The 72,089-nt window shown below is 39.0% G+C and overlaps 1 protein-coding gene across 7 annotated transcripts; it reads left to right on the top strand.

Moving 5' to 3' along the window:
• The first annotated feature begins 32,421 nt into the window (after window positions 1–32,421).
• Window positions 32,422–69,164, top strand: LOC107776397 (uncharacterized). Of its 7 annotated transcripts, none has more exons than XR_012706053.1 (20): window positions 32,422–32,634; window positions 34,564–34,775; window positions 34,849–34,930; window positions 35,017–35,094; window positions 35,204–35,263; window positions 35,350–35,454; window positions 35,732–35,842; window positions 37,232–37,273; window positions 40,626–40,739; window positions 40,905–41,089; window positions 46,791–46,924; window positions 46,997–47,106; window positions 47,216–47,258; window positions 47,409–47,500; window positions 48,829–48,877; window positions 48,986–49,060; window positions 55,021–55,140; window positions 57,606–57,694; window positions 58,617–58,662; window positions 68,774–69,164. XR_012706053.1 is itself a non-coding variant. In XM_075246590.1 (20 exons), the coding sequence occupies exons 2-20, from the start codon at window positions 34,699–34,701 to the stop codon at window positions 68,804–68,806; spliced, it is 1,611 nt and encodes a 536-aa protein (XP_075102691.1). In that variant the 5' UTR covers window positions 32,422–32,634; window positions 34,564–34,698; the 3' UTR covers window positions 68,807–69,164. The 7 variants fall into 7 exon arrangements, 5 of the variants coding, with proteins under 5 accessions (XP_075102691.1, XP_016451772.1, XP_075102694.1 ...); XR_012706054.1 differs by having other exon boundaries at window positions 48,986–49,077; XM_075246590.1 differs by having other exon boundaries at window positions 40,935–41,089; window positions 48,986–49,056.
• The last annotated feature ends 2,925 nt before the right edge of the window (window positions 69,165–72,089 follow it).

The following is a 72,089-nucleotide window of genomic DNA, read 5'->3' as shown; positions in this document are numbered from 1 at the left end:
CTTCAGATACCGGGGGCACTCCCAGCCCAGCTGGCTGCAGCTGCTCAGGCCCCGGTAGTTCCTGTTATGGCAGATGATGAGCAGAGGAGACTTGAGAGATTTGAGAGGCTTCGATCTCCACCATTTAGCGGTACTGAACTAGAGGATGCTCAGGGTTTTCTGGATAGGTGTCAACGGATGCTTTGGACAACGGGTATTCTGGAGACCAGTGGGGTCTCGTTCAGTAATTTTCAGTTTTTTGGGGATGCCTTCAGATGGTGGGAGGTTTATGAGAGGCGCAGGCCAGTTGGTGAAGTACCACTTATATGGTAGGTGTTCTTCGTTCTCTTTTTGGAGAAGTTTGTGTCGCAGTCTCGCAGAGAGGAGCTGCGCAAATAGTTTGAACAGTTACATCAAGATGGTATGTCTGTGATGCAATACGAGATGAGATTTTCGGAGTTGGCTCGTCACGCAGTCTGGTTGGTTCCCACTGATAGGGAGAGGATTAGGAGGTTCATTGATGGCTTCACATATCAACTGCGGTTACTTATGACTAGGGAGAGGGTATTTGGTGCTACTTTTGATGAGGTAGTTGACATTGCTCAGCAGATAGAGATGGTTCGTAGCCAGGAACGTGGAGAGAAGGAGTCCAATAGGCCTCGTGGTCCAGGTGATTATAGCGGTGTTCCTTCAGGGGGGGTCAGTTTTACCGCGGTAGGGTTCGTTCTTACAGACATGCTCAGACGGGCTGTCCAGCTCATCGTGGTGCATCAGCTAGCCACGGTCCTTACAGTGCTCACTCAGGCCAGTCTTCATTCAATGCACTACCAACGTAGAGTTCTCATCATGCCTCGTCCGCTCAGGCTTCTATAGGTAATTCCTCGGGTTATCAGGAGCAGCAGTTCCGTCAGATGAGGGGTTGTTTCGAGTGCGGAGAATTTAGTTATTTCAAGAAAGATTATCCTAGGCTGTTGAGTGGGGCTCCACAGTAGAGTTCTCGACTGACAGCACCAGCACCAGCAGTTCCACCACCTGCCCAACCAGCTCGGGGTGGGAGTCAGGCAGCTAGGGGTCGCCCAAGAGGGCCACAGGAGGTCGATCAGGTGGCAGTCATGCCCGTTTCTATGCTTTTCCTACCAGGCTAGATGTTGTTGCTTCAGATACAGTGATCACATGTATTATTGGAGAACTGGAGACTAGAGTCGACCTCTTATTACTCGGTATGGTTGATTTTGATGTAATCCTGGGTATAGATTGGTTGTCTCCATGTCATGCTATTCTGGACTGTCACGCAAAAACCGTGATGTTGACGATGCCGTGGTTGCCAAAGGTTTAATAGAGAGGTTCTCTAGATTTTGTTCATAGCAGGGTAATTTCTTATTTGAAGGCCCAATGTATGGTTGGAAAGGGATGTTTGTCATATTTGACTTTTGTGAGAGATGTTGATGCAGATACTCCTATTATTGATTCATTACCGATCGTGCGAGACTTTCCGGATGTATTTCCTACAGACCTGCCTGGTATGCCACCCGATAGGGATATTGATTTCGAAATTGACTTGGGGTAGGGCATTAAGCCCATTTCTATTCCTCTATATCGTATGGCACCAGCTGAGTTAAAAGAGTTGAAAGAGCAACTTCAGGAACTCCTTGAAAAGGGGTTTATTAGGCCTAGTGTGTCACCTTTAGGTGCACCGGTTCTGTTTGTGAAAAAGAAATATGGTACTATGCGGATGTGCATCGATTATAGGTCGTTGAACAAAGTTACAATCAAGAATAAATATCCCTTGCCGCGTATTGATGACTTATTTGACCAGCTTTAGGGAGCGAGGGTGTCCTCCAAAATTGATTTGAGAACTGGGTATCACCAGTTGAAAATTCGGAATTCGGATATTCTAAAGACGACATTCAAAACTCGTTTTGGCCACTATGAATTTCTTGTGATGTCTTTTGGGCTAACCAATTCCCCATTAACATTTATGCACTTGATGAATAGTGTATTCCATCTATATGTTGATATATTTGTCGTAGTATTTATTGATGATATCCTGGTGTACTCACGTAGCGAGGAAGAGTATGCTCAACACTTGGGTATTGTATTACAAAGATTGAGAGAGGAGAGACTTTATGCCAAATTCTCTAAGTGTGAGTTCTAACTTATTTCGGTGGCATTCTTGGGACTCATAGTGTCCAGTGAAGGGATTAAGGTGGATCCGAAGAAAATAGAGGCAGTTCAAATGTGGCCCAGACCATCTTCAGTTACTGAGATTCGGAGTTTTCTTGGCTTGGGTGGTTATTATCGTCGCTTCATGGAGGGTTTCTCGTCTATTGCATCGCATATGACTAAATTGACCCAGAAAGGTACTCCGTTCAGGTGGTCGGATTAATGTGAAGAGAGCTTTTAGAAGCTCAAAACAGCTTTGACTATAACTCCAATATTGGTGTTGCCTACAAGTTCGGAGTCTTATACTGTGTATTGTGATGCATCGCGTATTGGTCTCGGCATAGTGCTTATGCAAGACAGTAGGGTGATTGCCTATGCGTCCAGACAGTTAAAGGTACATGAGAAGAATTACCCGGTCCACGATCATGAGTTAGCAGCTATTGTTCATGCCTTGAAAATTTGGCGGCATTACTTGTACGCTGTCCAGTGTGAGGTATATACCGATCATCGGAGTCTACAACATTTGTTTAAAAAGAAGGATCTTAATTTGCGGCAGCGAAGGTGGTTGGAGTTGCTTAAGGATTACGACATTACTATTCTCTATCATCCCGGAAAGGCCAATGTAGTGGCCGATGCCTTGAGTCGTAAGGCGGAGAGTTTGGGCAGCTTAGCATACTTACCGGTAGCAGAGAGGCCTTTAGCCTTAGATGTTCAGAGCTTGGCAAACCTGTTTGTTAGATTGGATGTTTCAGAGACGAATCGAGTTTTGGCTTGTGTGGTTTCTCAGTCTTCTTTATATGATCGCATCAGAGAGCGCCAATATGAGATCCACATCAACTCGTCTTAAGGACACGGTGATGCCAAGTAAGTCACTATTGGAGATGACGGTGTATTACGGATGCAGGGCAGGCTATGTGTGCCTAATGTAGATGGTTTGCTTGAGTTGATTCTCTAGGAAACTCACAGTTCGCAGTACTCCATTCATCCAGGTGCCAAGAAGATGTATCAGGATTTGAAGCAGCACTATTGGTGGAGGCAAATGAAAAAAGATATAGTTGGGTTTTTAGCTCGGTGTTTAAATTATCAACAGGTAAAGTATGAGCATCAAAGACCGAGAGGAGTACTTCAGAGACTTGAAATTCTGGAGTAGAAATGGGAGCGTATTACCATGGACTTTTGATGCGGTTTGGGTGATTGTAGATCGTTTGACTAAGTCCGCGCATTTTATTCCAGTTGGTACCAATTATTCTTAGGAGCGGTTGATTGAGATTTATATCCGCGAGATTGTTCGCCTACACGGTGTGCCATTATCCATCATTTCAGATCGGAGCACGCAGTTTACATCCCAGTTTTGGAGAGCAGTGCAGCGAGAATTGGGCACCCAGGTGCAGTTGAGTACAACATTTCACCCTCAGACGGACGGACAGTACGAGCGTACTATTAAGATATTAGAGGATATGCTACACGCTTGTGTCATTGATTTTGGGGGTTCATGGGATCAATTTCTGCCACTCACAGCGTTTGCTTATAATAATAACTACCAGTCAAGCATTCAGATGGCTCCTTATAAAGCTTTGTATGGGAGACGGTGCCGGTGGGTTAGTTTGAGTCGGGTGAGGCTAGGCTATTGGGTACTATCTTGGTTCAGGATGCTTTAGAGAAGGTCAAAGTGATTCAGAAATGGCTTCACACAGGCGCAGTCTAGACAGAAGAGTTATGCCGACAGGAAGGTTCGTGATGTTGTTTACATGGTTGGGGAGAAGGTTCTACTCAAGATTTCACCCATGAGGGGTGTGTTGAGGTTCGGAAAGAAAGGCAAGTTGAGCCCTCGGTATATTGGGCCTTTTGACATACTTAAGAAGATTGGAGAGATGGCTTATGAACTTGCTTTGCCACCTAGTCTATCAGGTGTTCATCTAGTGCTCCATGTATCCATGCTCCGAAAGTATGTCCGGGATCCGTCTCATATTCTTGATTTCAATACAGTACAACTGGATGATAATTTGACTAATGATGTGGAGCCGTTGGATATTTTAGACCAGCAGGTTCGAAAGCTGAGATCAAAGAACATAGCATCAGTGAAGGTACAGTGGAAAGGCCAGCCATTCAGAGAAGCTACTTGGGAGATTGAGCACGAGATGCGGAGCAAATATCCACACATATTTGAGACACCATGTATGATTCTAAACTCGTTCGAGGATGAACGTTTGTTTAAGAGGAGGAGAATGTAACGACCTGGTCGGTCGTTTTGAGTATTATAACCCCGTTCTCCCATTTACTGCTCAATTTATGCCTTAAAGTCATTTTATGACTTACCGGGTTAGTTAGCTCGGGTCCGGAAGGAATTCAGAGTGAAATGAGACACTTAGTCTCATAATTGAAAATTTTAAGTTATAAAAGTTGACCAGATACTGACTTATGTGTAAACAACCTCGGATTTGAATTCTGAAAATTCTAATAGCTCTGTATGGTAATTTTGGACTTAGGAGCGTGTCCAGAAAATTATTTTGAGGTTCGTAGTAGAATTATGCTTGAAATGGCGAAAGTCGAATTTATGAAAAGTTTGACCGGGGGGTTGACTTTTTGATATCGGGGTCAGAATCTAGTTCTGAATATTTTCATAGCTCCGTTATATCATTTATGACTTGTGTGCAAAATTTGAGGTCAATTGGAAATAATTTGATATGTTTCGGCATCGAATGTAGAAGTTGGAAATTCTTAAGCTCTTTAAGCTTGAATTGGGGTATGATTCATGATTTTAGCGTTGTTTGATATGATTTGAGTTTTCGACTAAGTCCGTATGATGTTATAAAAGTAGTTGGTATTATTTGACAGGTCCCGAGGGGCTTGGGGGTATCTCTTTTAGGATCATTGGTTGAGAGACTAGTAAGGTTAAGAAATTGGGAGTTTGACCATGGTCAATATCGGGTCAATACAACCTCTTTTCAGTGTTTTGAGTGCGCAAGCAGGTCCGTAACATGTTTTATGATTGAAATTCATATATGGTTTGTGTCCGGGAGGTTTCGGATAGTTAATGGATCAAAACTTTGGACTTAAACAGCTGCTGGAAATTTCTGCTGTTGGAAAAATCGAGGCCATAAAAAACCGAGGACCGAAGGCCGAAGGCAGAAAACCGAAGACCGAAGGAAAAAAATAGAAGACCGAAGACCGAAGGCCGAAAAACGAAGACCGAAGGCCGAAGACCGAAGGCAGAACACCGAAGGCCAAAGACCGAGGGCCTGGACAGAACTGTAAGTTATAAAGCAGGGGACTTCATCCCATTTTCCATTTTTGTCAAATTGGAGCTTGGGGAGAGGCGATATTTGGAATTTTTTTAGAGAAATCATCGGGGTAAGTGTTCTTAACTCAATTATTTTTAGATTACCCGAATCCATCATTTGTTTTCACTCGTTAATTAGTGTTTTGAGATTTAAATTTGGGAAAATTTTAAAAATTTCATAGAAACTAATTTTTGATATTTCAGTGTCGATTCAGAGTCGGATGTGAGTGAAACTGGCATGGTTGGACTCGTAATTGAATGGGTTGTCAGATTTTGGGAGTTTTGCCGGATTCTGAGACGTGGGACCTACACGCGATTTTTTGAGCTAAAAATTGGATTTTTATGGAAAATTAGCATTTTCTTGTGGAATTAATTCCAATAAATTTTATTGACTGAATCGAATTATTTGTGGCTAGATTCGAGGTATTTGGAGGTCAATTCACGAGGCAAAGGCTTAGCGAAATAAGAATTTCACGGTTTGAGGTAAGTAACAGTTATAAATCTGGTCCTGAGGGTATGACACCCCGGATTTTGTGCCATGTGATTATTTTGGAGGTGACGCACATGCTAGGTGACGTGCGTGTGGGCGTGCACCGAGGGGAATGTAAATTGGTCCGTCCCGGGGAAATTGTAAAGTTGAATAATTTCTTGTTAGCTATGTGCTCTCTATGTGTTGTGGAAATTTGACTATAAGTCATGTTAGAAACCATGTTTAGGCTATATGTTGGTACTGTTGGGACCCACAACGGTCGTGTACATGTTGAATTATCTGCTAAATTATTGTTTTGTACTCAGTCACAGTTCACTTGTTTATTTTATTTCAGTCTCTATTGTTCATTATTGATGCATCATATTATTGTTGTTTGGGCCGATTATCATGACTATTGAGAGTCCGAGAGACTCGAGAGATTTATGACTGAGTGAGGCCGAGGGCCTGATTGTGAGATATTATACTATAGCACGTGAGTTGTCCGTGCATCACGTGAGTTGTCCGTGCGGATCCTTATATTATACTATAGCACGTGAGTTGTTCGTGCAACACGTGAGTTGTCCGTGCGGATCTAGATATTTATACTATGGCACGTGAGTTGTCCTTGCAGCACGTGAGTTGTCCGTGCAAATTATAGCACTTGGGCTGTAGGAGCCCCTCATGAGTCTGTACACCCCCAGTGAGCGCGGGTACCCATTGAGTGTGAGTGCTGAGGGTTGAGAGCCGAGTGGTTAAGATGTTGTAACGAGTTAAGTGATTGTTGCCCTGAGAGGCTGTACTTGCTTTTCATTTGTTGTTAGTTTCTATTTGTCATTGTTGTGAAATTTTTTGAAAGATTTTATATCCGGATTACATGAACTTGAACTGTATAAAACTGATTTGACTTAAACTGCTGGAATTACTGAAAGTGAACTATAACTGTGTAGCTCGTCACTATCTTCAGTTCCTTATTTATTATTGTTACTTGCTGAGTTGGTTGTACTCATACTACACCCTGCACTTCGTGTGTAGATCCAGGTGTTCCCGGATATAGCGGGTGTTTTCTTTAGCACGGTTGACTTTTTCGGAGATGTAGAGGTAGCTGCCGTGTTCCGCAGACCTTGACTCTCCTTCCCTATCTTCTTATTTACTGCATTTGGTCTCAGACTATATGGATCGTATTTCCAGACTTGTATTCATATTAGATGCTCATGTACTCAGTGACACCGGGTTTTGGGAGTGTTTACATATGTATTTATGAATTTTCTTTCACTGAATTTAATTATTTTGTCTTTAAACATAAAAGATATGGGAGTTTATTGAGATTGTCGGCTTGCCTAATATTGAGATAGGCGCCATCACGACAGGTAAGATTTTGGGTCGTGACACAAGATAACATCAAAATCTACCATGTGAAGAAGTGGAAGATCCATGCTAGTCTCAAGACTCATAATAGTAACCACACATGAACGATAGACATGATATCCTACAACAGAGTCTCCCACCGGTGTAGATACACATGCAGAAGCACTCAGAGAATCACGAGGCACAACCATATATGAAGCAAAGTAGGAGGACACAAAGGAATAAGTAGATCGTAGATCAAATAGAACTGAAGCATCTCTATGGCAAACTGGGATAATACCTGTAATCACGACATCGGATGACTCGGCCTCAGGCCTAGCTGGAAAAGCATAAAATCAGGCCTGGGGCCCACCACTCTGAACCGCGTCCCTGGGACGCCCTCTAACTGACTGGCCTCCACCTCTAACGGCCTGATCTCCACTTCTAGCTGTCTGACCCCTGCCCCTAGCTGGCTGGGCGAGTGACGGATCAACTGATGCTGATATCATAGCACGAGAACCTTGCTGATGTGAGCTGCCCGATGCCCGAGGGCAAAATCTAAAAATGTGTCTCGGATTACCACAAGTATAATAGGTCTTCGGCTGTTGTGATTGCTGACCCTGGAACTGGCCATGTCGACCTGGATAACCACTCTGATGACTCCGTATCGGAGGTGCATTAATAGGAGATGGTGGTGTACTGTAAGCTAGCTGGTCGGAATAAGACACATGAGGGTCGTGACCACCTGAAGCATTGTGGGATGCCCGGAGAACTAAATGAAATGGCCTGGAAGGATAGCCTCTACAAAAATTACCATTGCCTCCAGACGAGGCACCATTGAATCCACCGAACTGTCGAGGCCTCTTATCTAAACCCTGCCCTCTCTCCTGTGCAAGAACTATCTCGATCCTCCTAGCAACATTAGCAGCCACCTGAAAGGAAATATCACTTCCGGTCTCCTTGTCCATCTAAAGCCTGATAGGTTGAGTGAGTCCATCAATAAACCTCCCCACTCTCTCTCCCTTAGTAGGAAGTAAAAGGAGATCATGACGGGCTAGATCCATAAAACGGGTCTCGTACTGAGTAACAGTTATATTGTTCTGCTGGAGGTGCTCAAATTGTCTACGGTAATCCTCTCTCAATGTGATAGGGAGTAACTTCTCTAGAAATAGCTGTGAGAACTGCTCCCAAGTCATTGCAGGCGACCCAGCTGGTCTGGTCAACATATAATCTCTCCACCACCTCTTGGCGGATCCCGTCATCTGGAATACAGCAAAATCAACCCTATTGGTCTTAACTATACCCATGTTCCACAATACCTAATGGCAGCGGTCAAGATAATCCTGTGGGTCCTTAGAAGGTGTACCACTGAAGTGAAGTGGAAAGAGCTTAGCAAACTTATCCAGTCTTAATAAGGCCTCAGAAGACATGGCGGGCCTATTATCGGCCTGTGCCGCAATAACTAGATGGACTACCCTAACTGGCGGGCCTATTGGAGCCTGATACTGGGGAGCCATCTGCTCCATAGAAGGAGTAGTGGGAGTTTGTGCTCCTCCCCCAACCTGTGAGACGGCTGGTGCCACTAGAAATGTACCATTCTGGGCCACGCCCTCCATAAGACTCACCAAATGGACTAGAGCATCGTGAAGTATTGGAGTAGCTATGAATCCTTCCGGGACCTGAACTGGTCCAACCGGTACATTTTGAACTGGAACCTCCTCCTGAAGATCCACCTGAGGTTCTACAATATGTGTTGCTGCTCGAGCTCTAGACTGAGCTCTACCTCTTCCTCTGCTTCACCCTCTAGCGCGACCTTGGCCTCGACCTCTACCCCTGATCATAGTTGACACCGGGGGCTCTGGTCCATGTCCATCGGTAGATGTATTATGTGTTCTCACCATCTGCAAAAGAATAAGAATAGAATAGTTCAATCATCTATGATAGAATAAAATTGCACGACAGAATAAGAAAGAAGTAATATTGTTCCTAAACTTTATAGCCTCTGAAAGATAAGTATAGACGTCTCCGTACCGATCCTTCAGACTCTATTAAGCTTGCTCGTGACTCGTGAGACCTAAGTGAAGAAAAATATGTCATTGAATATGTCATTAAGCATAGAAATATGTCATTAATCATTTGAGAAGATCATGGAGGAAGAATAGACATCCACCATAATTTGATTTTTCTTATAACACTCCCCCTTGGATGTCCATAGATAATGTGCCTCGTTAAAACCTTATTAGGAAAATATCCTAGTGAAGGAAAAAGAGTATACATGTTTAGAAATACGCCTTTTGGTTGTCTCGTTAAAAACCTTGCAAGGAAAACCCAGTGGGACAAAACCTTATAAGGAAAAAAGAGTACAACGCGTATTAACTCCCCCTGATGAGAGCATCAATTCACATCCTTGAGTCATCGCATCCCAATCTTGTATACTAGTTTCTTGAAGGTTGACGTCGGTAGAGATTTGGTGAACAAATCAGCGATATTATCACTTGAACGGATCTGTTGCACATTGATATCAAAATTCTTTTGAAGATCATGTGTGAAAAATAACTTTGGTGAAATGTGCTTTGTCATATCCCCTTTTATGAATCCTCCCTTCAATTAGGCTATGCATGCTCCATTGTCTTCATACAAAATTGTGGGTAATTTTTCACACTTCAAATCACATTTGTCTCGAATAAGGTGTATTATAGACCTCAACCATACACATTCTCGACTTGCTTCATGAATAGAAATTATCTTAGCATGATTAGATGAAGTAGCCACGATTGATTTCTTAGTCAATCGCCAAGATATGGCAGTGCCTCCATATATAAACACATAGCCTGTTTGAGATCGAGCCTTATGTGGGTCAGATAAATACCCAGCATCGGCATAACCAACAAGATCAGGACTGCAATCATTGCCATAAAATAATTCTAAATCGGTAGTCCCTTTTAGATACCGCAATATATGTTTGATTCCATTCCAATGTCTCCTTGTAGGAGCAGAGCTATATCTTGTTAAGACATTAACTGAAAAAGTTATGTCAGACCTTGTAATGTTAGAAAGATACATTAGTGCACCAATTGCACTAAGATATGGTACTTCGGGACCAAGAAGCTCTTCATTATTTTCATGAGGTCGGAATGGATCTTTATTTATATCGAGTGATCTCACAACCATCGGGGTACTCAATGAATGTGCTTTATCCATATAGAATCGCTTTAAAATCTTTTTAGTGTATGCTGATTGATGGACAAATATTCCATCTTTCATATACTCAATTTGTAGACCAAGACAAAATTTTGTCTTTTCAAGATCTTTAATTTCAAATTCCTTATTTAAATAGTCTACTGCTTTAGGAAGTTCCCTAGGAGTTTGTGATGACCCAAAATATTATCTTATATTTTAGAACTCGAATCTGTGCTCTTAAGCCTTAAAAATCTCATTTTTACCCTCCTCGATTTGCGTACGCAGTCCGGGCATGTTTCCAAAAAACTTTTATGTTGAAAACTAATGAAAATAAGAATTTATGCCTTAAAAGTTGATTTTAGTTGATTTGGGTCAATATATTTGGTAAACAGGCCCGGATCCGTATTTTGACTATCCTGGTGGGCCCGTATCGAATTATGGGACCTGGATGTATGTCCGAAATCGAATTCGGAGGTCCCTAGCTTGAGTTATGAATTTTCGAGGAAAATTAAAAGTCTGAAAATTAATTGTTTCTAAGAATTGATTGATGTTTGACAATGTGAATACTGGGTCCGTATTTTTATTCCAGAGTCCGGTACAGGTTCATTATTATATTTAAGACTTGTCTGTGAAATTTGGTGAGAAACAGAGTTGATATGCCGTGATTCGGACGTCCAGTTGAGAAGATATGAATTTTAAAGTGTTCTTGAGAATTTTATTTGATTTGGTGCTAAATTCGTAGTTCTAGGTGTTATTTTGGCGATTTGATCACGCGGGCAAGTTTGTATGATGTTTTTAGACTTGTGTGCATGTTTGGTTTGGAGTCTCGAGGGCTCGGGTGAGTTTCGGATAGACCACGGGATGTTTTGGACTTAGAAAATCTGGTATTTTGCTGCAGCAGGTGTTCTGGCATGTCCTTCTTCGCATTCACGAAGGTACTCTCGTGAACACGAAGAGTAAACAGGGCAGCTGGAGTTTTCTTCTTCGCGAACGCGAAGCCTTGGTCGCGAACGCGAAGCGATGGGGGATTTACCCTTTGTGAACGTGACCATCTCCTCACGAACGCGTAGTGTTAGGCACAACTGGGGAAGAGTCGATCGTTCCTTCATTGCGAACGCGAGCAATGTCTCGCGAACCCGAAGGCCAAAGGGTAGCCTATACGAATGCGAACAAGGTCTCGTGAACGCGAAGGCTTGGCAGTCTATACTCTTCACGAACGCGATAGTGTTCTCGCGAACACGATGAACACTGTCGCCCAGCACTTAACAGAATCCAAAAACGGGAATTGGCCATTAACTCATTTTCTCAAAAACCAAACGGGCGAGAGGCAATTTTAAAGAGGTGTTTTCTTCCCCAAAGTGTTAGTAAGTGATTCTAAACCATTTTATTTCAATTACCCATTACATTTTATGAATTATCAACCTAAAATCTAGAGTTTTCATGGTAGAATTAGGGGTTTGGGTAGAAACTAGGAATTTCGAAAATTTGGGGATTTAGACCTCAATTTGAGGTTGGATTCCAAAACCAATTATATATCCGGGCTCGGGGGTGAATGGGTAAATAAATTTTGGTCCGAACCTCGGGTTTTGACCAAGCGAGCCCGGGGTCGATTTTTAACTTTTTGGAGGAAAATTTGGGAAATCTAAATTTATGCAATGTAATTAATTCCTTTAGCAATATTTGATATTATTGAGTCATTTTTGAATAGATACGAGTGGTTTGGAGGTGAATTCTAGAGGAAAAGCTGTGATTGAGTATTAAGTGGCCTTCGGAGCAAGGCAAGTATTGTGTCTAACCCTGACTTGAGGAAATTAGGAACCTTAAACTATTTGCTATGTGAAATTCATGTGAGCGGCATATATGTGAGGTGACGAGTACTTATGTGCCGCCAATTTACCTGTTTTCCAGGTTTCTTTCGTTTTTCTTATATTGTCTCTTTGCCATGCCAAATTGCTACGTGTTTAGACTAATGTTGTTAATTTGATTGTTCTTATCATGTTCATGGACCTTCTGGTGATAATTGAGTATTTATTTCGAAGATTGAGATTTATATTGTGGAACTAAATATTGAGGTAAGGCTTGTACGTGTTATTTTATCTCCCTATTGTTAATTGTTCATTGCATTATGGTAAGGGAGAATGTTAATGCATGAAGGGTGATGCCGTGCCATATTGTGAGTGTTAACGCCGTGCCATATTGTGAGTGTCAATGCACGAAGGGTGATGCCGTGCCATATTGTGAGTGTAAAAGCACGGAGGGTGATGCCGTGCTATATTGTGAGTGAACCTAGTGCTCTGATACCAACTTCTCACGACACGAAAGTCCTACCTTCAGAACCATGATGGCGCCTAACGTTTCACTTGCTAGGCAAGTCAACGTTAGAATAATCTTAACAATTTTAAACAAATTAAATTAAACAGAAGTCCATTACTAAAATAAAGTACGGAAGACAATAACAAATGAATCATCCAAATACATCCCCGAATCTGGTGTCACAAGTGCACGAGCTACTAGAATAATACAAATAAAGGTCTGAATAAAATTCAAGTTGTTTAAAAGATAATACACAGCTAAGATAAGATAGAAGGGGACTTCAAAATTGCGGACGTTGTGCAGTTATACCTCAAGTCTCCTCTGGGTAGATGAATCCGAGCAAGTCTATGGTACGCCGCTACGACCAACTCCAAAATCTGCACAAGAAGTGCAGAGTGTAGTATGAGTACAACTTATCCCATGTACTCCGTAAGTATCGAGCCTAATGATAAGTAGGGATTTTGACCGCTTATTTGCTCTCTTTTACTTACGTTTTAGCTAAAAAAAATGCTTAAAGGTATTCCCGAAAACTAATGAAATATGCTTTGTTGCAGGAATATTGGAAAATGAGCCAAATAAGTGAAAATCAACTCAAAAAGTAGTAAAATTGGACAAGAACCAAAAGAAGGCAAAAAGGGCTATAGTGCGGACCGCACAATACTGTGCGCTGCCGCAAACTCTAAAGATGCACTGATATAATTTCTTCACAGAGTGCGAACCGCACTATTATTGTGCAGCCGCATAAGACTAGATTCAGAGACTTGTAGTTTGGGAGCTTGAATATGTAGGGACCACACTATTATTGTGCGGTCGCATGATGCCAAAATGCGGCCGCACTTACAAATGTGTGGTCCGCAGAATGAAGCCAAGATCCAATCCAAGAGCAAGAGTGCGGCCGGATCTCACTTTTATGTGACCGCAGAAAGCCAACCTGACCAGTCAGTCTCAAAGTGCGGACCACACACAGAATTGTGCGGCCGCACAACCTTCGCAGGGGCAATTTTGTCCGATATTTTTAATTGGGTATAAATATATCTTTTTGTCATTTTTAGGTTAAGTTTGGTGCACCTGAACACTTAGAGCCGTTTTTATTTACTGTATTGGGTAACTTTGTACTAGTTTAGCATTTAAACATTAGATTTTTTTTCCTTAATCAATTATTATGTATTTTATCTTAGTTTCTTCTTTAATTTTTTCATTTTCCATGAGTAGCTAAACCCTTAGCTAGGGTTGTGACCCAACCCTAGTATGGGTACTTAATGGGTGATTGATTTATGGCTTATTTATGATTGGGTATAGGATATTTAGCCTAGTTCTTGCTTGAATTTGAGAATTGATGGTTGCAAACATTGATTCATGCCTAATTTACTTAGTCTATACTTTAGAAAGTGAGACTAAGTCTAGAAAAACTTGGCTAACAAGAAATTAGGGTGGACTCAAGAAATTTATAGCCCCAATTAAAGGGTCGAATCTAGAGAAAGTAAGACCCGACTTGAGCATTTATCACTTGTTTCGTGAGATACCCATTTGGACTTGAGAAAGCCAAATTGGAAAAAATCACTCAAACTACCAAGAGGTATAGAGTGAGTAATTGCGTGTGATTTCTATATTGTATCCCGATCAAGCAAACATGCACTAAAGCTCTAAATCTGTTAGGTAACCAACTAGGCGGAAGTCGCAACCCTAGATCTTTTATAACTTGAAAAATAACCAAAAACATTGTCTCTTAGCTTTACAATTACAAGCATTAGCGTAAACGTAGAAGTAGAAATAACAATTGAAAATGTGGAAGTGTAATCTTAGGCACGTCATACATTCACACTAGGTATATACCTAATCCCACATCAAGCTCCCTGTGGAATCGACTCCGACTCGTGTTGGGTTTTTATTATTGCATCGACCACCTCGCAACCTAAATTAGTGGTGTGAGTTTGGGCGATGCCAATTTTTGGCGCCGTTGCCGGGGAGCTAAAAATGGATTTTACTATATACTTGGTTGTGTGTGTGATTTGTCTTCTTTTCCTATCGGATTACTAACCTTTTGTTAATTGATTGTAGGTACAAAAATGGCTCTCAACAATGATCCTAACGGAAATATGCCTTTGGGGGGATGTAGACGTGGAAGATGACCCAGTTGAAGAGGTTCCTCTTGAGCCTCAAGCAAATAGACGAAGCTGACCGCCTCAAGACAACATTCCCGTTCCTCTCCCAAATCCACAAAGAGCGGCTCCACATCAGGTATTGCCAAATGAAGGGTACGCAAGTGCCATAGTCCCGCCCCACATTAGGACGGGAAACTTTCTAATCACAAATGTTATGCTTACATTTCTTGAGCAACGGGGATTCTTCACCGGGGCTCTGAATCAAAATGCGTACAAGCACTTGAAAGGATTTTGTGGACACCTACTGGGGGAGTAAACAGACCAACATCTCCGAGGATGCTTTAAGGTTGAGACTATTTCCCTTTTCTCTAGGGGGGGAAGCCTTGGACTGGTTAGAAAGATTACCAAACCATTATATCCATACATGGGATGAATTGGCAGAAAAATTCATTGCCAAGTTCTTTTCTCCCGGGCATATGGCTACTCTTAGAGATGAGATTTTAGCATTCAAACAAGAATCCAATGAACCTTTGCACGAGATATGGGAGAGGTACCGCACTATGGTGAAAGAGTGCCCAAATAATGACATAACTGAAGCTATGATTCAACAAACCTTCTACAAGGGGATCAATACCACCAATCAATGCGTGGTCAACCAACTTGCCGGTGGAAATTTCATGACAACACCATATGCCGAAGCTTGTGAAATCTTAGATGAAGTGGCGGATACTTCATCGGCATAGCAAAGTAGATCAAATGTTCTTCAAGGTGATCCAAATGTGATTCACCTACACAAAGAATTGCATGATCATGGGCAAGCAATTTTCGAGTTGACCACTATAATGAATCAATTGGCCAAAGCTCAACTTCAATAGGTTCAAGGTCCTAAGCAAGTAAATGCAATGGAAGGTGTCAATATGATGGTGAACAAGCGAAGGCAAAATGGTCAATAAGTACAAAACCGTGTGGAACAATTTGTGCAAGTTGATAGTGGGTTTGACCAAGACGAATCATACAATGAGCAATAGGAAGAAGTGCAATATGTGAATAACTACCAAGGGCAAAGGAACAACTCTCAAGGCCCGAATAAATAACAATGGCGATCGCAAGGAAATCAAGGAAACTGGAACAATCAAAAACACCAAAGCAATTGGAGTGGTGGTACCAACAATCAAGGTAATTGGAACAATAACAATAATCAAGGCAATTGGAACAATCAAGGCAACCAAGGCAATTGGGGTGGCAACAATCAAGGATATTGGGGAGGCAACAACCAAGGGGGTTGGAACGGTAACCAAGGGAATCGGGAGTCGGGCTCTCAAAGGCCCCCGATGTATCAACAACCAAGCAACTCGCCTCCTTATCCATCTCAAGGTTCTAGTTCTTCCAACAATGAGATGTGATAGATTGAAATTATGTTCAAACAAATGATGGAGAAAAATGCCAACTTTGATGCTCAACTAGCCTCTCACAACACTTCTATCCGCAATTTGGAAGTTCAATTGGGGCAAATCTCGTAAGCCTTAAACACTCGTCCTAAGGGGGCACTACCTAGTGATACAGTGGTGAACCTGAAGGGTGGGAACAACACGGGACATGCCATGGCCGTAACAACAAGGAGTGGAAGAGGTGGAGATGCAACCACCTCAAATCAAAGAAGAATTGTGGATGATGATGTAGTGGTTCAAGAAGATGAGATTCCAAGAAATGTGGTTCAAGCTAATGAAAAAGTGAAAATTGATATTGATGAGAGTGCGGAGGAGACCCAAGAAGAAGTGAACCCGTCTAGGGAACACATGATTGACATACCGGAACCGGTAGTGCCAAAGGCTAAGGCACTAATGCCAAGGCCTCCTCCTCCATACCCTCAAAGGATCACCAAGAAAAATAGCGAGAACAAATTCAAGAAGTTTATTGACACGATGAAGAACTTATCCATTAATGTGTCATTGGTTGAGGCGTTGAAACAAATGCCCAGCTATGCAAAGTTCATGAAGGATTTGGTGACAAAGAAAAGATCAATGAATTGTGAGACTATAAAATGACACATTAAGTGAGTACTATTGTGCACTCAGTGGCTCCGAAATTGGAAGATCTCGGTGCTTTCACAATCCCTTGCACTATTGGGAGCGCCGATTTTGCCAAAGCTCTATGTGATCTAGGGGAGAGTATCAACTTGATGCCCTACTCGGTGTTTAAAACTTTAGGGATTGGGCAACCAAGACCCATATCTATGAGGTTACAAATGGCGATGGGTATTATTGATGATGTGTTGGTTCGTGCTGATAAGTTCATCCTTCTGGCGGACTTTGTGATTCTTGATTGCGAGGTGGACTATGAGGTGCCTATTATTTTGGGTAGACCTTTCCTTGCTACGGGGAAGGATCTTGTTGATGTGGAAACCGGTGAGCTCGCCTTTCGGGTGGGCAATGAAAAAGTGGTTTTCCATGTGTGCAAATCTATGAGGCAACCGAATAGCAACAAAGTTTGTTCGTTTGTGGACTTAGTGACCGAGGTAATTATTAATGATGCTAGTGCTATGATGAATGTTGATGATACTTTGGAGGCCGTATTGCTTAATCATGATGATGATGAGAAGGAAAGATTTGTGGAATGTGTAAATGCATTACAAGGAATGGGATCGTATACTTATGAATCTCGAAAATTGTCCTTAGATCTTGAGAATCGGAAGACTCCTCCAACAAAGACCTCAATCGAGGAGCCTCCCACTTTGGAGTTAAAGACACTGCCTTCACATCTCAGGTATGAATTCCTTGGGCCATGTTCTACTTTATCGGTTATTCTTTCCTCTTGTTTGACTAACGTGCAGGTAGCCTCCACTTTGGCGGTGCTACAAAAGAGAAAGAAAGCTATAGGATGGACATTGGCGGATATTCGGGGTATAAAGCCCTGTCTTTTGCATGCACAAAATTATTTTGGAGGAGGATGCCAAACCCTCCATTGAACATCAAAGAAGATTAAATGAAGCAATACAAGAGGTGGTGAAGAAGAAGATCATAAAGTGGTTGGATGCCGGGGTAGTTCACCCCATTTTCGATAGCTCGTGGACCTCTCCGGTGCAATGTGTCCCAAAGAAAGGGGGCATGACTGTGGTCACCAATGACAAGAACATATTGATTCCCACAAGAACGGTGACTGGGTGAAGAGTGTGCATGGACTATAGGAAGCTCAATAAAGTCACTCGGAAAGATCATTTTCCGCTTCCATTTCTTGATCAAATGCTTGATAGGTTGGTCGGACGAGCTTTTTATTGTTTTCTTGATGGATATTTTGGCTACAATCAGATTCTTATTGCTCTTGAGGACCAAGAGAAGACTACTTTCACTTGTCCCTATGGTACTTTCGCATTCTCGCGAATGCCATTTGGGTTATGCAATGCACCGATGACTTTTCAACGGTGTATGATGGCCATCTTCACCAACATGGTGGAGGATTTTCTTGAGGTCTTTATGGATGATTTCTCTGTGGTTGGGAATTCATTCAATGATTTCTTGAACAACTTGGATAAGGTCTTGGAAAGATGTGAGGAGACAAACTTGGTTTTGAATTGGGAGAAATGTCACTTCATGGTCGAAGAAGTCATAGTCCTCGGCCACAAAATTTCAAAGCATGGTATTGAGGTCGACAAGGCCAAAATTGAGGTGATCTCCAAACTCCCTCCCCCTACATCCGTGAAGGGAGCGAGGAGCTTCTTGGGTCATGCGGGGTTCTATTGCCGATTCATCAAGGACTTTTCTAAGGTGGTGAACCCCTTGTGTAAACTTTTGGAAAAGGATGCCGAGTTCCATTTCAACGAGGATTGTATGAAGGCATTCGAATTTCTCAAGTTCAAGTTGACTACTACTCCTATTATCACCGTACCAGATTGGAGCTTACCTTTTGAGCTCATGTGTGACGCAAGTGATGTGGCGGTCAGAGCAGTTTTGGGGCAACGTATCAACAAAATCTTCTATCCGGTCTATTATTCTAGTAAGACCATGAATGATTCCCAAGTTAACTACACTATGACCGAAAAAGAGCTCATTGATATTGTCTTTGCTATGGAGAAGTTCCGCCCGTACTTGATGGGTACAAAGGTGATTGTTCACACCGACCATGCGGCGCTTCGATATTTTATGAGCAAGAAAGATTCTAAAGCAAGACTAATTCGTTGGGTGCTTCTTTTGCAAGCGTTTGATCTAGAGATTCAAGACCGCAAAGGAAGTGAAAACCAAGTAGCGGACCACTTGTCTCGTTTGGAGGAGGAGGGGAGGCCACATGATGGCCTTGAGATAAATGATTCATTTCCCGACGAGCAACTCCTAGCCATTTCTATGACCGGGATGCCATGGTTCGCCGACTTAGCCAATATCTTGTGAGTGGTATTATACTGAATGCGTTCTCTTCAAACCAAAGGAAAAAGCTCAAATGAGATTGCCTTGACTATTATTGGGATGAGCCTTATCTCTTTCGGATTTGTACCGATTGTGTGATTCGACGATGTGTACCGGAGGAGGAACAAATGGAAATTCTTGAGGCTTGCCACTCTTTGCCATATGGTGGTCACCGTGGTGGAGCTAGAACGGCAACAAAAATGTTGAGTTGTGGATTCTATTGGCCTACTCTTTACAAGGATGCTAGCGATCTTGTCAAGCGTTGTGATGAATGTCAAAGGGCCAGTGGTATTTCAAAGAAAAATGAGATGCCCCTCACCACCATCTTGGAGATTGACATTTTTGATGTGTGAGGCATTGATTTCATGGGTCTGTTCGTGAGCTCTTGTGGGAACATTTACATATTAGTAGTTGTGGATTATGTGTCAAGGTGGGTTGAAGTCGTAGCTTTGCCCAACAATGAAGCTCAGAGTGTGGTGGAATTTTTGAAAAAGAACATCTTCACAAGGTTTGGTACTCCAAGGGCCATTATTAGTGATGGGGGATCGCACTTTTGCAACAAAGCTTTTGATACCTTACTTAAAAAGTATGGTGTTACACACAATGTTTCGACCCCCTATCATCCTCAAGAAAGCGGGCAAGTTGAAGTTTCCAACCAGGAGATCAAGAGTATTTTGTCAAAGATCGTAAATGCCAACCGGACGGATTGGTCAAAGAAACTTGGTGATGCTCTGTGGGATTATAGGACGGCTTACAAAACACCGATTGGTATGTCTCTGTATCGGTTAGTGTTCGAGAAAGCTTTTCACCTTCCGGTGGAACTTGAGCACAAGGCTATGTGGGCATTGAAGAAGCTTAATCTTGAATGGGATGTCGCCGCCAACTTAAGGGTGGCACAATTGAATGAGCTTGATGAATTCCGGTTCCATGCATATTCAAGTTCGTCCTTGTACAAGGACAAGATGAAGTACCTCCATGACAAGTACATCCGGAATAAGGAGTTCAAAGAAGGCGATCTTGTGCTATTATTCAATTCTCAGTTGCAGATGTTTCTGGGAAAGTTGAAGTCAAAGTGGAGTGGTCCATTTGAGGTTGTGCATGTGACACTCTTTGGTGCATTAGACTTGAAGAACAAGAATTATGAAGTATTTAGATTCAATGGTCACCAGGTGAAACATTATCTTGGCAAGGTTGATGATGGCCACGTTGTGGCGTTGATTCATTTCAAGTGATTGTTGGTAACCTGCGTCATGCCGCGACATTAAATCAGGCGCTTCTTGGGAGGCAACCCATGTTTCTTTTAATCTTTTTCATTTTCTTCCTTTTTAGATAGGTTTTGTATTGAGCTAATTGGTTTTGAAGTGAATTGCAGGAATGAGTGGGCATTGCAGGGACTATAATTGAAAAAATTAGAAAGAGTTGAAATTATGCAGACCGCACCAAAATTGTGCGGACCACACAAAAAATGATTGCAAGCGCAAAGAAGGATCTGCGGCCGTACAATTCTTTGTGCGGCCGCACAACTGGAGACCCAAATACATGAACTCTCTGAAGTTTGGATTTGCAGAAAATTGGCCAAAATGCGGTCGCACTCACTTTTGTGCGGACTGCACAAATTTATGCAGCCGCACTCACTTTTGTGCGAACCGTAGAAGTTCAGTTCAAAGAGTAGGTAAAGAGTGCGGACCGCACTCAACGAACTTTTTGACCCAATTGGTCAAACTATAAATATGGCTTTTCAACACAATTTACACTTTGCGCTCTCTGAATTCCCAAGCCCTAAGAAAACACTGTGCATCACAAAATAGTTCATAAATCACACTCAGTTCATCAAGTTAGTTTCTCACCTACATCATTCATTACTGGTATGTTCAATCCATGTAAGATTTTTGTCCATTTTTCTTAATTTTTGTTTTTGTTTTATTTGATTAGTTTAGTTTTTTTTGCCTAAAAATAGCAAATGTGCTTAATATGTGCTTAGAACTCATGTGGGTAGTTTCATATATGTTCATTAGGGACCGGGTAGACCATTAATCATGTTAATTTGTGCATGCCATGTCTAAATTGTGAAAATTTGCATGAACCCTAACCTTACTGTCGTAAATGTTCAAATTGTGCGGGCGCACACAAATTTGTGCGGTCCGCAGACCACTTGATTAGAGAAAATATTGTGCTTGAAAAGTGCGGACCGCACTCAAAATTGTGCGGTCCACAGAAAAATTGTGGGTCGCATAAAAATATGTGCGACCACACTTTTGAACTTCAGAGAATCAGTATCTCAGGATTGGACTTGTGCGGCCGCATCAAAATTGTACGGTCCGCACTTCAGGATGTGCGGCTGCACTCATAATTATGTTGTCCGCACTTCAGGGTGTGAGACCGCACTTCAAAATTGTGTGGTCCGCACTAGACAGTCTGCGGCCGCACTCAAAAATGTACGGTCCGCACTGTCTCCTTTGATTACTGTTGTGCTCCAATTGTTCTGCAAATGTTTGAATTGTTTTGAAATCAACTGACCTATGTACCTTGTATTACAAACGATGGGTAGATCACGTGGTGGAGGCGATACATCAAAAGGGAGAGGTGAATCCTCCCGGGAATTGTTTTGAAATCAACTGACCTATGTACCTTGTATTACAAACGATGGGTAGATCCCGTGGTGGAGGCGATACATCAAAAGGAAAAGGCACTCAGCCTCTGCGAGTGCAATCGGAGCCTATTGCTAAAAAGCCGACCACCGGGAGAGGAAGGGCCACACAGCCCTCAGAATCCAGTTCCTATGCCCCATCCAGGGAAGCCTACGAGGGTAATTCAATGGAGGTCCAACCTGAGGCCCAGTACCAACCATCCCAACCCACTAGGCGTTATCAATTGGGCGACGAACCTACACCTAGTTCTTCTGGGGGTTCTGATGCGGGAAGCCAGGTTTCTGAGCCCTCCTCTACACCTACTCCTCCGGCACCAGTAGCTATTGATGTCGATGATGATGGTGTCTCGGATGATGGTAGAGGGTGGGGCACTCAAGTGGGCGGCCTTAAGAGGTCGAAGAAAAAGGAAATATGGGAGGATCCTTTCATGAGCTTGACAGCCTTCAACAGGTTCCGGGAATTGTGGCACCAGAGGTCGCTCACACTAGGGCGACAGTTCTTAATGAAGGATTTGGATATTCATAATCCAAATGTCCTTAGACAGTTTCGGGAGCGCAAGGGGTGGAAGTTGTTCACCCGCAGTGTCATCGATGCAAATGAGCACTTGGTCAGGGAGTTCTACGCCAATGTAGCTCACATCAAGAAGGGGACAAAAGTTACAAAGGTGAGAAATGTGAAAGTCCGCTTTGACGCCTGCTCTTTGAACACTTATGTGGGATTCGAAGAAGTGGAGGCAGTCCAGTACCTAGAGAAGTTGGCTCTGGGTGATGCAGATCGCCCTTGGCTAGCTGAGATTTTGGCCGCCCGAGGACCATCACCACCATGGATTACAGCAGGAGTTCCTATCCTCCGGGCCACCCTCAATTTTGAAGCTAAATGGTGGCAAACCTTTGTGTATAGCCGGATTGATCCAAGTTTGAATGAGAAAAACCTCCCACTTCCCCGGGCAGTTCCGGTGGCTTCTATTATGGTAGGGTACTCGATCAATGTAGGTGCCATCATGTCAACAAACATCACATTGGCGGTCCAAAAAAGTGAAAAGTCCTACCCTTATCCAAACACCCTCACAGAGTATTTCAATGATGCCAAGGTGGAGCCGAGGCCATATTACACAAAAGTAAAGGCCAAGAAGCCTTTCTCATGGTACCATCTGCAGGGTGTTGATAACCCAAAGTTCAAGGGTAAGGTCACTACCACCGTTGGATAGTCTGACGAGCCATCGGTGGTGGGTTCCGAGGCTGTTGCTGAGCCATATACAACTCTCATGCCTTCCACAGTAGCCGGGCCTTCCACTGGGACAGCCACAATGCCATCACCTTTATCTTTTAGGCCATCAGTTGTAGTACCAGTGCGAGCCTCATCCACTCATCCTCTCACTGCGCTGCGAGTCTCCCAGACTTTGGCGAGCCTCAACAACTGGATGCAGACAGCCACTTCTAAGATGTCTGACATATCCAGTACTGTTGCAGCACAGTCCTCTACCCCAGCAGCACCACAGGTCCCTCCGTCAGTGGAGAAAACATTGAAGAAGATTCTGGACAACTAAAAGACTGTTATGGATACATTGGTGACTCACGGGGGTGCTATTGAGGAGTTGACCAAGCAGGTGAAAAAGATGAGGAAATCCTAGGCTTCAAAGAAAGCAGTGGAGAGTTTGAGAAAGGAGGTGACGAAGATAGCAGCAACATGTGATTTGCCTTTTGACCTACTGATGGAGACAGATCCATCAGTACCAGCTAACCCAGCAACACCATCAGCAGAGGCACTAGCTAGCCAGTCTGACGAGTCAGATCTCATTGCCCCCACTGCTGAGGAGATGCTTCAGATGCTCACCAACCCTATTCTCCCTCAGCCTGGTGATGATGAGATACAGTTGGAGGAGACTGAGGGTGGTGATGCTACCAGTCACCCTGAGACCACATAGGGAGTTTTCTTTACTTTCTATCCTCTTTTGTTTTGATTTTTCTAAGCATTGAGGACAATGTTAGTTTCTTATTCTGGGGGGTGGTCTATTTTGGTTCATTTTGGATGACCGTTATGACATTTTGATGAAATTTGATTACTTTTGGGCCTGTAATAACTTTAATACTCTTTTTCTTTTATTTTTATTTTCTCCCTCATTATGTATATATGCATCCCTCTTGTATATATTCTATTCCCCTCGGTTTGTATATTTATTTGCCTTACTTTCAGTAGTTTATTTCATAGCTTCTTCATTTTGTTTTCTTAATATTATAGCTTCTTTTTGATTTGTTAGCTTCTTTTTATGTTTTAGTGAACAATAAGTCTTTGGTTTTCTTAATGTTACGGTTCTTTCCAAAGGTGGGTCTTGTGTGAACCGGGTGGCTCTTCCTAACGATGGATAGCGTGACAGCCTTCTTAAGGGATCAAGTCAGTTTTTGATGATTAGGTAGAAATAAGAAGTATTAATGAATAAATAAGGGTCAAGCATACTTCACTTGGTACCAACACACTTAACTACGCGCTTATGGTTAAAAACAAGTTTTTGTAAAGAAATAGACCTAGTTAGTAACCTTGTGACTCGTGTGTTGACTTAGGCAATCATCGGGAGGTTTAGTTGAACCATTAGTAATTTTCAATCTTGAATGCGATTGTTGTGGGCCCTCGACTCTATTCTCTTTGACAATCTGGTTGTGTGAGAGGTGAGGTATTTTGTTACAAGTCTAAGTACCCGTGCGAGTGGTCTAGAACTTGCCCCGAATGTGTTTCTAGGAAAAATTCTAAGTTAGCCTAGCTTGAGAAGTGATTGTAGGCTTTCCTTGACCCATTTTGAAATCTTCCATGGCCCACCAATGATATCATCCCTAGTAAACCCTTTTGAGCCTAAATCCTTTTTATTCGATAACCACATTACAAGCCTTTACCCATTTTATAGTGACTCTCTCTTGTCACCCGAACTTTCTTTAGCACTCATGTGATTTAAATGGCAAAAATATAAGTTTGGGGGAGAGATGAGGAGTTTAAAGATGGTATCAAGGCACAAAAAGAGAAAAGAAATGAAGAAGAGGAAAGGCAAAGAAAAAGAAAGAAAGAACAAAAGAAAAATACAAAAAGAAAGTGAATAATGTGAAAGGGTTGAAAAGATGCAAAAGAAAGCAAAAGTTCAAAGCATGGAGAAAACAAAGAAGGAAAGTATGAATAGAATGACAAAGAAAGAGTGATGTCAAGTCTCTCTAATCCCCCTAAGGGAAAAGAAAATGACTCAAAGAGTCGGTAAAGTAAGAGTCAAAAAGAGAATATGAAGTGCTAATTGAAAGATGAACCAATTCCATTTTGATATTTCTCTCCTTAGTCCAAAAGCCTTCATTACATGCCGAAAAAGACCTAGATTTCAAGCCGAGCAAGCTTACATTAGTGGTGATCTACATGAGGGGAAAGCATGTGATACTTAGAGTCGGGTTTGTAACATTCTTTTGAGAGTGATGAGCGAATCTTTCTCGAGTCATTGAATATAATTCTTCATTCGTGAGTGAGATGAGCTTCCGTAGAGTATAGGAGGAGGAGTTTGGGATCCACAGTGACCTGCATGAAAGTGAGAGCTTTCTTGATGAACAAAGTCAAACCTCGATGCTCAAGCATCACATTAAAGCCATTTGTGCTTTAACATTCAAATCATAGGCTTGTTAATGATTCATGAGCGTGTGGGTAATTGTTGGTCCCAATTGATTTGTATTTGATTCAACTTAGGCTAGCTGAAATAGCCCTTTTAAAGTGGAGGTGGGGACTTGCCTTAATTGTTTGAAGACAAGCAAAAGCTTAAGTTTGGGGGAGTTGATAAGTAGGGATTTTGACCACTTATTTGCTCTCTTTTACTTACGTTTTAGCTCATAAATGCTTAAAGGTATTCCTGAGAACTAATGAAATGTGCTTTCTTGCAAGAATATTGGGAAACGAGCCAAAGAAGTGAAAATCAACTCAAAAGGGAGTAAAATTGGTTGAGAACCAAAACAAGGAAAAAAGGGCTACAGTGCAGACCGCACAATACTGTGCGCGACCGTAAACTCTGAAGATGCAGTGATAGAATTTCTTCACAGAGTGCGGACCGCACTATTATTGTGCGGCCGCATAAGACTAGATTCAGAGACTTCAAGTTTGGGAGCTTGAAAATGTGCGGACCACACTATTATTGTGCGGCCGCATGATGCCAAAATGTGGCCGCACTTATAAATGTGCGGTCCGCAGAATGAAGCCCGGATCCAATCCAAGAGCAAGAGTGCGGACGCACGCAGAAATGTGCGGTCCACACAATTAGAGAAAGTGCGGCCGCATCTCACTTTTATGCAACCGCAGAAAGCCAACCTGACCAGTCAATCTCAAAGTGCGGACCGCACACAGAATTATTTGGCCGCACAACCTTCGCAGGGACAATTTTGTCAGATATTTTCAACTATTTATAAATAAATCTTTTTGTCATTTTTAGGTTAAGTTTGGAGCACCTGAACACTTGGAGCCATTTTTATTTATTGTATTGGGTAACTTTGTACTAGTTTAGCATTTAAACATTATATTTTCTTTCCTTAATCAATTATTATGCATTTTATCTTAATTTCTTCTTCAATTTCTTCATTTTCCATGAGTAGCTAAACTCTTAGCTAGGGTTGTGACCCAACCCTAGTATGGGTACTTAATGTATGATTGATTTAGGACTTATTTATGATTGGGTATATGATATTTAGCCTACTTCTTGCTTGAATTTGAGAATTGATGGTTGCAAACATTGATTCATGCCTAATTGACTTAGTCTATACTTGAGAAAGTGAGACTAAGTCTAGAAAAACTTGGCTAACAAGAAATTGGAGTGAACTCAAGAAATTGAGAGCCCCAATTAAATGGTTGGATCTAGAGATAGTAAGCGACTTGAGCATTTATCACTTGTTTCGTGAGATACCCATTTGGACTTGAGAAAGCCAAATTAGGCAAAATCACTCAAACTACCGAGAGGTATAGAGTGAGTAATTGCGTGTGATTGCTATATTGTATCCCGATCAACCAAACGTGCCCTAAAGCTCTAAATCCATTAGGTAACCAACTAGGCAAAAGTCGCAACCCTAGATCTTTTATAACTTGAAAAACAACCAAAACCAAAAACATTGTCTCTTAGCTTTATAATTACAAGCATTAGCGTAAAGGTAGAAGTAGAAACAACAACTGAAAATGTGGAAGTGTAATCTTAGGCACGCCATACATTCACACTAGGTATATACCTAATCCCACTTCAAGCTCCCTGTGGAATCGACCCCGACTCGCGTTGGGTTTTTATTATTGCATCGACCGCCTCACAACCTAAATTAGTGGTGTGAGTTTGGGTGATGCCACCTAACCTCAACGAAGTAGTGACGAGGCTATGACAAGACACATACGTAAATAACCTGTACAAGTATATACAAATACGAAGCAACAATAATACAATAAATAATAATTTATAAATTTTGGCAGGGAACATGCGAATGGGATGATATAATAATTTCAGTAGGAGAAGTACCACTTAGCAGCCAATTAATTCCTCAACAATAAAATGAGCAACTGATAATATGAAAATAGCACGGCACCACCCTTCATGCTTTTACTCTCATTCTTCCCATAATTTGATAAATAAATAATAATAATTAGCACGACATCACCCTTCGTGCTTTAATTCTATTTTGGCACGGCATCACCCTTCGTGCTTTTACACTCTCTGAAAATGGCACGGCATCACCCTTCGTGCTTTTACACTCAAAATGACACGGCATCACCATTCGTGCTTTTATACTCTTTCTAACCATGACAATGATTATATAAAAAATATAAATGGCACGACATCACCCTTCGTGCTTTTACACTCTTCCACAATATTCAACAATAATTAAATCAATAAAAATTTCATGAATAATGATCAAATAATCAATATAAACTTAAGCAGGAATATCTTAATTAAATAAGCAATTATTCAAAATAAAATAAATTCCTCCAGCATGCTTTGACTCAACCACAACGCATAAGTACTCATCACCTCACATATAAGTTGCACCCGCATATTAAATCACGTAGCAAATAGACAAACAAATCTTACCCCCTCAAGTCAAGGTTAACCATGGCATTTACCGCGATTTGCAACCAACTCAAGATTTCAATACACCTTTGCCTCACGAATTCGTGTCTGAAATCTTCAAATCTAGTCACAAACAATTCAATATACTCAACATAAATCATAGGAATTAATTCCATATGAATTTACTAATTTTCTGGATTAAAATCCGAAATTTATTTTAAAAATCGACAGTGGGACCCATGTCTCAAATCTCGGAAAAACTCACGAAATACGAATACCCGTTTCGATACGAGTTCAACCATACAAAAATTATCCAATTCCTACATCATATTAACCTTCAAATCTTCATTTTATATTTTTGGAAGATTTTATAAAAATCTGATTTTTCTTCCATAAATTCACGGGTTCATGATGTAAATGAGTATGAAATCATGAAATATAATTAATATAGGATAAGGAACACTTACCCCAATACTTTCCCGTAAAAATCGCCCAAAAATCTCCTTACCCGAGCTCAAAATTGTGAATAATGAAAAATCGGGCGAAATCTCATTTCGAGAACTTAAGTTCTGTTGTGCAGGTTTTTACCTTATGCGATCGCGGACAATGCTTCGCCATCGCAAAGCACATTTTTTGATGCCTAGTTTTTGCTCTTCGCGAACGCGATAGTGCTCTAGCAAACGCGGACTGCATTGTGCGATTGCGTAGCATAAATTTTGTGCTTCAGCTTCTGCCTCATTCCTTCTCCACGAATGCGGCTTGGCCCTCGCATTCGTGGTGATTTAGTTGTTGCAACTGTGCGATCGTAGACTGCACTATACGATCGCATAGTACGAATTTCATCAGTGACCATTAAGCCTTCGCGATCGCGAACATAGTCACGCGATCGCATAGAAGGAAACCAGTAGTATCAGGTTCAGCAGTTTCATGGTTCCGAATACGCCGATCATGATTCGAATTACACCCGAGGCCCTCGGGACCTCAACTAAATATACTAATAAATCCTGAAATATAATACAGACTTACTCGGAATTTCAAATCACGTCAAACAATATCGAAATTACAAATCATACCTCGATTCAGACTTATGAGTTTCAAACTTTTAATTTACAAAACTCGTGCCGAAACATATTAAATGAGTCCGGAATGACTTCAAATTTGGCACACAAGTCATAAATGACATAACTGAGCTATTCAAATTCTCGAAATCTCAATCCGAGTCCGATATCAATAAAGTCAAATCCGTGGTCAAACTTTGGAAACCTTTAGTCTTTAGATTTCTGGATTCCGTTAAATGGCGATAATTTGAGCTAGGGACCCCCGAATTCGATTTTGGGCATACGCCCAAGTCCCAAATCACGATACGGACCTACCGAAACTATCAAAATATTAATCCGGGTCTGTTTGCTCAAAATATTGATCAAAGTCAACTTAATTGAGTTTTAAAGCTCTATTTCACATTTTAATCAATTTTTCATACAAAAACTTTTCAAAAAATTATACGAACTATGCACATAATATGAGAAATAATAAATAGTGCTTTTTGAGATCACATAATACAGAAATAAATATTTAAAAATTAAAGATGACATTTTGGGTCATCATAGTATTAATCCTTAAAATTTAGAATAAGATGTATCACTCTTTGAGTTATAGTAAAATACGATCTGAAAAAGTAAACTACAATATTATATAATGCACAATGATATATAAAGGGAGAAAAATAGAGATAGTGTGAGTATAATTATACTGTAAATTAACTTAAGAAATAGAATAAACCATCAAAATAATACTCAAAAATATTATTGATAATTTCAAATAATAAAATAATTCTGAGAAATAGAATAAAAGTCTAAGATTTATGACATATATTAAAAGAACTTCTTTGTTTAACCTTTAAAATAATTCAACACCATCCATTTAGAAAAATAATACAATTATATTCGTATTATAGATAAACATAACGGAAAAAATCAAAATATTGTAGAACAAAAAATAATGTATAAAGAGCATAATAGATATAATGTGATTCTATCCTCACATTAAATTTATTTGATAAAATTAAGTAAATAAATAATACTTGAAAATATTATTGATAAATGAAAATATCAAAATAACTATGAGAAAGTCATACAGGATAAAGTCAAGTTAAATTTCAAGAGTAATACAAAATTATATTTATTGTATTATATTAAACTGGTAATTTATTAATAATTCTTTATACTTTTGATGAATTCAAAATTATAATTTAGTAAAAAATATTACATTATTTATATTTTCAGTAAACTACAAAATGAGAAACTAATCAAATATCATGGTAGAAAAGAATGTATGAAAAGAGGGGGATAAAGATGATTTTATGATAATTATATTTTTAATTGATTAAAAAATAAAAGATAAATAAATAACACTCAAATACATTATCAATAAATTTAGATAATTGAAGAATTTTAAACAGTATAACATGAGTTTAAAAAACTATATAGCATATTTCAAGAGTAAAAAAATATATATCTATATCATATTAAAAGAGAAGTAGTATCAAAATATTAAGTAAATTGACAAGTTAATAAAAAGTCACATTAGTAAATGTATAGTATTAACTACTTGCTAATTTGATGATAAGAATAAATAAGGAACAAACAATTTATTTGTTATTATATGATGTGTATCCTTTGAGTTTGTATAGATTTTGTTATATTTCTGCACACTATATTAAATAATAAAATATAACTAATATTTATTAAAATAATATAATATATTAGATCATAATTTTATAAAATTAATACTCTGTCAAATTATCTGCGCATCGCACGGGTTCTAACACTAGTTAAGATTAAAAGACTGAATCGAACTTACCGAGGTTTTAACTTGTTTTCTTGCAAAACCGTGCAAGGTGACATTATCTTTTAAGTTAAAAAATTCTTCTTCCTGTGAGGGGTCATTTGGTTATATGGATTAGGGGTTATCTCCATATAAAATTCGAAATTAAATTTGTTTAGTAATTAATGGTAGGTATTAGCTCAAATCAAAATAAAAGTTATACTTATTAAAAATATAAAATTATTTATTTCATATAAAAGGTGAAATTATCTTTCTCGATTATTATCTCAAAATTATAGTAATCAATGAATAATTCTATTTTTGAACCAAACGACCTCATAATGTTTTACCTGTTTCATGTGCTCCTTTGTTTGGACACGCATTTAAGAATTTTCCTGCTCTCTTCTGAATGTTAAAAGTTCATTTAACTTGCTGACAGAAAAGTCAAATTGTAAAGTAATCATTGAAAGAAAAAAAAAGAAAGAGAGAGACTAAAGAGAACAAGTTGACCGTTTGGGGCTGCGTGGCAGCACTAGAGCCAAAAAACACATTATATACCATTTTCTTATCTTAAAACTCAAATAGTAAGTCCACTTCCATTAGGAAACGAAACAAACCTTTCACATACTATGTATATGTAACTATGTATGATATTATATTACCGCGAAAAATTGTGGTTGAGTGATAAGTATTTTTTTTTTATTATTAATTAAAGGTTTTCGATTCTATTTTTGGGTACGAAGTCATTTTTTTTAGGAAGTATTTTACTCCTTAATATAGGGTTTTTCGGGGCGAATTCAATTTAATTGAACTCTAATACAGATATCGGACACCCGATGAAAAAGAAAAAAGGTATAACTAAAATTGGAACCGCCTTTGTTAAAAAGTGCTTTACTCTTCAATGTAAAACTTCCCGAATGAATACGAGTTTAGTCAAACCTCAACGTGAATACCGCACACAACATGAAAAACAAACAAAAAATAAAATACAACAAAATAAAAATTGATTCATAGCCCCATCACTTTGTTCTTTTGTGTTTTGGCGTGCTGGAAAATATATTCTTAAAAATATATTTTTACATAAATGAGGCTTTTGCGTTTGATTGTGAGAAAATTCTTTTTTTTTAAAGAATTTATTTTAACCAAAATGAGAAAAAATGACTTCCTTCATATTTGGGCATAAGTCATTTTTCTTTACAATTACTATTTTAATTCTTAACTTATTATTGTTGATTTTAATTTCTCCATGTTATCTCAATTCTCAATTTTTCTTCATATTATTACTAAAATCAACACTAACATTATTATCAGTATCAAATACTCAATTATTCCATAAGAACCCTATTCAATTTGTTAATATTTTTATCAATCTTCAATAAAATAACTTTTAAAAAAAATATTTTCTATTCTCCAACCAAGCACCATAAAATATTTTCTAAAAAATATTTTTCAAAAAGTAAGTATTCTTTTATAAATATTTTCTATCCCAACCAAACACATTTTAAAATAAATAATCATTTTCCTTTATTAATCTTTGGATTTTTGTTTTTCATTAATTATTCTAGTATTAATTATTCCATTTTCAAGACCGGTTTTTGTCAAACAAGAGAAATGAAAAGCGGGTCTATTAGAATCCAAAAAAATAAAAGAGAAAAGAAAGAAAAAGGGGGTCTCATGTTCACACGGTCTCTATTTCTTCATGTGATTTTGGATTACTTAAAACTTTTTTCCAACGACCCACATTTTGACTTTTTGGAGAATTAAAACGTTTTGCACCTTCGTCTCTCTTTCATTCCCAATTTTTCTTCATATTTTTTTCCTAAAGTGATTGATCTGAGATTCAAAGCCTTTCTATTCTTGACGACGTATTCTTCTACATAAGAAAAGGTAACCTTTCCAGATTGCAATTTTCAATTTGTTGTGATTTATTAATGCATATGTAAAGGGATTTTGATTGTTATTTGTTGTTAATTCTGCATGAATTTTTGGTCGAGCTTACTTGTATATACCCATTTCAATGCTTTTGCTAATAATTCTCTTAGTTTGTGCCAGTTTCTTAAATCTTCAGTGAGTTTTTTTCTCTGCTTTTGTTTAGATTTTTTTTCTTTCTTTCTGATTTAAAGCAGCAAAAGGGTCTGTGATAAAAGTTACTACTAAGATGTGATAATCAAAGCTTCAGTTTTTTCCTAACAATTAACATGAATTTGGTAAGTATAACTCATATGCATAGTTGTAAGCAACCGAGAATTCGGTGGTGGGCATTAAAGGGTGCTAACTAGTTAGCGGTTTAAGAAAAATTATGAGAGGAAGGAACATGAGATTTAGATGGGGGAGGGGTAGATATCCTGTGGAAGGAAATATTAGTTTGCAATTAAAAAAGTAGCAAGTGAAGTGATCGAGGTGTGTCTAAAGGTTAAGGACCTCGACCACCAGAATCCTGGTGGTGGAATGAGGAGGTGCTATGAGTTTATTAAAACTAAAAGAGAGTGCTATAGGAAATTACCAGAAACAGAAGATGGAGAAGTCTTTGAAGAGTATAAGAGAGCTAAGAGGGAGCTAAGAAAACGATCAATAAAACTCGAGGAGAAATCCTCGATGACTTGTAACAAAAGTTAGGGAGACCAATGAGATATGGAGAGGCTATTTTGATCAATTGTTCAATACATACATCTGTACATGATAGAAGCTTTAGTTACACTCATAGAATTAGGTCAGCTGAGGTAAAGGGTGCCATGAAAAATATGAAGATTACAAAAACTTGTAGTCCAGATGGTATCTTCATAGAGGTTAGGAAATATCTTGGAATAGGGTGGTTTACCAAGCTGTTTAATGCAGTGGAATGATGCTCGACGAGTGGAGGAGTACGTTGATCTCAATTTATAATAACAAAGGAGATATTGAAAGTTTTGCCAACTGTCGTGGAATTAAACATGAGTCATACGATGAAACTTTGGGAAAGAGTGGTAGAGCGTACATTTAGCGACATTACAAGAGTGAATAAGAATCAGTTTGGTTTTATGCCCAGTAGATCTACAATGAGAGCTATATTTTTGCTAAGAAGACTGATGAAAATTTATCGCGAGAGGAAAAAAGATCTGCAAATGGTGTTCATTAACTTGGAGAAAGCATATAATAGAATACCAAGAAAGGTCTTTTGGTGGGTGTTGGAGAAGAAATTAATTCATGTTAAATATATAAATATCACAAAAAACATGTATGAAAGAGCCGTCACTAGTGTTCCATAAAGAAAATAAAAATGAACAGCTGTTCTATTAATCTTTCTCTTTTTTCTCTTTCTGAAAATAGGATTGCATTTTTATCCTTGGGAACATCTGTGGATCAACTGTGCTCAATCTTTACTTTGACAAATATATTGCTGTCTTTAAAATCTTCCTCCGGCTGTTACTGTTTTTAGTCCCCTTTGACGAAGCCTTGCTGATTGCTTGATCTGTTTATTATTCGTGTCCTAGCTACCTTCGGGGTTGCCCAGTTGGTTTGGAGGGCGGTCATCCATACGGATGACCTGGGATCGAATCCCCCTCAATGCCTTCTGGGTTGAGCCTGTCGCACATGGCTTGCCTAGTGCGGTTTACCTCCCCTGTGTGGTTTGCAGGCTATTACACAGGGGGAGGTTTACCCGGTGCGCACCAAGTGTAGCGGCTGCGGGTTTCCCTCTTATCAAATTATTCGTGTCCTAGCTGCTATTGATAAAGTGATTGCTGCTTTTGCCTTATTTCTTTTCAACCTATCATATTTCTCAGTTATGTATTCTTTAGCTTGGTTGCTGACTTTTATAGCTTGCTAATATGTTGCTAGTCCTTTTTGGAAGAGGAAGAGCTGAAGCATTTTGTGAATCATAATAGCTTGTAATATGCAAGGAACTGGCCGATAATGTTGGACCTAATTGACTACTTTTCATTGGACTTCTTCTTGTGAGAGGAGTTGACTAACATGATTCCCACTAATAGCTCTATTAATGGGCAGAAAGATGTAAGAGTTCAGGGACAAAGCTCTAATTTGGCAAGCAGGTAATCATTGAGCTAGATTATGTTGGAAATTGTAGGTCGAGTGTGTATGTCTGTTAATTCATCTCAGTTGCAGACATGATTTTGGGATGACTTCTCTACCAAGCAATTTGATGGGAAATGACACCATCAGCGACTCTCAGGATCATGAAGCTATGGTAGCGTTTCACTTTTTTTTACAGAATATAACTTACAGTATGAAGGGAGACTATGTTATGCTAATGTTGAATAAATCTGTGATCAGGAGCTATATTCACGTGCTAAAGCAAAACAGGAAGAAATTCTATATCTTCGGGAACAGATTGCTCTTGCCAGTGTTCGGGTGTGCCATTTTTTCTTAGCCTTTGCTCATTTTCTTTTTGCTTAAGAGATAATACACTCTATTGTTCAACTTGTACCTTAAGCACATTGCATTGTTACCATGTTATTAGGAATCACAGCTCTTGAATGAGAAGTATGGACTTGAGAAGAAATTTTCTGAACTACGCATGGTTTGTCTTTCTTGTCTGACTGAAATTACTTGTTTAATCTTTTTGTTCTATACATTCTTGTAGTGTTGTTATTTTTGCACTTGTAGGCGCTAGATGAGAAGCAAAGTGAAGCAATAATGTCTGCCTCAAACGAACTGGCCCGCAGGAAAGGTGATCTTGAAGAAAATTTAAGATTAGTCAACGAGTTAAAGGTAAGCACTAGAGTTGACTGTGAATACCTGGTACTTTTTTGGGTGTATAAGCCTCAGTCTTTGAAAATATTTTTGCACTTGTTGTTCTTGATTTAACTGCAGAATATTGGTTTCTTCTTTGAGAAAGATATTTCTTGGAAGAACTGTATATACAGCTAAACCAACTAGCTTGGGATTGAGGCATAGTAGTGTAGTAGTAGTTGTTTGTTGTTTTATCCTCTATCTGCATATCTCTCTAGGATTTTGTTTATTGAAAGACTTATTCTTTTTTTTTCAGGATACAGAGAATGACAGATATATTTTTATGTCATCCATGCTTGGATTATTGGCTGAATATGGCATCTTTCCTCGTGTGGCTAATGCCTCTAGTCTGACCAACAATGTGAAGGTACTGACCACATAGGACTAGAGTAGTTTTTTAATAAGAAAGTATTTTATGTGTCTCTCTCGATCTAATTGTTTACAGTCCATGAGGTATTTAATAATCTCTGAGGAGTTAAAAGATCCGGCATGCTTTTCATGTATTAGTGCTTCAAACTCATCATTGACGTGCAGATTATGTGGATCTGTAGTTTCTTATGAGTTTCTTCTTCTTTTCCTTGTTCGTTAAAAAGCTTGTTCAAATCTTTAATATGGTCCCTTGCTTAATGTCTTCTCTGTTATTCTAACATGGATTATATTCACATTGAGCATCTTGACCAGCCACTAGACATTAAATTAAAGGCTATATGTTGAAGAAAATATATCTAATTGCTACACATTATTTCTCTGTGACAAGTTTTAACAATGTCAATTTAATTGCTCTTCTGTATCGTGATAGGCAAAATATATTAAATTGCTAGTTTTGCAAAGTTGGTTATTTGATGATGCCGGAACTATTTTCATCTGGCCTGACTAAAGTAGAAACGTATGGCACATGGTACAATACTTGTATCAGACATATTGCTCTGGCCGGTCAAAAATTGCTTTGGCAAGAGTACTGCCCACAAAAATGTTGTCATTTTACTAATCCGGAGAAATTCATTTAACAGTCATAGTGGCAATAAACGCTACAACATATCTAATTCCAAAAGCATTCCTTAAAACTTCCATCATCATTCTTTTGTTGTATATCATGCTTGGCATGCTAATAATACTGCCATGTGGATGTTGATGGTATCATTACTGGAGTTCTTATGCCAGACTAATCTGAAGGCCTGAATGAATGCCGTTATTCTCAAGTTTTGCTTTTCGGTGTTGTGAGGAAAACTAGACTTGTATGATCGGAAATCTTTTTTGCTTCTGTGCTGTTAAATTCTGCCTGATTCAGAATTTAATGTTAAATAAAACAAACGAGCTTGTTATACTATAGAGGTGCGCACAAGCTGGCTCGGTCACCATCGTCATATAAAAAGAAAAAAAGAAATACTATAGAGGTATCTGGTGGTTGCAAAATCTACAAAAGAATCAATCATTCAACTATGCCTTAATCCCAACTAGTTGAGAAAAGCTTTATAAATCCTTTGTATCCAGTATGCTATTATCATTATTCAGAGGATCATCATAATTAGACGTTGAGGAAAGCTTTATGAATCCTTTGTGTCCGATCCTTTCTAGTCAATATTTAAAGGATCATTATTTTATTGTTAGACGAAATTAGACAAACTTCTCCTTTTCCTTTCACTTTGAATCTAGTCTTATAGGCTATAGCATTAATGAATATTGTACTTGGTGCATTGTAGTCTTCCTTCCAGGGTACCACATCTGATCCAGCTTTGCTCTTCTTAATCTTTTGCAGCACTTACACGATCAACTGGAGATGAAGATCAGAACTTCACATGTAAGGTTTTGACATTGTATGACTCATTTACAATCTTATCAGTTATGATTTTGTATTTACAAACAAGATAGAGAGCACAGCCTTTTCCACTAAGCTATATACTTTTTTTTTCTTTTGGCAAATTGCGGGATGTTTACCTCAGTAGGCTATCAGAATACTCTAAATGCAAAGAAAGCATTATACTGTTTCTTTTGGAAATTGCGCTTGTTGTTTATTTCAGTAGACTATCAGATTACTGTAAATGCAGGTGACCAGCATCACCAATTCAAGTTTGAGGAACCTTTTATGTACTCAGTTCCAGAGCTGAGATATCTAAGAACATACATTAGAAAGGAAATAAAAAGCAATTGGGTTTTTTTTTTTTTGGGGGGGGGGGGGGGAGGAGGAAGGGGGTGAAGAAAGAGCTTCATATGTTCGAACCTTTTTAGAATTTTGGTGTGAGAGACGAGATTTTTAAAGTTGCATTTAAGGAAGTGATCTTTACACTTAGATCCAATGAACTGCGAATGTCATATTATCCTAGTCGGAGGCGGGCCTTGAGATAAGATAAGAAGGAAATGTTCTCTATTGATGATTTTATTTTGGAATAAAGTACACCTATTTTTAGGTGTGAAACACATGAGTATGAATGTGATCTTTAAAAAGTGGTGTATTTATGCATGGTAAGAGCCCAACAAGTGATTTGTGGATTAGATGGACGTCACGAGTTCGAACTCTGCCACGGAAAAAAGCCTAGTATTTAAGTAGAGATGGGAGAAGGTAGGCCCATCATCTACCGAGTTTCGAACTGCGCGCCACTGGCCTCGGGAGTTTCTTGGTTATTAAAAAAATAAAAAAATTTTAAAAATAAAAAGTGGTGCATTTATTGCACCACTTGATTACGGTAATTGCACCATTAGCCATATTTTTAAGATAGTTGGCTAGACATAAACGCAAAGAATGAGCAGCATCATGATTTCAGGTTTGAGGAACCTTTTTATGTACTCAGTTCCAGAGCTAAGATATCTAAGAACATACATTTGAAAGGAAATATAAAGTGTGGGAGATTTACAAAATCTGAATATATCCCTTGACCACAAATCTAGCTTTTAGGCGATCAACCTTCCCATTAATTCCTACACTTACAAATAAATACCCATCGACATCCTATAGTTGTTTTGCCATTTTGTAAAATTACTTATCTCCCAAGTACAATAATCATGAATTACAGTGATGTTAACCTGGATGAGCCATTGTATCTGCCAGACTTAGGTATTTTGACAATGGATGAACTTGTAACAAAGGCATGCTCTGAGGGGTGACAAATGGTGATAACTTAAGAAATTATAAACTGGATGAAGGATGCAAGCAGTCCGAGTGCCTCTCGAGGAGCTATAGGAAGATCAAGTACATTGTTGATTGCTCGACCAAAGCAGGAATGTTGTTGGAGTAAGCAATTAGTCACTAGGTGGACTTGGTCCAGATTGTTAACAGGCGGACGATTTGGTCCAGATTGTTAACAGGCGGACGATTTGGTCCAGATCGTTTGGAGTAGGTTTTTAGTGGTGGGGGATTTGGGAGTGGCAAATTGAAACCCTAGGTTCTGGCCTATGTGGTTTTGCCCTAATTTTGATTTTGATTTTTTTGGACGTATAGAAGGAATCAAAAAGGTAACTGTAAGCAATTCAGAGGAGGGGCTAACACCCTAGCCCTGATACCATGTGAAGAATGATTTGAAAAAAAAGATATTGAAAAAAGTTTGCTTGATTGTTGTTGGATTTTGAGTAGTGTTTACTAGTATTCAGAAAAAGGAAAATAAAGTAATTCCTATTCCTCATCTTTCTCAAAAGTAATTCCTATACCTCATTACACAATTATCTAATTATTTCCATATTCTCAAGTAATGGATTCTTACCATATTTACAATTTTCTAACATTATCATTCTAAAAATGAAAATTAAGGCACGCGTAGGAAAAAACATCATTAAAATGGTGGTCAAGTTAGTACATGCTACAGTGAATAGTCACCTCAGAGAAGTGAAGAAAGAAAGTAGTAGTGAAAGTTGAAGTCGGGTACTCACCAAGCAAAATGGTGACAAATATTTGACAGTCACAAAGTTGCTGTGAAGAAAATCCAACTGTTACCAGAAACAAAACTGTTGATAAAAACACTGACAGTTAATGCACAAAAAAAAACAAAAAAAATAAAAGGTGGAGCCATAAATTCAACGTCTCTGAAAAATGCAGCGAGAGAACTAAGCTTTATTTCTTGCAAGTGCTTTGATAATACCAGTAAATATGCAAACAATGTTTTCTACTGATGACTTGATTTTGAAATACGAAGTGCACCTATTTATAGATGTTAAATACTCTTCTGAAAATCTCTAAATGTGTCTGAATTTGATTTTAACAGTGTGGTGCACTTGTTGCGCCTCTTGACTGCAATAAATTCACCGTTCGCCAAAAATAGTTGGCCAGACATAAATGTAACATTTGGTGGATTTATTATTTATCGCAATGGCTTGTCTTTTTCCATAAATAATAATTCGTTTACTGAACATGTTTCAAGTCAAATATTTGAATAGGCCTAAATTTTCGCATGCAAAAGCTTTCAGTATCTTGTCTTTGTCAAGCTGGAAGAGTGCTTTTTTAGCTACTCGTCTTGAAAAGGGAAAAGGTCATGAAAGGTTTAAGCCTTTATGTACTAACCTTTTCTTGGAAAACAATGGAGTAATCTACTGAATACATGGAAAGCCGTTCAGAATTTAATCTTCTAATCAGTGAACTGTTGGAGGTAAATACATTGAATTTCAGCATCATTGTCTATGTGCTGGTAGTGCATTCTACTTTGACAAAAGAAGAAAGTTGGGATCACCTTTGCGTTTCCCTTCCATTAATAATCAGAGATGGTTTGTTGCATTTACATGTTGTCCCTTCTCTATAAAGTGAGTGATCTTTTGTGTTTACCTATCTATGACAGATGGTTTGGTGTATTGATGTGTTGTCCCTCCAGTTTTCAAATGATAATTATTTGTTAAATCAATTAGGTCTTCAAACATCCCCCCCCCCCCTCCGCGTCGTATGTGGCAAATTCTTTTTTGTTTATTAGCTCAAGGATGTGAAGCAACAGTGATATTTTGAAATCCAAGACCACCATCTGATTAATACCATCAATTTTGGATCCAACTCTTTTAAAAGCTTTACTCTTAAGGGGGGGAGGGGGAGCTTAATTGGGCAGGATTCCATACTGCTGTAGTACTTCCTGAGAGGCTTTGGTTATTGAGTTTGCCTTTCTGCTAAGAAGTCCAAAAGCTTCCATGTTGTAAATTCTTATTTCAAGTACAATGACAAGGAGTCAACTGTTTGTTAACAGGCAAAAATTGCACAATTAAATTCCATGGTGACACATCATGCTAGAGGTGGATCTTTTGATATGGAATCACCTCATTCTAGTTCCATAAACAATCAACTTCCAAGTGGTTCTATGGTATTGTTGACAATCAGTTTCGTCCTTTAGATGCTCGGATTAACTTCTTATTCCAACAATAAGCAATCATTTTGTTCTATCCTCATGATAAAAGAGTTGTCTCATTTTCTTTACCTTATCAAAAAAAGAGAAGAGGAAAGAGTTGTCTCATTTTCTTTCTCTCAGGGTATGCCTGAATATCCATCCTTTAAACAGTACATTGATGGAAAACATAATGAAGCAGTTGATACCAGATCAAGAGATGGGCAAGCCAGTCTACATTTACCAGCTGAAAGCTTGCGGCTCAATCATGAGATGCATCAGCAAGCAAATATTGGAAGTCATTTCGAAATCTCATCCAATACTGATAGGTCAGGCTGCAAAATTGACGAACTTTTTATGATGGCTTAGTGTTGCCTTCCATGTCTCAATTAATGTGGACATTTTTTAAATCATATAAATTAAGAAACATAGAAACACTGGTCTTTCCAACTTATTTCTGGAATTTCTGTAAATTACTCCAAGGTGACATATTTCAATAATGTATCATAAGATATCTGAATCTGCAAATTTACTTCTTTTCAACATCCTTAGGTTAAAGATGGATGCTTTTTTAATACGAAGGAAAATATATATCAGCTGCAGTCATAATTATGCTTTAACTTGTTTACCTTTAGGGAGATGTATTTGTTGTACACCGGTTTGAGGTGATAGTCCTGCTGACATTCTCAGTGTCAAAAGGTAAGAAGACAGAATGTCATGCCCTGAGTGAGATCCATGAAAAGGACTGGGGATGCGGGACTAGTAGACTTGCAACTGAACTGGAAGGTGTTAACTCAGCTTGTAATCTAGTTTATTCATTTAGCTGTCTTCCAATCTGGAAGGATGGGTCTTCATACTTGGAGAAGCTAAACTCTAAAATTTGTATTCCGTTCGAGATACTTCAGTCTCTGTCAGTGTTTTAAAAGGCGTGGGCGTAAGGTGAGGCGTTTTACATATGCCTCAGCGAGGCGTAAGCTCCGAGGCACGGGCGTAAGCCCCATAGGTATTTAATTTTTAATATTTTATAAAATAATATAATTACAGTAAATATTTATAAACAGGTAAAATTGCATAAAAAATGAAGAAAACTATAAATATGTGAAAAATATATATATAGATGTGCTTCATCCCCACAAAAAAGCTAGTCAAAACAATCTATTATACGCTACTTAGAAGCTCCAGTAACTTGAGTCGAAAAGAATAAAGTTTTCTACATGGAGGAACAAAAAGGATGACTAACCTTCGAACATTGAACTTGCTGCTATGAAGGAAAATGAAGTTCTCTTTGTATTTGTAAAAAACAAAATTGAATCTTCGTTGCTTTTGGGAAATATTAACAGACTAGCGGAAAAGATAAAGAATTGAGAAAGACCATGAATTGGGGCTTCAATCAATAAAAAAGGTCTTGACTTTTAAATTTAATACATTTCAGTTCCTTTTTAAAACTTTTGAGTAATTGCCAAGCTGAATTTTGAGAATTTGGGTATTATATAAAGTACTTATTCAACAAATTTTGTTTTAATTTGAAAAACTCTCTGGGGCTTACGCCTCACTAAAAAAAATGTCTCAAACGCCCGGGTGTATACCTCTTGAGACTTTCGCTCCACATCATCGCCTCGGGGCGTTTTTGGTACGCGTCGCCCCGAAAACACCTTTTAAAACACTGGTCTCTGTCTCTAAACTTTGTATCCTTTTGAGATACTTCAATCTCTGTCTTAGTGTGTACTATAAAAGTCATGGGCTAATTAGAAAAACAAGATGTTGCAGAGGATTTGAATTCATGTCCTCAAGTTTAAGAGCCTTGTGCAGTACCAAACTGTCTACTCTGCGCCAAAGATAAGAGCTGAAAACTAATAGATAAACAAGGGCTAGACAAAAAATGAAGCCACAAAAGTCCATCATCTTTGGTAATCATGGTCTACATTCATTTACAAGGACAAGGGTATCATCTCCACAAAAAACTAGTCAAAACAATCTATTATACGCTACTTAGAAGCTCAAGTAACTTGAGTCGAAAAGAATAAAGTTTTCTACATGGAGGAACAAAAAGGATGACTAACCTTCAATTTGAACATTGAACTTGCTGCTATGAAGGAAAATAAAGTTCTCTATGTATTTGTAAAAAAACAAATTGAATATTCGTTGCTTTTGGGAAATATTAACAGACTAGCGAAAAAGATAAAGAATTGGGAAAAACCATGAATTGGGGCTTCAATCAATAAAAAAAGTCTTAACTTTTAAATTTAATACATTTCAGTTCCTTTTTAAAACTTTTGAGTAATTGCCAAGCTGAATTTTGAGAATTTGGGTATTATATAAAAGACTTATTCAACAAATTTTGTTTTAATTTGAAAAACTCTCTGGGGCTTACGCCTCACTAAAAAAAGCGTCTCAAACGCTCAGGCGTACGCCTCTTGAGACTTTCGCTCCACACCATCGCCTCGGGACGTTTTTGGTGCGCCTCGCCCCGAAAACGCCTTTTAAAACACTGGTCTCTGTCTCTAAACTTTGTATCCTTTTGAGATACTTCACTCTCTGTCTTAGTGTGTACTATAAAAATCATGGGCTAATTAGAAAAACAAGATGTTGCAGAGGATTTGAATTCATGCCCTCAAGTTGATGAGCCTTGTGCAGTACCAAACTGTCTACTCTGCGCCAAAGATAAGAGCTGAAAACTAATAGATAAACAAGGGCTAGACAAAAAATGAAGCCACAAAAGTCCATCATCTGTGGTAATCATGATCTACATTCATTTACAAGGACAAGGGTATCTGTTTTTACGTGAGTAAATGGTCCTTCTAATGCATAATACCTCTGCAGTATCATAGACCTGTCTTTCAAGGATGCCATCTTGAAGACCAAAAGAGAGGTTCAGCCATAAGGAGGATATATTAGCCTAAGTTGTGCGGACTCTTCATTTTTGATGTCGAGTCTTGACACGGCACTGGAACGAGTGCGGGTGCAGAATACGTTTGGGTCAACCAACTTCGAATACTTTGACCGGAGTTCATGGACAAATTTGGGGGAATCATTGAGATTTTGATTTCTCGAAATAAAAGATAAAACATATTTAAGACATGGGAAATGGCATACTTTCAATATACATATAAGTTTTTCTTCAATATAATGTAAGTTTTACAATTTAAGACATGGAGAATGAAAGATTATACATGTAAGTTTTTCCCAGAATCTCTCTCAAAATTTAGAATATCTTTATAGCTCTACTTTTTATAATTTTGAATTTTTCTAGCTGAATCCCAGCATCCGTATCCATACCTAGATCCACACCCTCGAATCTTAAAATTTGGATTTTGCCAAATTCGACTCTCGGATCCGTTCTCGTGTCGGATACCCGCACTTACGTCTGAGCAACTTAGATATTAGCTATGATTTGTATATGTCTCCTTGTAGGTCCTTCTGTACTTTCGTTTGGGACAAACATTAAACTAAAATTTTCAAAAACTCTATATCTTCTTCTCTACTAAAAGGGACCAGCTTAACAATAACTTTTAACTGTTCTATGCATATCTAATTAATATTGCTCATACCAAACAACTAGGGTGCAACAACTCTTTTTCTGCCACATGGTTGCATGAGGTGGTTAAAAGTTTGGCGAAATACATAAATGACCCTTTTAAGTTGTCCCCAACGATCATACAAACACTTCAATTGACCCATTTACCATTTAGACACTTCAAGTGGCTATTAAGTCTATCAAGTAAACCCTCGAGTGCAGCAGACCATGTGCGTGAGTTACACTTGCCAATGACGTGTCAAATGAACCAATTAAAAAATGCCACATATCATTTGCAATAAAAAATTTGACACGCGTAATATACAAAAAAAAAAAGACATTGAAAGAAAAATACTTCTTCCTTGCTTTGAGCTAGACCAACGCCACCCCCCGCCCCCCCCCCCACCCCAAAAACAAAAAATATTCTTCCTCCTTCTGCTCCCTCTCCCCCTCACCTCCTTTCACTTATGTCTTCCCAAATACAAAACCATCAACCCATCTTCTTCCGTCATCTCTTCCCAAAAATAGAACCCCCAACCCTCCTTTCACTTATGTCTTCCACCTAATCGTCGTGCCTTTCTCTATCCGAAGATTACCAGACCGAATCTCGATTTGGAGGTTCCGGATCTTCTTGAACTTGTGCAGGATTTGGGCGGGCGAGTTTTGAGATCGGGTCGGGTCCGAAGAGGCTTGCTCTGGGAAACGAAGTGGTGATGGAATTTGATGATGGATCTGAGTAAGGCAATGAAGGAGTCGTCGTAGCGAATCTGCTAGAGGGACCAAAGAGTTGCACCGTTTGGAAACGGCACGACACCAGATTAGGGCTTTGATGTCGGATATTTGATTGAAAATCAGGTGTATAAGCGGGACTGGTATCCGATCAAACTCTTTGGAGTTATCCAACTCGAGCTTCATTAGCCAGTTATAAAATTATTTTTCTTCTGAAAACAAGAAAGAAAAGTTTGATATAAAACCTCATGCGCCCAAATGCAACTAAAATACACGTAACTTGCCATGTCAACGTGAGGTGTCTACTTGATACACTTAATAGCCACTTGAAGTGTCTAAATGGTAAATGGGTCAATTGAAGTGTTTGTCTGATCGTTGAGGACAACTTAAAGGGGCCGTTTATGTAAAGTTTTATATGCATATGAGTGCATTAAAGAGCTATCTTTGTTAGTTTTCCTGCTCATCCTCAAATCATCTCCAACAAGGAAAACCTCCCTTTTGTTCCAAGTAAAAAAATAAAAAAATAAAAAATAAAAGAATTATTTGCTTACCAGAGCGATCTCTCTTCCAATTTAGGTCGTTTTTGCTCCAGATTGTGGCTCCTTTTTAGTAGAGAGATGGTATTTTGTAGCCTTAGCTGATTAAAAGTAGCTTATACGCATCAAATGCTAAAAAGCACCACATGATTTACAGATAATCAGTTACGTGTTGGGATAGAAGTGTTGAAGCTGATATTAAGTAGTTAATGTGTTTGGTAAAAAAGTTGTTGATAAGCACTTTTTCTGTTAAAACGTCTGAGATGTTCTTAAAGCTATTTACAAATAATATAAATTTAAAAGTATTTTTACATAAAAAGAGCGAATGGCGGGAATAGAATAGAGAGATAAATAAAAGTTATATTTTAGGAAGTATTTCAGAGATCATAAAGATATTAGGGACAAAATCATGAAAAGGCTTGGTCAAACCAAAAGTGCTTATAAGCTGTAAAACCCAAATTGGGGGTGACCAACTTATGGCTTTTGGCTAATTTTGGCTTAAAAGCACTTTTGATGTTTACAAAATGCGTAGATAAGCCAATAAATGATTATAAACTAAGTTGACCAGCTTATAATCTTAGCCAAACAACCTCTTAGTGTTCACATGAAAAGAGCCAACTTCTCTGCAAAATCATAATTAGTCTCCCTCCAGTTCTAAAGTATCTGAAAGAATTAAGTCACATGGTCTATTTTCCAATCTTGACACAGGCTTTGTGAAACCTGGTGGCCTGAACATCTGACCAGTATCCATCTTGGTCACCAAGGGGTCCTTATGCTCTTGGAGCAGTTATTTAAGTGGTGGACATTGGTGTGAGCGTAGCATCATGGGACCATCAGTGTTTCCTAAATTTCATTCTTCTGCTTTCATCTATGAGGAAGAAGATAATTTTTAAATGTATTCATCCCTTCCTAACAATCTCCACATAGAGGGTCTGCTTTCTTATTGCCTATTGAATTTCCTTATATACCCCATACTTGCAAGTGATGACCCTGTGCTGCTATTCCTTGATTACTGCTTGCCCCAGAATAAATGGCATGTGAATCTAGAGGCGTCCAGGTACCAGTTTCCCCATCCCCACCTATTAGATACTACCCAGTCAGCCTCACTTTAAAGAACTATGATTGAAGTGAACAAGCTGGGATGAACTTTAGTTGACCAATGGTTAAGCTAGTGTTGATGAGTTTGTGACCGAGTATTTTCTATTACTAGAGTTTGCAATTTATTTTGGCTCTGACAATTTGAGACTGCAGGGATGTTCCCTTTCCCAGTAAAGATAACTTGTTTGATAGAAATGGGGTGAATGAGAGATTTGAGGAGAGCACCGATGAAAACCGTCATAATCCTCGTATGGGAAATGAGATGGGTGGTTCTATTAGTTCAGAAGGTAACATATTTGTTTGTCTTTAAGGTTGGTGCATAGACTTGTATGGCTCCTAATGGGAAGTTCTATATACAGGGGAAAGTCCTGGAATAGAAAATTTTCAAATAATCGGAGAAGCTAAACCAGGATGCAGAATTTTGGGTTGTGGGTTTCCTGTACGTGGAACTTCTCTTTGTATGTTCCAGGTAATATATGTTTAATTACAATATGGTATGCAATTTTAATCCTTAAGGGAGCTTTACACGCTGATGCCTAAAGTATTGTTTTTCCCAATCTTTCGTTTCCAAATGTCAGTGGGTCCGTCATTATCCTGATGGTACAAGGCAGTATATTGAGGGTAAGTCTAAACCTTTATGCAGAGGTTCTCAAGGCTCTTTGTCATTATTTATTTTATGTCTTAGTGTACAACAATAAATAGATTGCCTTAAACACCACCACTGTTTAGCTTTAACATCTACTTTTGACTGTCGTCTTTCATAATCTTCAGGTGCCACAAATCCTGAATATGTAGTTACTGCTGATGACATTGATAAACTTATAGCTGTTGAATGCATACCGATGGATGACCAGGGACATCAGGTAGTTGATCTTGCTCTCCCTATCCTTAAATTTTATTCTACTTTGATTTATACTAACAAGAAATTGTGTGCTACCAATTAAAGTGGGGAAATAATGCAACCTCCTTGCTATAAAATATATGTATCTTTAGGAAATACTTGACTTTTGAAACTGCTTGTTCCGCAGATTTCAAGTCGCTTTGAATTTCAAATTAATTAATAAACCTATCCAAAGAAGAGTAAAAAAGAAAGCCCTGTGTGTCTATACTAAAGAATCCATGAATTCTAGTAGGGTTTCACTATCATCTATCCAATCCTGTTTACACCCAAAAGATATCAACAAAATGCAGTCTGATTTGATCTTCAAGAATGGATTCTCCTGTCCTTCAAAGCATCTCCTATTTCTCTCTTTCCGTATGCACCACCTAGTAGCTGTCAGTATTGTATTCCCATCCGTCTTCATTTGGTTTGACAGTCCCTTTTTATTCCAGCATGACAGTAACTCAGTGGTAGATCTTGGCTTCACCTTTTTATTTCCCAAAATGTTCAAAAATAATTGCCACAACTGTGCATTGTAGGAATAGATGATTGATAGTTTCTGCCTCCTCTTTACACATATAGCACTTTTAACTATCTGGAATCCCTTTCTTTGTAAATTGTCCTGAGTCAAACAAGCTTTTTAGCCACCAATCACTCAAAACAACTAACTTTCATAGGAGCTTTTGACTTTCAGATTTGCTTCCAGGGACCAATAAGCAACTGATTTACTTCTTTCATGAATATGTTGTAACATGTCTTGACAGTATTATTCCCTTTGTTGTGGCCTCTACATATCAAACGGTCTTCATTAGTGTTAGGCATGCAGACACAGGTAGTATACTGAAGAATTCATTTATCTCATTTAGCTCCTAGTCGTTTATGTCTCCTCTGAATTTTATATTCCAGCTATTGTCTTCCCAACTTGTGCTACTGTGAATTCTTTGTCAAGTACCAAAGAATTGATCTACTCTTTTCATTAGGATTACCTGAATGAACATGCCAGCAGAGTTGATCTATTTTGTTTTACAGTGCATCTTTGTCTTTTAAGACCTAAAATTGACATGACCAGAGATTCTACAATAACATAATCTAATAAAAATTTAACCATACTTCAAATTATTAAGCCGTTAATTTTGATTTTGTGTCTTTTGTTGAGCATCCTGTCTATTTGGTCATTCCTAATTCAAAGATGATCTTGTTATGGATCTTAATCGTTTTCTATCTATTCTTCTTAGTTTTGTGTGTTCGTACAATAATTTTTTAATGCATATTATCTTGTAGATTTTTTGTGCTAATATTTGGTATTGTCAGGGGGAACTTGTCAGACTTTTTGCCAATGATCAAAACAAAATAACATGTGGTAATTAGCTTTCACTGTCAAATATGTGATTCAGTTGTCCACTTTCAAAAGCAGCTTTCTCTTGTTGCTTGCTGCAACTCCTTTTGATGAGTGGTTTGATATTTGCAGACCCAGACATGCAATCAGAGATAGATACCCATATTTCTGAAGGCCAGGCCACGTTTAATGTTCTAATGCTTGTAGGTTGATCTTATGCAAATGTACTTACATGCCTTTTTTTATTTATTCCAAATTTTCCTTTACAAATTGTTGCAGAATGATGCTCAAGAATTAACTTTGTGGGATTCCTGTGCTTTAAAATGGTTTTTGATAGAGAACAACATACTAAATTAGTTTTATTAAATCAAGTAAGGTTAACATCAAATTAAATTAGTAGAATAAGGTACTTCATTAATTATCAACACCAAGAAAGTGGTCATGAGAATGTACGTGAAAATTTACAAATTGCCTCTTTGTGGATAACTGGAAATGTAGGGAATTGATAAGGTCTTGTATCTGATCCATATCACTTATAGCCACTTGCTAACTATGAGAACAAAGACTAAGGGCAAAAATACTTTAGCTGGTGCACTGGTCTTCTTTCACCATCAATCTGCTATTCTTCTCTCCATAACACTCAGAGTATGTGTTGAGTTGTCTTACATCGGAGGGATTTGAGGTCCTTGGTCTCCTTATATGGTCTTGGGCAATCCTCACCTCATAAGCTAGCTTTTGGGGTTGAGTTAGGCCCTGTTAGTTTATAGATATGTGTAGTGTAGTCTTGTCCTACATTGGAAGAGGAGTAATATCTCTTTGTAGTGTATAGCTATAAATAGAGACCTCTTGTATTGTATTTATCATCCAATATCAATAACATATTTCTCCCGTGCCTTCTCACATGGTATCAGAGCATTAGTGAGAAAAGATCGCTGTGCGTCATTCCAGCGTTAACCGGGAAGAAAGAACTTAGTCATCGTGTAATTTTTCCAGTGACCCAAGGCTTGTCTAAGTGAAAGTCACTTACTGTCGGTGTTGTGCTAAAACCAACACCACCACGAGGTAGATCACCCTCCGACTACCAACCCCTGAAATTTTATCCGGTAGAAAAGCCGCCACGCTCCTCCACGCGCCGGCAACAACTTTTCCGGCGAGGGTTCCGACCACTTTTCGGCCATTTTTTCGCGAAGCTTCTTCATGACAGTGTGGTCTTTGAAAATAATTCTTCAGGACAGCTTGCTCGCAAAGGAATTCCGAGTCTATCCATCCTGGTTACAACAAATTCCGACAACTTTGGAATTTTCCGGCGAGCTACAATGATTGTCTTCCTTCTACAACTTGTCCTGTTACTGATTCACCAGATTTATTACATAAACGGTTGGGACATCCCAGTTTGTCAAAACTTCAGAAAATGGTATCTGGTTTATCTCACTTGTCAGCTCTAGAGTGTGAGTCATGTCAGCTCGGTAAGCATACCCGCTCCCATTTCCCTCGGCGTCTTGATAATCGAGCAGAGTTACCTTTTACTTTAGTCCATTCAGATGTTTGGGGTCCTAGTCGGGTCAGTTCCACCTTAGGATTCCGCTACTTTGTCAGTTTCATTGATGATTATTCCAGGTGCACTTGGATATTTTTGATAAAAAATCGATCTGAGCTGTTTTCTATTTTCCAGACCTTCCACGCTGAAATTCAAAATCAATTTGGGGTTTCTATTCGCACATTTCGTAGTGATAATGCCCGAGAGTATTTGTCTTCCCCATTTCAGCAGTTTATGAAATCTCATGGGATTATTCATCAAACATCTTGTCCGTACACATCTCAACAAAATGGGGTAGCTGAAAGAAAGAATAGACATCTTATTGAAACTGCTCGTACCCTACTTATACAATCTCATGCTCCGTTGCGTTTTTGGGGGGATGCCGTTCTTACATCTTGCTATCTTATTAATCGTATGCCATCTTCCGCTATCCAGAACCAAGTTCCATTCTCTGTCATGTTTCCCCATTTACCTTTGTTCTCTCTTCCACCCCGTATCTTTGGAAGCACTTGTTTTATCCATAACCTTACTCCAGGAACAGATAAGTTAGCTCCTCGTGCTCTTAAGTGCGTATTTCTGGGTTTCTCGAGAACGCAAAAGGGGTATCGATGCTACTCTCCTGACCTCCAACGGTACCTTATGTCCGCTGATGTTACCTTCTTTGAAACCCAATCATACTTCACAGGTTCAGGTCATCACTTAGATATTTCTGAGGTACTACCAGTTTCATCTTTTGGAGATTCAGTCACTCCAGCTCCACCACCTACAACTCCAGTTATAGCTTCACCACCTATAGCTCCTGTTGTAGCTCTACCACCTATAGCTCCAGTTCCACCACCTACAGCTCCGGTTGTAGCTCCACCACCTATAGCTCCAGTTCCTCCATATAATCCAGTTCAACCTTCTGCAACTCCACCACTCTTGACTTATCATCGTCGTCCACATCCAGCATCAGGCCCAGGTGATTCACGCCCCGCATCAGATTCTGCACCTACTGCAGACTTGTCTCCTCTTAGTCAACCAATTGCACTCCGCAAAGGTGTACGATCCACACTTAATCCTAATCCCCACTATGTCGGTTTAAGTTATCATCGTCTGTCGTCACCACATTATGCTTTTATATCTTCTTTGTCCACTGTTTCTATCCCTAAGTCTACAGGTGAGGCACTATCTCATCCAGGATGGCGACATGCTATGATTGACGAGATGTCTGCTTTACATGCGAGTGACACTTGGGAGCTTGTTCCTCTTCCTGCAGGTAAGTCTATTGTTGGTTGTCGTTGGGTTTATGCAGTCAAAGTCGGCCCGGATGGCCAGGTTGATCGGCTTAAGGCTCGTCTTGTTGCAAAAGGATATACTCAGATTTTTGGGCTTGATTATAGTGATACTTTCTCTCCCGTGGCTAAAGTAGCATCTGTTCGTCTCTTTTTGTCCATGGCTGCTGTACGTCATTGGCCTCTTTATCAGTTAGACATTAAGAATGCTTTTCTCCACGATGATCTTGAGGAAGAAGTTTATATGGAGCAACCACCTTGTTTTGTTGCTCAGGGGGAGTTTAATGGTTGTGTGTGCAGATTGCGCAAGTCACTATATGGTTTGAAACAGTCCCCTCGAGCTTGGTTTGGTAAGTTCAGCACAATTATTCAGGAGTTCGGCATGACTCGTAGTGAGGCTGATCACTCTGTGTTTTATCGGCATTCTGCTCCTAATCTGTGTATTTATCTAGTGGTTTATGTTGATGATATTGTTATTACTGGTAATGATCAGGATGGTATTACTAATCTGAAGCAACATCTCTTTCAGCATTTCCAGACTAAGGATCTGGGCAGATTGAAGTATTTTCTAGGTATTGAGGTCGCTCAGTCTAGCTCAAGTATTGTTATTTCACAGCGGAAGTATGCCTTAGACATTCTTGAGGAGACTGGAATGATGGGTTGCAGACCTATTGACTCTCCTATGGATCCGAATGCTAAGCTTCTGCCTGGACAGGGGAGCCTCTTAGAGACCCTACGAGATATAGGAGGTTGGTTGGCAAATTGAATTACCTCACAGTGACTAGACCTGACATTTCTTTTCCGGTGAGTGTTGTAAGTCAGTTTATAGATTCTCCCTGTGATAGTCACTGGGATGCAGTTGTTCGCATTCTTCGGTATATAAAGTCAGCTCCAGGCAAAGGATTACTATTCGAGGATCGAGGCCACGAGCAGATTGTTGGGTACACAGATGCTGATTGGGCAGGATCACCTTTTGATAGACGTTCTACGTCTGGATATTGTGTTCTAGTAGGAGGTAATTTGGTCTCGTGGAAGAGCAAGAAACAGAATGTAGTTGCTCGATCTAGCGCCGAAGCCGAATATCGGGCCATGGCTATGGCGACGTGTGAGTTAGTTTGGGTCAAGCAGTTGCTCAAGGATTTAAAGTTCGGAGAAATCAGCAAGATGGAACTAGTGTGTGATAACCAAGTTGCTTTTCATATTGCGTCAAATCCGGTGTTCCATGAGAGAACTAAACACATTGAGATCGACTGTCACTTTGTCAGAGAAAAAATACTTTCAGGAGATATTGTTACAAAGTTTATAAAGTCGAATGATCAACTAGCAGATATTTTCACTAAGTCTCTTACTGGTTCTCGTATTAGTTACATGTGTAACAAGCTCAGTACATATGATGTGTATGCACCGGCTTGAGGGGGAGTGTTAGTTTATAGATATGTATATTGTAGTCTTGTCCCACATTGGAAGAGGAGTAATATCTCTTTGTAGTGTATAGCTATAAATAGGGACCTCTTGTATTGTATTTATCATCCAATATCAATAACATATTTTCTCCCGTACCTTCTCACAGGCCCAAGGTCCATTTATCATGGTATCAGAGCCACCAGACCCATTTCAATTATTGTTACCGATGTTGGACCCCCATTTATGTTGTCGCGTGGTGGGGGTGTTGTGTTGTCCCACATCGGAGGGATTTTGAGTTCTTTGGTCTCCTTATATGGTCTTGGGCAATCCTCACCTCATAAGCTAGCTTTTGGGGTTGAGTTAGGCCCAAGGTCCATTTATCAGTATGCATAGTGAATGGCATACCATAAGTTCCTTCTGCTTTTCTGTACCGTTGCTCCTTTCCAGCTGCAGGATGTTTTATTATTAAGTTCTCTGGTATTACCCACTTAAAGCTGAAAAGAATTAGGAACATACTCCCACCAGTTATTGATCTTGCCAATGTCTAGTGATATTCCAGCTAGTGCCTCTCTACATTGAGCCACCATTTATTGAACTGTTCGAAATTTGGACAATTTTCATCTATGAATGAGTTTTCTATTAGACTGCTAAATTTCTTTGCATTAAGACTAGATAAAACAAAACTAAAAGGCCCGTAGTTTGCTTGAACAGAAAGATGATCTGAGGCCATAGCTAAGCTATCGTTATCGAACACGTGACATATCCCGGCTAGAGAGCATTGATTTCTCTACCGGAGGAGTCTGAAATCAACGTGTAACTGCTTGGGCATTGACTGTTCCGCTGCTTGAGGAAGTATGTGAGAACCTCTATGTGACGTTCTTAAACGAGTACCTTTCCAAATTTACATGCATATGCTGGAAAAGGTTTCGTCCTAATCATTCAGCAAGATGGTAACTACACTGATAAAGGTGCACTTAGTTAGTAGAGCTAAAGTATCAATAAAATTTTAACTTCAGCTGGAAAATTAATAAGAAGAAGTTACATCTGGATTAAATGGTTTTATAAATGAGGGCATGTCTAGCTGGAGTAGGTCTCTTGTCAGTTCCTTTTGTAATCAATGTCTTCCGTCCAACTTCATCTTGGTATTGAATCATCTTTTGCTAGTTTTAGCTTTCATTATAAACTCATTTGGGCTCAATGTAGCTCAGCTGGTGTAGAGGATGGCAGTGTGATCCAGGATATACAAGTTTATGATGTGAAGGGAAAGCACTGCTGTCATTTAAAACCAATTGCCCAAATAGATGATATGTACTGAAAACCTGTATTATATTAGGTTCCGGATGTGCATTGCGAAAACTTATTAACTTCTTCTCAGGCTTAACAAGTCCCTTTAGCCAGATTCAGCAGGCAGCAAAATGAGGCTCCTCGTCTTTTATTGCTCTCGTCCTTGCGAGTTATATTCAGACGGGTTATACAAAATATTGTTTGATGACATTACTTTTTCCTGGATAGGCTCACGAGATGTTCTATTTGTCCTGTTCTTGCACCTATAGCCTCTCTCACAGTTACTGGCATTCAATTCTTCTTCTTGGACACCCTTAGGCACCAGGTGTCCTTTCTGTCAAAGGTAGTGTTGTAGAAACATTAATAGGAAACATTCTTTTTAAGCTACCTGGGATAATAAGCCCTATTAACAGAAAAATTAGAGAAATGAGTAAACCGATGAGGAATTCATTGGCTAGGATTTAAGCTTGTTGAGTTTAAATCATTCAATAAGTTTAGGCTTTTTCATATAATTGAATTCATAAAATGTTTGGTTAGAATGAAATTCTTGGTTGCGTTGTTCGGTGTTTCTTTTGGGAGTCAACTGTTGTTATCATTTTCTTAGATATCATGGCTGTCAGTACCCTGTAAGATCTCTCAGAACAATCTTTTTTGGTTCTGCCCAACAGGTCGAGTCTTCTGAGAACTGGGAACCAGCGATTATATTTTTGCGGCGATCAAGCTTCCAAGTCAAGGTTCATAGAACACAAGCTGTTGTAATAGCAGAAAAATTTTCCAAAGAGTTGTCGGTATGTGCTTTCATGTGATGGATTAATACTTAAAGTGAAATTTGTGTTATTTAGCAATAGAATTTACTACTCTGTACTCATCTAGTATGGGTCTTGAGAAGCTGAGTTCAAGTTTTCCTGCAAATATATGATAATGTGAAGGCGTGCAGCCATAGTTACCATAAATTTGTTATGCATGTATACATTCCAGCATCATTTATAATCACGTATGGAAAAGTTCTTGATAAGAACATTCTATAATGGCGGAATACATACACGACTCCCTAAACGTGGCAGTATTCACTTAGCTACCTTAACTGAGGCCTGTACCTATTAGATACTTCAACCTCACTTACTGCGTGCCTATGGGGCACAATTGTCTAATCAGCAAAAAAAATGTAATGCGTGAATCTCACATGCGATGACTTGGCAAGAATTAACAAATGGAACAAGGCCATGTGGCTTTTGGGTTTAGATAATCCAAAAAGATAACTTTTCAGAAGAAGAAAAAGAAAAATCTGTTCTAATAAAAGAAACCCCTCCCTCAGTGCTGCAAACCCCCCCTCACCCGTCGGCTGTCGCCGGCAAGTTTCCCCTCTCAGTTGCAGGTCAGAACCACCACCTACTCCACCCTCTTTCTGAAGCGAACCTTCCTGTCCATCACCCGTTGAAACCACCAGCGACCCCATCACCTGACTACCCATCAGATTCCCAAAAACAACCACCAGGAAGGACCTTCACCGCCGACATGGCCGGAAAACCTTCGAAACGTCATTAACCCACCACTAATACCACACCTTCAAAATAGCCGCCACCACCTTCTTCTACCCTCTCCCATTCCTCTTTTCATCATCTCACCACCGCCGGTCCACCAGCCTCAACCTCTGAAATCGCTGTCGGCCACCCTTCTCTCTTCTCGAGCCCTCCTTCCTTGTTAGCAGAAACCCACCAGTGAACCACTACCGAAAAATGCTCTCCGCTTCCTAACCCCTCTCTCTATTTCAATGCTTTCCTCATCCATGGTCTCAAGAAAAGTCATCTCGAGCTCTCTGAATCCTTCAAAGGGTGGAGTATCTGTTTGCAGTAATCGTTCGCTCCAATTATTTACGGGTGTCTTTGACTCCGGTATGCCGCTGTTTGGACTGTGCTATACGTTTGAGGCCCGGTGGTTTTCTGAAAATGGATTTATTTTTGAAAAAAAATGTAATTTTGGAATTTCCACGCTCCTAAGAGGGGTGAGATACACTTTTGTTGTGCCATGTCAGGTGTTGTGCTTAATAGGTACACATTGAGTGAGGTTGAAGTATGTAGGAGGTACAAGCCTCGTTTGAGGTAGGCAAGTGAAAATTGTTGCCGAGTATACACTTTGTTTGCCATGTCAGCGTGTTGTGCTTAATAGGCACACATTGAGTGAGGTTGAAGTATCTAATAGTACAAGCCTCAGTTGAGGTAGCTAAGTGAAAATTGTTGCCAAGTTTAGAAAACCATCTATATATATTCTTCCTTCTATAATTAAGAAGTATATATTATGTAATTAAGGACTTAGATTTGGTAATGTTATGGATATAAAGCAATATTATCTGGATTAATTAGAATCATTAGGCTGATTCAATTCCTATAATTGTATGTTATTTAAAGCATGTCACATGTGTGTACATTATTTACATCTCAGTGGATTGAGGATATGACTGAACATTTCTTACAATTCTCTCTCCCTCCCTCCCCTCTCTCTCTCTCTCTCTTTATTTTTTTTCATTTTTCAACTCCGTTAATAGAAAAAAAGGAACTGGCTCTAGATGTGGAGCTCTAGACTTGGTAGACTGTTGTCTTGACCTTTGATTTGCAGTTAGCTCTCTGAAATTTACCAATGGAAAGAAGCTGTTGGTTGCATCCTGATTTTCATTACTTATAAAAAATGTAATGATACAATTATACATAGGTTTGAATCATCACATTAACTGATGTTCAATGATGCTGATTGTCATAACAGGCTATTAGTTGGAGGAGATAACACATTAGTTTTATGATTTCTTGTTGTAGGGAGGAAAAGGATGTATCCTACTTAACCGTGTTTGGTGGGCACATCGCCTAACCATTGATAGGTTCATTTGGCTTATACGGTTACACCTAAGAAAAGAAGAAAAAGAAACTATAGTAAAAATGTAAAAATAACAACAGCAAGCAAAAGAAGCCCATTTTATCGTGGTTTAGTCACATTGTTCTTGATTTTCCTAAAGATAATCACAGGAAGCAAAATTTAGTAATCTAAAAATGCTGGAGACACCATTATCGATCAATGGATGGACAAGTCACTTGTACTTAAGGGTGGGTGGGTGTGAGGGTGATCGTTACTCATAATTGGAGCAAATAAACAGAAAATAGGCTTAACAGTATGGTGGTAAAGTGCTTGAATATAACGGAAATTTGTATTATCACCTAATTTATTGTCAAATATTTGAGTGTAATTCTGACTCTTCTATGTTCAGATCAAAATTCCAAGTGGGTTGTCAACACAGTTTGTTATCACATGTTCCAATGGGTCTTCACATCCCTTCAGTACAAACAATGATATAAGGTAACTTTTAACTTAGCATCTTTTTTGGGTTAAAATCACATGACATTGAAAAATTGTTAGTTGTCCTATAACATAATCATGCACAGGGCATAAACTGGTTGTCAATTTTTTTGTTTAGTAGGTTCTACTTAGTCACACAAAAGTAAAGCTCTAAACAAACAATTGAAGTGGTATTGAATCGTAATTTCGTGATTTAGGAGAACATCTAACTTAGGGGTACCCGCATCAACGTAGGTGAACAGTGATAGATTGTGTTGAAGAGATTAGGATTTTGTCACTTCATCTATCTTGAAAGTTACTTTTCTAAAAGCGCATTAGTGTCACATGTTTTAAGAGTAATATGTAGTAGATAAAGAGGTACCCCCTATGTGTTCTGTATCATGTAAATGAATGAAAAGCATCCACATATTCATAGTTTAGAAGTATTTATTAATTATTTCTGCAGTACTATTCTAGACACGGTTCTTTGATGCATATGGATTTATTTCAGATTGTAGCATGCATTGATATTTCCTGTCGTAAGTTGCTTGTCAACAGCTATATGTATATTCCCACTGTATTTTACCTAATTATTATCTTATATAAGCTGTAGCTAGAGTACTAGAAGCACCCAGTTTTCAGCTTAAATTTTAGTGATTTCATGATATTAAGTTGTGTACTTTTTCTTTTTTAATTTTTAGATAAGGTATTAAGTTGTGACTTCTTGTAGGGAGGCAGCTCTCATTTATCATTAAAAAAAAAAGAGGAACTAATCTGTTATCTCTTTTGTTGCTTGTATTCTTGGGTTTGTTTGTTACCAAAGAATTTGGTATGGGGAATATAGTGTTTCCTTAGTTACTATATTGTTATTAAATCAGATTTTGATTCTCTTCGTTCTTTGAATCATTGAAATATAAGTTGCGACTTTCTTATTTCTTTCTAGAATGCGCGATACTCTTGTGCTGACGATGAGAATCTTCCAAAGCAAGGTATTGTTTCCTTTACGATATTCTGAAATATATGAGTTCGAAATTTAACTTTTTCCTTTGTAGTTAACCATCTCATATGATTTGCTACTATTTCTTGGTAAACTAATCATTTTGCACATATATGTTCGTATGAGTAGATACTGTGAGAAAGCACGGGAGAAAATATATTATTGATATTAGATGAACAATACAATACAAGAGGTCCTTATTTATAGCTATACTATACAAGGACATACTACTCTTCTACCAATGTGGGATAATACTATACTATATACATGCTGTAAACTAACACTCCCTCTCAAGCAGGTGCATACAAATCATATGTACCGAGCTTGTTACATATATAACCAATACGAGGACCAGTGAGAGACTCGGTGAAAATATCTGCAAGTTGATCATTCGACCTCACAAACTTTGTAGCAATCTCTCCTGAAAGTATCTTTTCTCTGACGAAGTGACAATCAATCTCAATGTGTTTAGTTCTCTCATGGAACACCGGATTTGATGCAATATGAAGGGCAGCTTGATTATCGCACACAAGTTCCATCCGACTGATTTCACCAAATTTCAACTCCTTGAGCAATTGTTTGGTCCAGACTAGCTCACATGTTGCCATAGCCATTGCTCGATATTCTGCTTCTGCACTAGACCGAGCAACTACATTCTGTTTCTTGCTCTTCCAGGACACCAAATTTCCTCCTACTAAAACACAATATCCAGACGTAGAACGTCTATCAGAAGGTGATCCTGCCCAATCAGCATCTCAGTATCCAATGATCTGGTCATAAACTCGATCCTCAAAGAGTAACCCTTTGCCTGGAGCCGATTTTATATATCGAATAATGCGGACAACTGCATCCCAATGACAATCACAGGGAGAATTCATAAACTGACTTACAATACTCACAGGATAAGAAATGTCGGGTCTAGTCACTGTGAGATAATTTAATTTTCCAACCAGCCGCCTATAGCTTGCAGGATCGCTAAGCGGCTCCCCCTGTCCTAGCATAAGTTTAGAATTCGGATCCATCGGAGTGTCAACAGGTCTGCAACCTATCATCCCCGTCTCCTCAAGAATGTCTAAAGCATATTTTCTTTGAGAAATAACAATACCTGAGCTAGACTGGGCAACCTCAATACCTAGAAAGTACTTCAATCTGCCTAGATCTTTAGTTTGAAAGTGCTGGAAGAGATGCTGCTTCAGATTGGTAATACCATCCTGATCATTGCCAGTAATAACAATATCATCAACATAGACTACCAGATAAATACAGAGACTTGAAGCAGAGTGCCGATAAAACACAGAGTGATCAGCTTCACTACGAATCATGCCAAACTCCTGGATAACCGTGCTGAACTTACCAAACCAGGCTCGAGGAGACTGCTTTAGACCATAAAGTGACCGACGCAAGCGACATACAAGGCCACGAGACTCCCCCTGAGCAACAAAACCAGGTGGTTGCTCCATATAAACCTCATCCTCAAGATCACCGTGAAGAAAGGCATTTTTAATATCCAGCTGATAGAGGGGCCAATGATGAACCGCAGCCATGGATAGAAAAAGGCGGACTGAAGCCACTTTAGCCACGGGAGAGAAGGTATCACTGTAATCGAGCCCAAATATCTGAGTATATCCTTTGGCAACAAGACGGGCCTTAAGTCGATCAATCTGTCCATCGGGACCAACTTTGACTGCATAAACCCAACGACAACCAACAATAGATTTACCTGAGGGAAGAGGAACAAGCTCCCAAGTACCACTTGTATGTAAAGCAGACATCTCGTCACTCATAGCCTGTCGCCATCCTGGATGAGACAACGCTTCACCTGTAGACTTAGGGATGGAAACCGAGGACAAAGAAGATATAAAAGCATAATGGGGAGATGACAGACGATGATAGCTCAAACCGACATAATGAGGATTAGGGTTAAGTGTGGTCCGTATACCTTTCCGAAGTGCAATCGGTGTACTAGGAGCAGGGTCCGCAGCAGGAGCAGGGTCAGGTGCAGGACGAGAACCAGTTGGGCCTGATGGAAGATGCAAACGACGATGATAAGTCAAGAGTGGTGTTCCTGTGGCTGGGGAACTAGGGGGAACAACACTAGACTCCTCAACGGTTGGTATGGATGAAACCTCTATGGTCGAAGGTGGAGGAGGAGCTATAGTAAACTCCTCAAAGGTCGGTATAGGTAAGACCTCAGATATATCATGGTGGTCAGCAGAGGTAAAGAAAGGTTTAGACTCAAAAAATGTGACGTCAGCTGACATAAGGTACCTACGAAGATCTGGAGAATAACAACGATATCCCTTCTGAACACGAGAATAACCAAGAAAGACACACTTGAGAGCACGAGGAGCTAACTTATCTTTCCCAGGGGCTAAGTTATGAACAAAACACGTGCTCCCAAAAACACGAGGTGGAAGAGAGTATAAGGGTGACTCGGGAAACAATACTGAATGCAGAATCTGATTTTTGATGGGAGATGAAGGCATCCGATTAATCAAATAACAAGCTGTGAGAACTGCATCGCCCCAAAAACGCAACGGAACACGAGATTCAATTAGAAGTGTGCGAGCAGTCTCAATAAGGTGCCTATTCTTTCTCTCAGCAACCCCATTTTGCTGAGGGGTATAAGGACAAGATGTCTGATGAATAATTCCTTGAGAAGTCATAAACTGCTGAAATTGAGAAGATAAATATTCTAAGGCTCACTGCGAAAAATGCGAATAGAAACACCAAATTGGTTTTTGATTTCAGCACAGAAACTCTGGAATATAGAAAATAACTCAGAACGATCTTTCATTAAGAAAAGCCAAGTACATCTTGAATAATCATCAATGAAACTGACAAAATAACGAAATCCCAAGGATGAACTGACTCTACTAGGGCCCCATATATCAGAATGAACTAAGGAGAAGACAGACTCTGCATGACTCTCAACACTACGCGAAAAGGAGGCTCGGGTATGTTTTCCAAGTTGACACGACTCACAATCTAATGTAGACAAACTAGATAAACTAGGCACCATCTTCTGAAGTTTGGATAAACTCGGATGTCCTAAACGTCTGTGGATTAGATCTGGAGGATCTGTAACTAGACATGTTGTGGAAGGACTGAGTGAGTTAAGGTAGTAAAGGCCTTCTGATTCACGTCCTGTACCAATTGTTTGTCCCGTACTGCGGTCCTGCATAATAAAAGAATCGTCAATAAAATATATACCACAATGGAGGGCATGAGTCAAACGACTAACAGATGGAAGACTAAAAGGACAGCCAGGGACATAAAGAACGGAATCTAGGGTGATAGAAGACAAGGGATTAGCTTGTCCAACTCCTTTTGCCTCAGTTTGACATCCATTGGCTAAAGTAACAGTGAGAAGAGATTGTGAATATACAATATTTGACAAAAGTGATATATTACCAGAGATGTGATCAGAAGCGCCGGAGTCCATGACCCATGGGCCAAGAGCGCTAGACTGGGAAACACAAGCAAAAGAATTACCAGTAACAGAAGTATCAGTCTGAGCAAGTGAGGCTACTTGTAGAGATGTCTGCTTACTTGCTCGATACTGAAGGAACTCATTATATTCTTCTTTAGATAAAGAAAATCCTTGGTTACTTGGAGTCTCGGTCTGAGCAATGTAAGCATTTTTGGGTGGACGACCATGTAAGGAATAGCACATTTCACGAGTGTGTCCAAGTTTGTGACAATAAGAACACTTGGGTCTAGATCTTCCAAAACGACCTCCTCCTCGTCTATGCTCCATAGTTTGAGATGCCCGAACATCCATTGTCTGGGATACAAGAACAGAGAAATCAAGTATCTGTGATGAGATCACTGGTGGACTTGGTGCTGCAGCAAGGCGGAGTAATCGAGAGAATAATTCATCAACTGTAGGGATAGACGGACTAGCCAAAATTTGGTCGCGTACTGAATCAAGATCATTAGGAAGTCCAGCGAGGGTAAGAACGAGAAACATCTTCTGTCGCTGCTCTTGTTGTTTTTCCACACTAGCAGAAACTGGCATCAACTTCTCAAATTCCTCTATGACTGCCTGTACTTGACCCAAGTAAGTAGATATATCCAATTCCTGCTTCTTTAAGTTTGTCATCCGTGATATCACATCATAGAAGCGAGATATGTCATTAGTGTATAAGGTCCGTGCCTTTGCCCAAACCAAATAACATGTCTGGAATGGACGAAACAAGGGCATCAACTTGGAATTAATAGATCGCCACAAGATGCTACATAACTGAGCATCGATTTTTGCCCAAAGTGTTATTGCCTTTTCATCTCCATCGCTAGACTGTTTGATTAGATGATCTTGAACACCTTGACCTCTACACCATAACTCGACAGATGAAGCCCAAGCTAAGTAGTTTGAACCTTCCATTAAAGGTTCCGAGGTAATAATAGCACTAGAGCTTCCAGAACTCATGTTTCTAGACCCAAAAGCATCAAATCCCAAAGACATTGTTGCAAATTATTACCAAATAGGAGAAAGAATCAACTGTAATCCACTGAAACAGTGTACGGAAACACAGAAACAGAATACTGAAATACTGTAGCTGCCGGAATCTACTGTAGCTGTCGCAATAGTACTGTAGCTGCCGGAAAAAACTCAAAGTTTTCGGAATGAAATGAAAACAGTAGGGGTAGGATCGGAATTACCAGGCGACCCAACTGTTCTAAAGGAAGATTTTCAAAAAATGGCCGGAAGTGGTCGTACGCGCCGACGCGTGAGCTCACGCGCGTCAGCTTCTGGTGGCGCGTGGAGGCGCGTGAGGAGGCTGCTGCCGGAGTTTTTCACTGGGGTTTGGTCGCCGGACAGTGACGGCTCTTGTGGTAGTGTTGGATTTTGCACAACACTGACAGAAATGAAGCAGATAGAAAACAACCTTAAAAAAGTACTGATTTCTCTTTCCCGGAATCGCTGGAATTTATGCACAGCGATAAGTCTCTCACAATTGCTCTGATACCATGTGAGAAAGCACGGGAGAAAATATATTATTGATATTAGATGAACAATACAATACAAGAGGTCCTTATTTATAGTTATACCATACAAGGACATACTACTCTTCTACCAATATGGGACAATAATACACTATATACATGCTGTAAACTAACAGAAACTTTCCTGTATATTGATGCTTAGCTTAAATTCTTGAAAGTGTGGGCATCAAATGTTGGGTAGCATATTTGAGTTGTACAGTAGTCCGACACTAACACCAATGGGACAGTTTTTAGCACCAACCTATCATGTCCGAAATCTTGAAAATATAAACGCAGTTGTCAACTATGGGCACTTGTGTTGATTTACTAGACTGCACTAAACTACTACTTTTATTATTTGCTAAAGTTTTTTCTCTAATGCATACAAGAATAGCCATACCTCAATCCCAAACAAGTTGGGTTGAATATATGAATCCTCGATGACCATGTTTCTTCATTTCAATTCATCTCAGTCCAACATGATACAAAATAACAAGAATAGAAGTATTAGAAGTTCTTTGCACTTTGTATCGGCATAAAATCTGAGATAAGGCTATCTTAGAAGCATAGGGCTAAATGTATTGACATTACCAAAACATATTCCCAACTAATTAATATCGCCTATATATTTTTTTCTTCTATTGTGCTCTGTCTTTCGCTAGGTCTGTATGGATTCCAAGAAATTGTTGGTCTTTCAAGATAATTTCTTTCCATGTGATTTTAGGTCTACTTCGTCCACTTTTAACACCTTCACTCGCTATGCTATTAGACTTACAGACCAGTGGCGACACATGACATGACAAACCATCTCAAGCGACCTTCTCTCACTTTATCCTCAATATCTGCTATTTGCACCTTTTGACCAATATTGTCATTTTTAATCTTATCTAATCTTCATGACCGCACATCTATCCTAGCATCTGCATCTATATGAAACACATCTTGTGGATAGTGTCGGACTTCCCAACATTCATTCCCATATAACTTTACTGGTCTTATAACTGTTTAATAGAACTTTTCTTACATTTTGCTAGGCATCCTTCTATCACATAAAACCCTGGTACTACTTCTCCATTTCAACTATCTGATATTCATTCTACATGTAACATTTTTATCTCTCATTCCACTCGCCTGAAATGAGCTTAGATATCTGAATTGCTTGCATTTAGGCACCATAATACCGTCTAATCTCATCTTCACCCTTCTTATACTGACTAATAATATATTTTAAAGGAGTACATGGAGTATCCTTTTTAGTGAAGGAAGCTTGTCAAAACTGGAATCTCGAATCTCTGTTTTTTTACCAAGCTCTAACTCGGAAGTTAGAAAGGTACATTCGGAAAATTTGCGAATGATTTTAACAGTCACAACAAGCATGTGTTTTTTTTAAGCCGTGAGGGACCTTGGACCTTATTCTAACTCCAAAAGTAAGCTCATCAGACAAGGATTACCAAGATCATATAAGGAGATAACAACTTATTTCCTCGATCAATTTGGGATCTTAATCCCCCCCCCCCCCCCCCCAAAAAAAAAAAAAAGACCATATTTAGACAACTAAAGCATGGAAAACATAACAGGGGTCTCAACATTGGCAATGAAGTTATGACTGGTTTGACTCTAATACCATGTCTAAAAAAATGGAATTTGGACCTAACTTAACCCAAAAGTTAACTCATGTCATGAGATGAGGATTTCTCGCTTTTAAGGAGACAACAATCTATTTCCTCAACCAATATGGGCCACTTAATACCTTTCTAAGATTTCATGAAGTTTGTTGAAGACGTAAATAAGTAAATGAAAGTGTATTCTCTTTCTCTTTAACTGCTTCAACCTTTAAATGAGGTAGTCGCACACTTAAACATGGTATAAGAGCAGGCAAATTTTTAGAGTTTTAGCCTCACCGCCAGCCGTTATCGGGAAAAAGTTTCATGTGTTTGACCCATGAAGAAAAATTAGGCCTACACGTGGGGGGCGTGTTGAAGACTTACGTAAATCTAAGCGTCTCTTTCCAACAGTTTAAGCTTTTAGATCAGATAGTTAAACAATTTAACAACGTTTGATAAATTATGTCTGAAGCATGTGTTGCATGTTTTTCAGTGTTCTCTTTTTGTTATATTGTACTCTTGCATATAAACACACAAATTTCTTGTCCTATTCGTGTCGTGCCCTCTATTTTTCAGAATATGAATTCTTTGTTTTCATGTTTTCATCTATTTGTCCTTGTCCAAATCCAACACGGTGTTGGTTAATGTGATAGTGCTGCTTTGGCTTCATTCTTATCTTTTATATTTAGCCCCCAAGTCTAGATGAAAAGAACGGGGAAAATAACATCAAGCAATTTGAGTGCTTGCCGGCCAAGATGAATATTGTAGTGTGGGAATCGTACTTTACTCTTATAATTCAACCTGAAGGATTAGAATCTTGTTTACTTTTTACTTCGGCATAGAAAATATTTCTATTTTCGACAACTTTGTCTTGACATGAACTTGACTTTCTGTTACGACCCAAATCCCACTAAATCATGATGTCATCCAATGCAACCCGTTAGGTGAACCAATCAATACAAATATAACTTAAGCGGAAAATCTTCTTATAAATAATAAGGTTAAAATGAAGAATTCAATACAAACTATCCCAAGAATTGGTGTCACAAGTCAGAGCTACTAAGAATATGAATACAACGTTGATATGAAAAACAAATGCAACATCTATTTGAAATATACAAAACATAGATACAAGGTCCTACACTACCATAAACAAAATGACTACTCATAACTAGAACGATGATATATCTTCAATACTCGCTCAAGAACTCTATAAACGCTCAACTCCAGTATCATCACACAAGGTGCAAAAATGTGGTATGAGTATACGAGCACAGTACTCAGTAAGTATCCATGACTATTCCCCTAACAAACTAGCGGCAAGGGTTTAGTCAAAATACTCTCTTATTAACCCCTGTAATTCATATACATAGCAACAATAGAAAAATTGCACTGAAGAACAAGCTAATCATGCTCAATGCATATAACAATATGCACACATAGAGCATATGAAATGATACACCCTATCTCGACTAAGCAAGTCCAATACATATATCAATGCATCAAAATATATGCACAGTCTAAGCATGCAATATGATGTATGCTTTCACAACAAACAACCCAATGCATGTGTGAAATGCATCGAACAACATATATCTAATGACATGCACCAGTTAACATTTATATAAAATGCAACAAGAGTCTATGATTGCATATTTATGATACAAACTCGAACTTTACATCGACCGACATCCTCAAAGTGTCCAACAAACCAGAAACTCGTCAGTTTCTCACAAATCTGCGTGTACGCCACCAAAAAAGAAACATGAGAGGGTGACTCACAAGGAATGAATCCTAATCCACACACAAACATGAACGTGGATCCACACACCCAGACTGCATTGCCAAATCAACATGCACAATATAACCCACAGGGACAACTCAACATGCCAAAACCACATCTATTTGTGAACCTCATATGCAGATGAAGATGCATATGTTCAGTGCATGACTATCAAACAAGCATGTAACTCGACATTCATGTAACCTATTATGTAAAACTAGTATGTGAAAGATGCCTATAACATAAGACTAGCATATAAAGATGCATAAATAGTCATGGCTCAAAGATTAGACATGATCAATGTATAACTAATGAGTAACTCATGTAATCCAACATACATAACACTATCATGTTAAACTAGCATGTGCAGGAATTCTAATAAGATGATACTAGCATGAATAAGATGCTCAAGTAGTCGTACAACAGTTAAAACAAGTAAAGCATACAAAGCTTGTCCTTTACCCAAGCATGGAATTAACATGGTGTCCGCGTATACGCTCGTCACTTCGAATATGCGTTACCCCCAAATACGTAGCACATAACAAACAAGACAATTTGGAAAATATTCCCTCAGTAAGGTCAAGTCTCAACTTTCCTCGGTTTTGGACTAGCTCTATTCTTCGAAGAATATAATCTTTCCCTGCTCCAATTCCATCAAACGAGCCTGATCTAGCCCAAATAATGCTCCTGATGTCAAATAAAGTCATAGGACTCAATTCCCGGAGCAAAAGATAAGCTTAGGTCAGAGTCAACAATAGTCAACCTTGGGCTCACATAGTCAAACCCCAAAACGAAGGTCAAATCTCGGTGATCCATAATCTTCCGAGTTCAAATATGTAATTAGATTCTCAATCCAAATAATCGGTTTTTAAATCTTCATCACTTTCTTAAGGTTTGGTCTAAAATCCCATTTTCACCTCTTTGATTCCTTGATTTTAAGACAAATTGACGACAGATTCATGATACAATCATAGATTCTAGTTAAAATAACTTACCCCAATGTCGTACATAAAAAATCCTTCAAACAATTGCCTCAATTCGAGCTCCCTAGCTCCAAAAATGGTGAAATGAACTCAACGTACGAAATGAGGCTATTTATACAAAACTTCAGGTAAATTGCCCTGGCGCGCCAGGTTTGCATTCTTTGCAGATTTGGCTGGTCTTTCACCTAATCCTCCTCCAAATACCTCGAAACTCACCTAAGCCCCATGGGATCCCTTCAAATCATCTTGACAAGTCCAAATACCCTGTACGCACTTATCCAAAGGCTCGAAACACAAAGCAAACGCTACAAATCAAAACAACAACTTGATTCAACTTAAAGAATCTTTAAGGTTCCAACTTTCATGCAATAGTGCACAAACGTCCCCCAAGTCCCTCAAGTCCTAAACCGAACATTCAGACTTGTACATCATGTAAACTTATTAGAAGCTTCAAAACATGAACCAGAAGTATATTACTAGAATCCAGGGGTAAGGTTGCTACTTAAACTCTTTAAACTTCCTAATAGCATGATAAGAGCCTAAATCTTCCCCGAGTCCTTCGGGGTCCAAACTGTCATTGCTCGCTTGTCATAAACATTATACGAACGTACCAAGTCTCAAATCAAAGAATGGGATGCTAGAACTGAAAACACGGGTTGAGTCATTACACTTTCATAGGGAGTTTTTTTTGGTGCTATAGATTCATTAAAATGCTGCCTAAGTTATACCTCTCTTTTTGTGCAGGCATTGGATGAGAAGAGGAAGGGGAAAATATAAACCTTTACTTTCTGTATAGGTGCATTATTCATGGCCATTGTCATTCTTTATATGAACCAATAAAAATAAAAAGTTAACAATAAGCAGCAGGCTTTTGATAAACAGTTTTGTTGAACTAGGAAGAAAGATAGTTTCCCCCCCCCCTCCTTTTGTCTTTCTAAATTTTGTTGTTGTAAACTTGTAACTTTAATCGGTGCTTACGATTGCACCGTGTTATATCATTGTATTAGATTGTCTTTTTTTCCCTTTGGCGTGACTTGTCGATTTTGTATCCTTTTGTTGTATTTATCAGAAATCAGAATTAGTGGTTGATTGAATTTATTGAATAAATCAATGATATCAATTCAACAATTCTCAATGTTGTGCTATAATTTTGGTCAAATGTATCATTATTAGGTTAGTATATTTTCTTCAGAATTTTTTGTTTCTCAGTGCCTGGGATCCTTTTAGCATGTGCTTACAGGAATACGAATATGCAATTGTTGAATGAATTAATACAACACTGCAGATCTCTCACCATGAGGAGTGAGGCTTTATTCTAATTGGTCCCAACAAAAGTTTAGATTGGTCCTAGCCTGGAAAAAAATGGGCATCTGGTGGACACAAACTAACTAGTGCCTGAGTTGAAATTATGTTATTGACTGCAATATTCAAAGAGTACATACTATAGCAATTGCTACTAATAATACTTAACCACACCAGAAACAACTTATATTGATATGCAAAGGGAACTACAATGATGAAATTAACACAGTGCAGGGGATAGCAACTGAAAGAAGGAGATGAGAATTAGAATTACATAGGTATAGATGAGAGAAGAATATTCTTGATAACTTTTGCCTAACTTTTTCTGATCCACTACCCTGCTTTATATAATCCCACAACATAATCACGTAGCTTTGAAGGCATTTGTCTCACTCGTTTGCCCCTTACCATATTGTCCTCAATAGTATCTTCCGTGGACTCCACATCAGCACCCAACTCGTCAGCCTGATAAACAGGTTCATTTTGTGATTCTGGATTTATAACATTACCCCATCTCCAACGAGAACCTTGTCCTCAAGGTTCAGTCCTGTAGGTCTATAATTATGAACAAAATCAGTCAAGTGAAGTGCGACCTGATTGCCCTAAACATTTTCTAAACAGTGATATATGAAAGACGGTGTGAATTTTTGCAGCTATCGGCCATTCTAATTTGTATGCCACTTCTCCAATTCTTGTAACAACACGAAATGGACCAAAGTACGTTCTTCTCCGTTTATGTTGTCTTTGAACTTGAATTGATACTTGTCTGTATGGTTTGAGCTTCACAAAGATCCAATCTCCTACCTCAAAGTTCAGTTCTTTGTTTATCTGCTAGGGCCTTCAATCTTCACTGAGCTTTAGCCAAATTTTGTTTATATATCTAACACCTCATCCCTTTGGAGTAAAAATTATTCCACAAGATCACTACAGTTGCTGCCCAAAATATAACTAGCAATTGTTGGTGGTTCTCTTCCATAAAGAGCTTGAAAAAGGGTCATGCCAGCTGGTGTTTGAAGTGATGTATTGTACGAGTACTCAGCCCATGGCAACATGGACACCTATTCTGAAGGACTATTTGCAACAACACATCGAAGGTACTATTCGACACACTTGTTAGAGCCTCAGGTTGTCCATCAGTTTGCGGGTGATAAGCTCTACTGATATGAAGAGTGGTGCCTTGCATTTTGCTAACCTCTTGACAAAAAGAATGGATGAATCGGGAATCAAGATCAATCACAGCAGTTCTCGGAGGACCATGTAATCTGATAACACCAACCGCAAAAACCTTAGGAACCGTACGAGCAGAAAAAGTGGATGGTAAGGGTATACTATGCTTGGACTTTGTGAGTCGATCAACCACTGTCATTATGGTGGTTTTCCCCATGGAACTAATTAAGCAAATAATAAAGTCCATTGCTATATCCTCAAACACCATATCCGGGATTGGTAGAGACTATAAGAGACCTATAGGATGATGATAAATGTCTTTCATTTGCTGGCAGATCTGATAAATGGACACAAAAGACTGCACATCTTTCATTCATGTTTCTCCGGTAAAAATTAGAGACCACATGCTGATAGGTCCTAGCAACCCCAGCATGCCCACCAACTGCAGAAGAATGAATTCTTGTAATAGTTGCTGACGAAGTGGTGAATCTGCAGGAATTACCAAACATCCCTTAGAAAATAGCAACCCCTCTTTGAAAAATCACTGCGCAACTCGGGTTGTTGGTCAAGTTGTTGCTGAATTTCTAGTAACTGGGGATGGCTTCGGTTCAATTCCTTCAAATCGTTAACTAATTCCAGAATTTGGACACAAATAGCCATAAATGGCTTCAAATTTATGCGACAATGCATTAGCAACCATGTTTTGTTTTCTCGGTGTATAGATAATGCAAAAAATCATAGCTCAGTAATTTGCTCGACCACTTCTGTTGCTCTAGAATTTGGATTCTTTGAGTGGTAAGATTTCGAAGTGCATGTTGGTCAATGAGTATTGTAAATCTGCATCCAAGTAAATATTGTCTCCATTTATCAAATGCCTAGGTGATAGCAAACATCTCTCGGTAGTAAATAGAAGCTCATTGCATGCATGGGCTTAATGTTCGACTAAAGAAAGCCACAAGATGGCCCCTCTGAGATAGGATTGCACCTATCCCTACACCAGACGTATCAATTTTTAGCTGAAATTCCTGACTGAAATTAGGAAGTGCAAGAACAAGAGTCGAATTTAAACACTTCTTAAGGTTTCGAGTGCTTCATGTGTTTGCTCTTTCCATTGAAAGGCATCTCTACACAGTAGGTCGGTCAAAGGAGCTGCGATGGAAGCATAATAATAGATAAATCTCCGATAAAATCCAGAAAGCATAATGGGAGGTGGCCATTGCTGGATGGCAATATTTTTCATCATATCGACTACCAATCCTTGATGAGATAATATGTTACCAAGATAATCAATGGTCTGTTGGCCGAATAAACATTTGATCCTTTTGGCCACTAAGTGGTGATGTCGGAGTAGCTGTAGAACCAATTGAAGGTGCTCCAAATGAGCAATCCAATCATGACTATAGATGAGTATATCGTCAAATAAAATCAATACAAAACGTCGCAAATAAGGTCAAAATATGTCATTCATGGTTGCTTGAAATGTTGAGGGAGCATTGGATAACTCAAATTGCATAACCAAAAACTCGTAATGGCCGTCATAAATCCTAAATGCTGTTTTCTCAATGTCTTCCATTCGAACACGTATCTGGTG

Source organism: Nicotiana tabacum, chromosome 23, assembly GCF_000715075.1.
Source record: "Nicotiana tabacum cultivar K326 chromosome 23, ASM71507v2, whole genome shotgun sequence".
Lineage (NCBI taxonomy): Eukaryota > Viridiplantae > Streptophyta > Magnoliopsida > Solanales > Solanaceae > Nicotiana > Nicotiana tabacum.
The sequence above is the reverse complement of the archived record's forward strand: the minus strand, read 5'-3'. Positions and strand labels throughout refer to the sequence as shown.

Bases quoted from the DNA above. Each gene is read 5' to 3' on its own strand.
- LOC107776397 (XM_016596286.2), top strand. From the start codon at position 34,699: ATGATTCCCACTAATAGCTCTATTAATGGGCAGAAAGATGTAAGAGTT. The intron at 47,107-47,215 runs GTAATATATGTT...TCCAAATGTCAG, and splicing joins CTTCTCTTTGTATGTTCCAG to TGGGTCCGTCATTATCCTGA. The intron at 55,141-57,605 runs GTATGTGCTTTC...TTCTATGTTCAG, and splicing joins AATTTTCCAAAGAGTTGTCG to ATCAAAATTCCAAGTGGGTT.